General features: G+C 35.0%; 6 protein-coding genes across 11 annotated transcripts in view; 4 read left to right on the top strand and 2 right to left on the bottom strand.

Annotated features, from left to right (window-relative positions):
• LOC110630085 overlaps nt 1-765 on the top strand; it is an 888-nt gene extending 123 nt beyond the window's left edge. The window contains exon 1 of the mRNA XM_021777400.1: nt 1-765. This exon is cut by the window's left edge and continues 123 nt beyond it. Within this exon, the coding sequence (XP_021633092.1) occupies nt 1-765 (765 nt within the window).
• A 1,699-nt stretch (nt 766-2,464) lies between these two features.
• Nucleotides 2,465-6,333, top strand: LOC110629094 (carbonic anhydrase 2). 4 transcript variants are annotated; one of them, XM_021775969.2, is made up of 10 exons: nt 2,467-2,737; nt 3,152-3,274; nt 3,602-3,669; nt 3,947-4,087; nt 4,457-4,505; nt 4,788-4,904; nt 5,061-5,114; nt 5,308-5,393; nt 5,816-5,921; nt 6,033-6,333. In XM_021775969.2, the coding sequence occupies exons 3-10, from the start codon at nt 3,617-3,619 to the stop codon at nt 6,195-6,197; spliced, it is 771 nt and encodes a 256-aa protein (XP_021631661.1). In that variant the 5' UTR covers nt 2,467-2,737; nt 3,152-3,274; nt 3,602-3,616; the 3' UTR covers nt 6,198-6,333. The 4 variants fall into 4 exon arrangements, with proteins under 4 accessions (XP_043805159.1, XP_021631661.1, XP_021631658.1 ...); XM_021775968.2 differs by having other exon boundaries at nt 2,469-2,737; nt 3,605-3,669; XM_043949224.1 differs by lacking the exon at nt 3,152-3,274 and having other exon boundaries at nt 2,465-2,737.
• An 836-nt stretch (nt 6,334-7,169) lies between these two features.
• Nucleotides 7,170-7,894, bottom strand: LOC110630400 (non-specific lipid-transfer protein 8). The gene is made up of 2 exons (XM_021777884.2): nt 7,503-7,894; nt 7,170-7,375 (listed from the first exon to the last, which is right to left on the bottom strand). Exons 1-2 carry the CDS (start codon nt 7,844-7,846, stop codon nt 7,366-7,368), a joined length of 354 nt encoding a protein of 117 aa, XP_021633576.1. The 5' UTR covers nt 7,847-7,894; the 3' UTR covers nt 7,170-7,365.
• A 5,138-nt stretch (nt 7,895-13,032) lies between these two features.
• On the bottom strand, nt 13,033-15,051 carry LOC110629066 (2-methylene-furan-3-one reductase). The gene is made up of 4 exons (XM_021775915.2): nt 14,584-15,051; nt 14,073-14,396; nt 13,524-13,683; nt 13,033-13,381 (listed from the first exon to the last, which is right to left on the bottom strand). Exons 1-4 carry the CDS (start codon nt 15,004-15,006, stop codon nt 13,116-13,118), a joined length of 1,173 nt encoding a protein of 390 aa, XP_021631607.1. The 5' UTR covers nt 15,007-15,051; the 3' UTR covers nt 13,033-13,115.
• A 2,638-nt stretch (nt 15,052-17,689) lies between these two features.
• LOC110630196 (uncharacterized protein At4g28440) lies at nt 17,690-20,322 on the top strand. Of its 3 annotated transcripts, none has more exons than XM_021777558.2 (3): nt 17,690-17,994; nt 18,750-18,983; nt 19,718-20,322. In XM_021777558.2, exons 2-3 carry the CDS (start codon nt 18,761-18,763, stop codon nt 19,906-19,908), a joined length of 414 nt encoding a protein of 137 aa, XP_021633250.1. In that variant the 5' UTR covers nt 17,690-17,994; nt 18,750-18,760; the 3' UTR covers nt 19,909-20,322. The 3 variants fall into 3 exon arrangements, with proteins under 3 accessions (XP_021633250.1, XP_021633251.1, XP_021633249.1); XM_021777559.2 differs by having other exon boundaries at nt 17,690-17,969; XM_021777557.2 differs by having other exon boundaries at nt 17,694-17,926.
• Nucleotides 20,323-36,751: 16,429 nt separating this feature from the next.
• Nucleotides 36,752-39,095, top strand: LOC110629528 (polygalacturonase 1 beta-like protein 3). The gene is made up of 2 exons (XM_021776544.2): nt 36,752-36,900; nt 37,016-39,095. The coding sequence occupies exons 1-2, from the start codon at nt 36,835-36,837 to the stop codon at nt 38,891-38,893; spliced, it is 1,944 nt and encodes a 647-aa protein (XP_021632236.1). The 5' UTR covers nt 36,752-36,834; the 3' UTR covers nt 38,894-39,095.
• Nucleotides 39,096-67,729: the final 28,634 nt, after the last annotated feature.

Raw genomic sequence — 67,729 nt, forward strand, 5'->3', positions numbered from 1 at the left:
GAAGTCACAGGAAATGAATTAGAGAAATTTGAGGATGATAAACCGCTACATGATGAAGAAAAAGGAGAGATTGAGGCGGAGGAGGAAGAGGAGGAGGAGTTTAGTTTTGTTTGCATGAATCCTGATGGATCGCCTATATCTGCCGACGATATATTCCAAAACGGTCAGATCCGACCAGTTTATCCTTTGTTCAATACAGACCTCCTATTCGCCGACGGTGATTCGGAAGCTAAAAACTCCTTCACGCCAGCTCTCCTGCCTCCATTCAGAAAGCCGTTTGTGGAAGAGCATGACCACGCCTTGTCAACTTCGTCTTCGGAAGCGGACGAACCGGAGGGGCTTTTCTGCGTTTGGAAAGAGAAAGCTATGGAAGCGTCGCCGAACATCTGTAAAAAGAGCAACTCCACTGGATTTTCAAAACTAAGGAGATTTCGAGAATTGGTCCTCCGAAGCAACAGCGACGGAAAGGACGCTTTCGTATTCTTAAATCATCACAACCATAACGATGACCATAAAAATCATCCTTCAACAGTAGCAGCAGCAAAAGCGAGTACAAAACCGAGAAAGGCAGATAAAAGCGAAAAAATCATGGAGAAAAAGCGACAACCAGAGGTAAAGGGTGAAAAAGCTTCATCGGCGCACGAGAGGTTTTACGTGAGCAATCGGGCGAGGAAAGAGGAGCATAAACGGAAATCGTATCTGCCATACCGGGTCGGGTTCTTCACTAATATAAACGGGTTGACCAGAAACATTCATCCCTATTAACTTTGTGCAATCCCACCTTTTCTTTTTGAGTTCATTAATTTATTAGTTAAAACAACTGTAAAATTGTAAATGGTTGGATATTAGGAATTATGCCCTGAAGACGTTTAGCAATAACTGGCATAATTCTACGCTCTTTTTGTTTAAAAAGAGATTTAAAAAAAAAAAAAAATTGATGGAATTGTATTGAAGCTCATATTTAACTGTACTGTTTGCTTTCCATTTTTTCGGTTTCATCGTTCAGAATCTTATTGAATTTCTGATTATTGCCACTAACTTTGGGGCATATACCGAAGATTTCGAAGAATATTTATAGAAAACTGGTAATTTTTTATATTTTATTTAATTTTTTGTATTTTATTTATTTTTTTTTCTCCATGACAAATTAAAGAAAGTGTTCATTTCATGTGATTGGCTGGTTTCCTATACTTTATCTCTTCCTCTGGGGTCATATGAGTTGGAGTCTTCTCCTGTGGATCTTGATTATTGATGTGAATCAATAGAGAAGGGAAAGCCATTGTTGTTGAACTGACCATTTAAGAAAGCTAAGTGATCATAATCTCTGGAAAAGAAAATTAAATTTTTTTTATAAAATTATGCGTGATTTTATTTTTTAAAAATAAGATTTTAAAGTTAAAAATAAATAGCACTCCAAGGTTTAGTCTGGTGGAAAATGCATCTTGTAGTCTTGAAAGGTTTAAGGGTTGAATCTCCAAATTCTATTTCAAAAAAAAAAAAAATTAAAAATAAATAATTTTTTTTATTTTAAATAAAAATTAATAGAAAAAATTTAAATTAAATTAAATTCAGTTTTTATAAAATTTTGAATTTCAAATAAGAAAATAGAAATGCCACATGGTGTGTCCATATACAAAATTTATAAGTGTTCAAGGATGGTAAGGGAGACTCCAAAAGAATATATGGAGAACACAAGCTTTGGTATATATACGTCATAGTTATGGTTTTCAATCTGTTGCATTGAATTCCAATTTTGTGATTACATGAAATGGAGAACCCAACAATAATTTCAACATCTCAAATAATAATATTGAATAAACAATAATGAAGAAGGGGCAGAAAAGTGTACTTTACATGCAATATTAAAGCTTCATGCAGTTTGTAGTTACAGAGCAGAGCTTTGTCCAACTCAATCTCAAAGCTATTATGAAGCTTCCAATGGAACACACTGCTCCCGGACAAAAAGCTTTTAATCACCTGCACAATGTCATTTTTCATTCACTTCTCGTATGACATTCTCTTTGCAAACTTAACTCAATGGTAAGTATATCAAAGCAAACATGGAAATATTTTTTATATAAATTATAACTAAAATTAAAATATATGAAATTAAATGGATTGAAATTTTTTTTAGTATTAATAATGAGGTTTCAAACCAGTTATTTAAATTAATTTCTAATGAGATTTAGTACGGATTTAGATTTTAAAATAATAATCGAGTTTATAAATAATTTAAATTAATTTCTAATAGGATTTATTAAATTATTATATTACATAAAATAAAAAGAATTTATTATCTCTTAGATTTGAAAGCACATCCAAGAAAAACTGAACCTGAGCATGTGGATATATTTGACAGTTAGTTGAATGAAAGGCTTGAGATGAGTAAGCCTCAGAGTGAGACTAAACAACAAAGAAGCAAAGACCACAACATAAAAAGATTCTCATCTACAAAGATAGATGCTCTTATTATTACCTCTTCTTTCACTTTCTCTAATCCAACTGAACACCCTTAAACTTTTGTCCTTGCTTTTTTTTCACCTGTAAGCTTTTGGCTGCCATTCTTCTTTCCCAACTTTGCAGCCCAATACAGATATATAGGCTTGAAATAAAACAGCTTCTTCTGCATTTACTTATTGAACCTGTTTGGCAGGTGGGAAAGGAAGAGTACTTGGATAGAAACATGGCTGGAAAATTTGGAAAATGTATGATGTTGTGTTGTTCTGGAAAAGTCTCGGTAAGTTGCAAAACTTGAAGCTATCTAATTTTTAATTTTTTCTTTTTTAACGTTTAGTTTAGTTTTGGCCGGCCTCCAGCCCTCCAGTCGATTTCCGAAAAACTTTATTGAAGACGAATGGCTAGTTTCCAATTACAAATAAAACGTTGGAAGACCACATAATCAAAATGAGTTGAATGTAAAAATTCTCTAACGTTTTGTTTGGAAAATTTTCTAGAGGGATGGAAAATAAATAATATTTTCATTTCATTATTTTTCTTTCCCTAATCTGGATTAGCGAAAGCAAAATTATTTAAAATATTAATTGGTTTATTTTATATTAATTCTTTTATTTAAAATATAAGATATTTAATTTAGAAAAAAGAATTATTTAATTTAGCTTTGGTCAAAGAAAAAGTGCGGTATTTATGTCAGGCCTCAACAAGCGAGCTTTTCGTGTGCACGAGTGAGCTCCTTTTAAGCTAATTCTCTTCCCTTCTCAAAAGCCCAACCAGAATCCTCTCAGTCTCGGGCTCTTGCACACTCTCACAGAAAAAGGTCCGTCATAGATTCTTCTTCCACTGCTCATCTACTGCACGCACCGATCCCGATTCCGATTTTCATCCTTTTCGCCTTTCTGATCTTTTCATATCATCATATTTTTTTAATTATTGTTATTATTATTTTGGTTATATATTTACAATTCTTCTGGTTTTTTATCTTCATTTCTGCTGATACTGTTGAATATTTCTGAAACACTGCGTTTTTTATGTAGACTCTGGAATCGATTTAGTTGATTATGAGAATATCTGATCTTAATTACTCAAGTTAAATAGCAGAGAAATTAATTATTTGTTTTGCTCTGGAATTTAATTTCATTATTAGCAGAAGGAAGAAGACATGGCAAACGATTCATACGAGGAAGCCGTTGCAGGACTGTCCAAGCTTCTCAGGTACCTTTGTGTGTGTCCTTTCATCGTCCTAACAAACAAATTCTTACATATATCGAATAATGATTTCATGTCCGTCGTCGTCATTTTGTGGATATTTACTTTTCTCAATCCACCATTCTACACAGCGAGATCTATAGACGCGTTATCGGGTAGTTATGTTACCACGCTGGGCCCATTTAACGAGCGGCTTAGATCACCGCTCCATCGATGGTCCCCGCTTTTAGACAACGATTAACTGATTTTTTTTTTTTTTTTTAAATTCTGATCTCATTTGCAGTGAGAAAGCTGAACTCGGGGGCGTCGCCGCCGGAAAAATCAAGCAGTTGACGGCGGAGTTAGAGGCGGCCTGTTCACATGGCTGTAACCCGTACGACAGGATAAAAAGCGGATTTATCCATTTCAAGACAGAGAAATTTGAGTACGTATTTTCCTTTTCTTGGGTTGTTTGTTGGTGGAATACTGGAATATGCTGTCCTCCCGATCCGTCTCGTGCAATAATTAAATACTCCATTTCTTTCATAATTTTTACAAATTTTTTAAAATTATCTTTAAAATTATTATTTATTTATTTACATTATAATAATATATAAATAAATTATTATAATCTTATTTAATATTATATTACTTTTAAATTTTTTTTAAAAATATCTCTTAATATTTAATTAAATTAAGGGCATGTCCATTTTAGAAGCATGAGTGAACAAAAGTTGAAGTTTGAAAATGATGAGGAGTGAAACACAGGAGCAGCATAATTGGGCTAATAATGGCACTTTGTCTCTTTTCTCAGGAAGGATCCCACTCTGTACGGTGCCCTAGCCAAAGGCCAAAGCCCCAAGGTTAGTGTGCGCACTTCAAAATGATAGCAATTCTAGCATTTTTGTCAACTTGTTTCAATCTTCTTTTAGCATAAAGAAAATTGCAATTATTTCAGAAGCAGTTGTTGAATTACGTCAAACTGTGACTATGGATCGAACTTGAAATCGATAATATATATATATATATATATATATATATATATTGTAATCGCATTAAGCTGGTCTTGATTTTCTTTGTATTGTTTCCGCATGGATCATGGGACATGCACTGATTGAGCTAACTTTAACATGTTACGTATGCAGTTTATGGTATTTGCTTGCTCAGATTCTAGAGTTTGCCCTTCTCATATCCTCAATTTCCAACCAGGAGAGGCCTTTATGGTCCGCAACATTGCTAACATGGTCCCACCATATGATAAGGTTTTTTTAATAATAATTCTTCATTAATCCCTATGCTTCTTTAGAATTCAGAAATCAATTATTCCACAAGTATTCTATTTTAGACAATTAAGTTTGCATTACTTTTTAGGACAAAGTTAATGATATGAAATGTTGACTCCTTAATTAAATTTTCAGACAAAGTACTCAGGAGCCGGAGCAGCTATTGAATATGCGGTGCTGCATTTGAAGGTGAATAGTTAATTAACATTACTCTTCACACATTATTATGTTAATTAATTCTTTTTCTTGGATTATTCATAGTCATGCTGTAATATTCTTTAGTTACTTGAACTGCATATCAAAAAACAATTGATAAAGACAGTAAGTTTTTATTACTTCATCGTCTCCTTATCATCTTTTGTTTGGAATCTTGAGAGGTTAGGTTGAGCATATTGTGGTTATTGGCCACAGCTGCTGTGGTGGGATAAAGGGGCTCATGTCTATCCCAGATGATGGGACCACTGCTAGGTAAAAATTCTCTGTTTTCATAAAAAAAAAAAAAAAATTCAAATAAATTTTTATAAAATTATATACGAATATTTTAATTATTTTTAAATTTTTTGCGAAATTCTTTATTGACTGGTGCCATATTATTGGAGAGGAATCTAAAAAGAAATGGAAAAGCAAGAAATATTGCTTTCCAACAATTCCACTAAAACATCCATAGTTTGCTTTTCTTTCCCCGGCCACGGCGGGTGGTTCTTTACTTTAAGAAAAAGTGTATGGTGATGCCATTTACTAAATTTCCTAATTTTTTTACCACCTAGTATACCTTAAATTATCAGAAAAATTCATGTATATGGATTGGTTTATTGCATATTCAAGGAATCACTTTGTTTTCTTTCTTTCTTCCTTCCTTCTAACTCTCTCGTGCATTTACTAATGTGCAGTGAATTCATAGAAAATTGGGTTCAAATCGGTTCGACCGCAAGGACCATTGTTAAGAAAGGCTGCAGTGACTTAAGTTTTGAAGAGCAATGCCTCACCTGCGAAAAGGCAAGTTAAATTTAGTTTTTTTTTTTTTTAATATCTTTGCCTCAATTATTAATTAAAGATGAATAATCAACATTATTGTGATTAATTAAAGTTGTGAGTGAGAAAATGCAGGAGGCTGTGAATGTATCACTGGGAAATCTGTTGACATATCCATTTGTGAGAGAAGGACTACTGAAGAAAACTCTGAGTGTGAAAGGTGCACACTATGATTTTGTAAAGGGAAGTTTTGAGCTGTGGGATCTTGATTTTAAGGTTACAACTTGTGTAGTTGCATGAGCTCTTCTTGCAACCCTTCTTCTATTTCACATATAAAAGTTTCTTTCTTGTCATAAGATCAAACTGTGCATGGCTGCCTTCATTGTAATTTAATTTCAGTTCATTACCCTATAAAAAAATTTAAATATTTATTAAATCATATTAATAATGCATATATTAGTTTATTGCGGATTCTTTTTTTTTTTTTGAAATGGAAATTAGACATTGGGAGTGTAGAATCTGACACCTCTCGAATTTACACATATACACTTACTATCATATTAAATTAAGTGTATTGCGGATTCACTTTATCGTAGTGTTATAAAAAAAAAAATACTCATTCTTAGTTTACATGAAATTATTATTTTTAAATTTTAGTAATTTATACGACAATTAAATTTTGTGTTCTACAATTCTAATACCAAATTATCATAAATATATCTAATCAAAGTTAGATAAAAGATTATCATAATATAAATTTAATAAGATATATTACTTTAATCAATTTATTATTATAAATATTGTAGTAAAATACAAAACTTTTTTTACTAAAAAAATACAAAACTTTTATTTATGTTATAATGTTTATTATATAATAAAGTTATTAAGCATATAATTTTTAAAAAATTGTTATAGTACAATTATAAAATAAATTGTAGGTAAACTAAATAGTGTATTAACTATTAATTTTATCTAAATATAATAATATTTAAAATTAATAATTTTATATTTTTATTTTATATAAAAGATTTAACTCTAAATTTAGTTATTTATAATTTAAAATTTATGACTAATTTTTTATTATCAATTATTTTAGTTATTATTTTTTTAATATAATAAAACATTGTTATTTTTAAAGTTTTAAATCTTATTAAAAAATTAATACTCATTTATTTTAATATTTATTTTTTAATATATAGTATTAAAATTTTAATTATTATAAATAAAAATTATATTAAAATTATAAAATAATAATATTGGAACTAGTAGACATTAAAAAGAGAATCACACTTCAAAAAAGCTTTTATTTATTGGAGATATAATAGCTAGTAGACATTCCAGCTTATTATATGACAGGATAATAAGCTTTCCAATATAAACATATAAATCAAGTAGAGTCACTCTCTCTTAGCATTCCCAGAAACATACCAAGTAATACAGACAAGAGAATCGACAGACCACTTCGATTTTAACTAATCCTGCAAAAATGAGACAATAAAAAAAACATCATGGTTGGTTAACAAGAAAATATGAAGGAAGTTGTTGTGAGTGTCGAAACAAAAGCGGGAAAAAAAAAAATCAGCGTAATGTGGAAATATATTTTACTTGGAGCAATCCACGTTGGGTGAAACAGTGTAAGGGAAGCTGATCCCGCAGTTGGCTGGAAGAGATTGGGCTAATTGAGCATTTGGATTTATTTTCTGTGCTGCTGTTTTGATGCAGGCGCAAGCAGCCCTCTTATCAGCGGTGGTTGTTGCGGCAGATGCAAGTGCTGAGGCTCCTGCACAGCAAGCTGCAGGTGGTGCCCCACTTCCATTTGTTAGGTATTTGACACAAGGTCTCAGGTCCTTGAGCACATCACTGCATGAAATAGCAGCCTCTGAAGCTGGTGCCAGCAAAAGAGGAAGTATAGCAGAGATGATTAGAATTGAAACCCTTAGAGAGTTCATGGTGATAATCAGTAAGTAGATCTATAAGACTAGTTTGATCATGCTCTTAATCGGTTTTTGCATTTATAGTGAACTTGGGAGGAAAGTATGCTAGTGCAAGAAAGGTGAAAAGAATACAAAAACGCAGTGAATGATTTAATCATTAAAGAGTGCAAGTAATAGAGAAAGATAATAAAAGAGTAAATAAGGCAAGTTAGGTGGAAGTGGTTGATGAGAATTTCTCCTTTTTGTTTTCAAATTATTAGGGGCCAGAACTAGATTTTATTTTCACCGGATGAATCACCTTCAGGGTGTAAACGAACCAAACTGTTCATGAGTTATTCGAAACTCAACTCGATAAAAACTCGATCGAGTTCGACTCATTTTTTAAACGAGCCGAGCTCGAACTCACCTTTTAGACTCGTTTAATAAACGAATCGAGCTTAAACTTAGCAGTATTCGGCTCTGTAACGACCCGGAAATAGGACTACTACCGGCGCTAGGATCCAGATCGGCTTAAAGCCGCCGGGACCCGTAGCAAGCCTAACATATCTCCTGACAACCTGTTTAATCCCATACATGATCCACACATACATAAAAATTTTGAACTTTTACATTCATTCATTCACCAAACTCAACCTGTGCATGTACTATACATCAATATAAACATAAACATTGACCCCTCCTTGGAGTCCTCATCAATACTCCAATGGGTGACATAATATCATAAGAGTTTGGTTAAATTTAAACATTATGAAACATTTCATTAAAAGATCATGTAACCAAAAAGGGATTAACAACATACTAGGGTCAAGCACAACTCTAAACCTCAATGGATATCATTACATTACATTACTGAATTATACTTTACATTTCATCATTTTCATGTCCACTTCTAACTATTACATAGACAAGACTTTACTCTAGCTGACCTCCTGGTCTATCCCGTACCTGCAAACCTGGAGAAATTAGGGAGCGGGGTGAGCTACTAGAGCCCAGTGAGCAGAATAATAAAACATTGTATTTAAAACATGTGATATCATGGAATGCATCACCGCACAAACAATTCACATCACGGATGAACTTGTCACCATTTAGCCCTCTATACAGTCTAATCATGCCAGGGGCATAGAGCAGGCACGCCTGGACTTCCATATCATAACATACATATCCAATAGTGCCGGGAGCGTAGTGCAGGCACGCCCGGACTTTCCCTTACATAGTGCCAGGGGCGTAGAGCAGGCACGCCTGGACTTCCATATCCTATCATCATGTCATAACATATGAGGGCTAATGGATCATTCAACATTCATTCACATCAACAACATAATATGCAATGCACATATTCGTGAATTCTAATGCAAGCACCCTAATATATCTCATGGCATTCATGATGCATAAATCATGCTAAAACTTTTCTTGTTTGCTTGAAACATAAAGAGTTATTCCACTCACCTCTGGCTAGCTCTGACAAGACACTGAAGCAGCTGACTCACTGCTGGGATCCTCGGTTCCTCGGGTCCGAACCTACACAGGTGGACTCAAATGAGGGACCAAACATACATAAACATGACTCTAAAATACTCCTCAAAAACCCCCTAAAACATCTTAAAACAATCATAGAAATCATGCAAAGGAGGGCTGAACAGGGCACTTTCGGCGGCAGGTTCGGCGGCCGAAAGTCCCTCCAGAGCCGAAAGTCATGCACCTTCGACGGCACTTTCAGCGGCCGAAGGTTCCCTCCAGAGACGAAACTCATGCATGTTCGACGGCACCTTCGGCGGCCGAAACTCCCCTCCAGAGCCGAAAGTCACTTTCGGGGGCAGGGTTCAGCAGCCGAAATCTGGCCTCCACAGGCAGGTTCGGCGGCCGAAAGAGCCTTCGGCTGCCGAACCTGGGTCCTCCCAAAGTGGCAGAACCCAGCCTTTCTCATGCATAAATGCCTCCCAACTCATTAAATCATGCATTTTCCTATTCTACAACATGCATACTCAAGCATATAAGCTCCTAAGGGCTTCAAACTATCTTAAACCCCAACTACAACACATCAAACATGCATTTTCAACATACATTGTTCATAAACACACATTTAACCAAAAACTCATCATAAACCTACACATGCTTTTCTACCCCAAGAAACTTCATAAAACTTGCTTAAAACATGAAATGAACTATGGATCTACTCTTACCTTTTGAAGAACGAGAGGAGAGACGATCCTAACTCGGAGATGGGGAGAAATCAACTCTTTGGTCTCCAAGCTTCAAAACTTGCTCTTTTTGTTCAAATATCTTCAAATCAACATAAAGCTTGTTAAAACATGAAAGATCGGAGGAAAAACATCAAAGATCAACCATGGGAGAGCAGGAACTCACCGTGGCCGAAAATAGGGAGAAAACTCGCCCGTTTCGGCCATGGAGCCCTTTTATAGGGACTGCCAGACCACCTTTCGGCAGCCTAAAGTGCCTCCAAAACTCATGCAAGTTCGGCGGCCGAACCTTTGAAACTTTCGGAAGCCTAACTTGCCCCCCTAAACTATCCAATGTTCGGCGGCCGAACCTGGAAATGCCTCCTTGGTCTTTTTATTCAAAACTCAATTTCCTTTCTTTCTTAAAATCATAAAATACATTAAAACATTTTATAAAAACATGGTTTTACCCTTCTAGAGGTTTTCGACATCCGAGATTCCACCGGACGGTAGGAATTTCGATACCGGAGTCTAGCCGGGTATTACAGGCTCGTTTACTCGTGAACAAGCTCGTGAGCAGGCTCATCGTGACTTCTCTATAAAAGGATAACCCTTTTACATTCATTTTTAGTTTTGGGTTCGAGAGATTTCAATTAAATAAAAAATTTTAATTTAGAAATCTCTCGATAACCTTATAATTTAAATTTGTTTATAATTTAAATAAATTTGAATTATATTGAGCTTGTTTATAATATAATCGAGCTCAAATTCGAGTCTAAATAAGTTCAAATTCGAACCTTTTGAATGGAGTTTGAGTTGGCTCGTTAATATGATAAACAAGTTTATTCGAGCTCGAGTTTAATATTTATTTTATGAATCGAGCTCGAGTTTATAAATAAAACTCGAGTCGAGCTCGAAACTCGAGCTTTTAAATTTATTTTCTAATAAAGTTTGAACTTATCAAAACTCGGCTCGATTCGATTCGATTACAGCCTTAAATCAACTAAGAGTAAAATATTTCTAACGAATTTACTCTATTTATAAGAATCAAACACTTGATCTCATTTAAAGAAAAAAAAAATATCAACTCTCATTTTGCACGAATTAAGTAACCAATAAGAGTATTAATAAACCGATATAGGATTCAATAAAATGGTTTCTCTCGGTTGTCAAATGCTTTTTTCTTTTCTTTTTTTTATTTAGTAAGCTATTCAATTAATTACTCCATAAATTAAAGACATTATGCTATATCATTGTGATTTCATATAAATAATCTCATATGGAATGATAAATCAAGATCGGTTGGTTATACCGACAAATATTTTACAAATAAATAAGTGAATTCTAAAAGATATAATTAATTGGCACTTTTTGTAAAAAAATTTTACATAGTAATAGTTTATTATACCATGCTTTAAAAAACTTTTCAAGTAATAGCTTTGTCAAAATCTTAGGTGTAGGGAAAAGAATAATCAAATATTGGAGAGGGAAGATTATGCCTCATGAAAGGATATCTCAACCATCTTGTTGATAAACTTATCAGTAATCAGCAGAAGAAAACAAGTGGTGCATTTGGATTATTGCTTTTATATTTCTCCTATGGTTTGTTCAGCACTTGTTTAATTTCCGATTACTTGCATCACTCAACTTATTTTATATAACTTAGTAAACAACAGGTTTTAGAGACAGAGCATGAGATTTCTTCAGGGTTTGGGTAATTGTGCTGTCATGCAGATGCTTACGTTGCATGTTACAAATTTAAGATTTCCAACTTTCTGTAATTATTTGGGAGATTCGCGCTTTTTTAAAAAGATTAGGTCCAAAATTATTAGAAGAATTTTTTTTGGAATTCCCCGATCATAACAGCCATTTTTGGATTAACTTGGGAATGAATAATCAACCCATTTTTTTTTATTAATGATATAAATATTTGAATATCGAGAGATTTATTATTTAGTTTTTAAGTATTATTATTATTAACAAGTTAGTCTTTACATTTTTCAGAAATCTATTAATTAAATATTTTTATCTTTTCTTTCTATCACGAATTAAAAATAAATAAAGAATGAAAGAGATAATTTTTAAAATCTAATTTTACTCTCAAATAAAATCATTTATTTAATTACTGAATATTGTCATTATTAACAAGTCAGTTTTCATATTTTCAGAAATTTATTAATTTTTTTTTATTTTTTTTAAATCTATTAAAATATTCTTATTTTTTTCTTTATCAATAAAATAGTCATTTTTCCTTCTCTTCAAAAAAGAAGAAGAATCAAAATCAAAGAAGAAGAAAAAAACGAAGAAAGTGTTCAGATGAGTAATTTAATCTTTTATTATATTTTCAACAGTATAAATAAACAGAAAGATTATTTTATTGACGGAGAGAAAATATAAAAATATTTTAATATATTTCTAAAAATGCAGAAACTGATTTATTAATAATAACAATAATCAAAAACTAAATAGAAAATTTCTCTATATACGGTCATGATATCGAAACAAATAAAAATGGTAATGTGATTTTTTATTTTAATGGATTAAAAATAGGTTTTTTTATAAAAAAAAAAATCCAGAAATCTCCGTTGCAAGTTAGGGAATTTTTTCCTAGATAAAATTAAAATGAAGAGATTTTCTAACAACAAATGAGACGGTACGAAAATTTTTGACAATTCATCCTAATAAATTTCCATGGGAAAGTATATGTGCTTGTGAATTGATGACAACGTGTGTGGATAATTTGATACTGAAAAGAGACTTTTATCATCTTGGACTACACAACAAAACTAAAGCAAAATGATTGTAGACCATTATTCACGTAAATATATTTGTGGCTAGCAAATTTAAATTTTTTTAGACACATCTAGTGTAGATGCACCCGTTTAATAAAACGAATTTGATTAAATGCAAAATTTATTGTAGACCGTTATTCACGTAAGCCCAGCCCACCTGAGGAGATCTTCAGCCTAATGGCATGTCTAAAGGTAGAAAGTAGAAACCACCAATATCTGACAGTGGAAGTGAGCATTCAAAGTCTGCAACTCTAATTTTCATTATTCATGTTTAATTTAGTGCATTACAAAATGGCTCTATTTTCTACTATATCATGGAATTGGATGAATGACTACCTTGCCAGTAGCTCTGTTTGTTTCAATGTATGAGAAAGCTTCAGCAACCTGAGAAAATGGGAATGGCCCTTTTGGATCAATCACTGGCTTTATCTTTCCATTCTCCAAATATGGGTTTAGTTTCTTAAGAACTTCTCCTTTGGAAGTCACCACAAATCTAAAACCAGGTGGTGTCACTGCACCTGTTAAGGCCACTACACTTCCCCCTTCTTTCACAGCTTTCACTGCCCTATCACATTGCCCTGTCATTGTTAACATATAAATTAATCAATAAAACTTTGCCAAGCTCTACTGTGAATCACTTGTTATTGGCTACTCTCCCAGTGATAGAGAAACATCAATCCTCATAGCTTTCCAAAACAAGCAGTTAGAGCAAGAACTTACCAATGGCATCATAAACTACATCAAACTTTTCTGGCAAATCTTCAAAGTTCTCCTTAGTGTAGTCAATAGCTAAATCAACACCCAAGCTCTTTAAAGTCTCCAAATTTCTAGTACTTGATGTAGCTGCAACTTTAGAAGCGCCAAACACTTGTTTCGCGAGCTATGCCAAGCAGACGAAGATTTTTACAAACATATTTGCAAGTATGGGAACATGTTTCTTTCTTTTAAAATTGTCAAATAATCATTTACAACATCACATTCATGTTTCAAGAATTTGAGGTTGTTTGCACAATATCACTTCTGGGTCTATCAGAAACAACTTGAATTGAATCAACTCAAACTGCATTAAATGCTTCTAGTGGATTTAAAGCATGTATAAATCTTTCATAACTAATCATTTAAGTTGCACCAAGCTGCAATATGAAAGTCTCCCTTAAAGCAACTTGCATTTAGATAAGAAGCAAACGCAACACAAGCATTTATCTTTCACAATAACAAACAGTCGACTTATGGTATTAGAAGAGAAAAATTGAATCCAAGATTGCATACCTGAATCACTAGGCTTCCAACGCCACCAGAACCATTCAAAACAAGAATAGATTTACCAGCAGAAAAGCCAGTCCTCTCCAGACCCTCATATGCTGTCTCAATAGCAAGAGGAAGTGCAGCAGCCTGTACAAAATCGAGATTCTTGGGTTTCAATGCCAATAACTTCTCTTCCACAGCAGTATACTCAGATAATGACCCAAATTGTTTAGGGCCTTCCAGTGCTTTCTCATTTATGTCACCATATACTTCATCCCCTTCCTTTAGTTCCTTCACTTGACTCCCCACTTTTACCACCACCCCAGCAACATCATATCCTGGAACAGTCTATTTTACAGAAATTTAAAAACCCTTTTAGCTTAATTAGAAATTGAAAAACCAACAGATAATAATCGAGTAAAGAAAATTTATTATTACCCATTTATCTGCTAAGAAACCAGAGGGAAACAAAAGCAATTTGAGTCACATTTCCAAACACAAGCAATTGAAATAGAAGAAGAAGAAAGTGATGTACCGGAAGAGGAGAATCTGTGGCCTTGAACTTGCCCTGCCTTCTCTTGGCATCAACTGGGTTAAGAGCGGCAGCAACAACCTTGATCAAAACCTGATCCTCTTTCACTTCAGGCACAGAAACTTTATCATCAAACTTCAAAACATCCACACCTCCATATTCACCATAAATCCAGGCCTTCATTTCAGAGGGTATGGAAGACACTTTAGTAGCTTGGGTTGAAGCAGGGGCTGCTTGTGAATTTGCAGACACTCTTAGGGGAATGTAAGAGAGTGAAGAAGAAGAAGTAGTTTGCCTAAAAGAGGTGGATTTCTTTCTACTAGCTTCTGGGAAAGTGAGGGAAAATCTCAGAGAAAATGGAAGTGAGAGATTGGTGGAGAGTGAGTGAAAGGCTCTGAGTTTGGGATTTGGGATTGTGGTTTCCATGTTCCCAACTGCTAACGACTTATCTCTTCTCTCTGCTCTGTATATATACATATCCATATATATATATATATATTGTTATTACATTTTTTTAAAACCACATTGATAAAGCTATTAAATAAAGTATTTTTTTTTTGAAAAAAAAGCAATAATAATAAAATTATATTTTTTTAATTATTTACTTCTAATTAAAATTTTAAATTATATGAAAATATCCATGCAACAATTATATGAAAATATAAAAGAAAAAAATTATTACTTTAGCCATGGTTATTTTCTTTGAATAATACTATGCTATGCATGTTATTAATAAAATGTAATAACAATGATTTGTTGGTTATGCACTTACAGGTTTAGTACGGTATGTATATTCAAGTAAATTTGAGAGATCTCGATTCAAATTTTCACTCCTTATTTTAAAAAGAAAAATAATTTGTTGATTATTTTTTTATTTTTTTATTGACTTTTTTACTTAAAATAAAAGAATTTATTTATTTTTTAATTTTTAAAATAAATAAAATTATAGATAATTTTGTATTAACTCATTTAAATTATATTTTCCTATCAAATTAATAATATACCAAACGGAGGGATAGAGTTTGGTCAAAAGTTCAATTTCAAAAGTAATTTTTAATGAAACCAATAAAATTTAGTATCAATATAAATAGAATAGATTTATAAAAGAAGTGAAATGCCTTTAATTACTGAAATAGGGTAAGTATATTTTAAAAAATAATAATTGAAATTTTAATTTTAATTTTAATTTTAAAATATGTCACATTTCATGGTGCTAATTTCTAGATAATCAATTACGAATTAGAATTAAACTGATTAAATTTAAAATTAAATCTGAATTAAAATTTTATATTAGAGGGCTGGTTATAGTTTCTCTTTGTTTCAACTATAATTAAAATATATCGATTTGAACGGGAAGTCCAAATCGATTTCAGTTTATTTTTTATTTTTAAAATGAATTATTTTATAAAATTATATCACTTAAAATTAATATATAATAAAATTAAATAATTAAATAATTAAATTTAAATTTTGTAAAAATTATTTTTTATCTTTAAATGTATATTATTTTATTTTTTATATTATATGTAATATTAATTTATTTTTTATATCATATAAATAGATATATTTTATGAAATTTATTTATTTAATAAAATATATATTCAGTGACTTGCATTTTTTTCTGCATTTCATTTAATTTTTTTTATCTTTAAACTTTTTTAAATTAAAATCAAATTAATAATTTATAATTTAAATTTAATTGGGATCGAAACTAAAATTATAATCACTTTTAAATCAAACTAAAATCGTTAAAAAATAAAATCATCTCAAATTTTTTTAAATCCTACTGTTTTTATTCAATTTAGAAAATAAATCGAATCACAAATTTTAAATGAAAATCAGCCCGTCAAAAGCTTTTATAGTTCGATAAAAATTTTATAATCGTTCAAGATTTTATGATTATTAAATAAGATATTTATGATATTTAAATATAATATTAAATATGACTGTTATAATTTTATTTTAAAATTTTTATAACCATATATAACGATCGATTTTTTCATTATAAATAACTTTCGTTTTTACAAAAATATTAATTTTAATATAAATTGTGTAAATGTTATATAAAACTGTAATATCACTAAAAATATAAATAAATATTTGTCTGCTATTAATACAAAATCAAATAATAGTTATATTAACAAACGTTAATAAATATAATATTGTACCTGTAAAAACAATCATATCTCAATTTATTATAAAATGCCTTCATTAAACTATAACTTTAATTTATCATAATAAATAAAGAAAAAATTACTATTAATTTTTATAATACGTGTCAATGTTTTTATTTTAAAAAATATAATAAAATATTTTTTATATTTTAAAAAATCTACTAATTAATTCGTTAATATTAATTTTAATGATTAAATATTATAAAAAAATTTAAAATATTTTTTATATAAAAAAAATTAATTATTAGATTTTTTAAAAATTTAAGAAATCAACTAATAAAAATTTTAATACTATAGGGATTAAATAATAAAAATAATAAATATATAATAGTTAAAATTAATAGAGAGATTAGTTAATAAATATTTTAAAATATTATAGATATTTTAATGTATTTTTTAAAAATAAATAATTTAATAGTGAGTTTTCATGTATTATAAAAATTAAATATTAATTTTTTAATAAATAATTATTTTAATTCATCATTTAAAATTTAATTCATGAAAAATAATTTACATGACTTTTTTTTATCTAGTATTTAAATATAAATATGTTGATAATTGTTACTTATAGTTGATGATGATAACTATCAAATAATAATTCATAATTGATTTTCCTTAATATATCTTGAATGTTTGGTCGTTTTTAAAGTTTTAAAGTTTATCAAGTATGTAGACCTGTTATTATTATATTCAATAATTAAATTATAAAATAATAAATAATTTGAACGTGAAAAATATAATTCATTATATATATGAAGCGGTTGTTTTAAATGCTAAATTTTATGTTTTTGGCCATTTTCGCATGTAAATCAAAAAAAATAACACTTTTAAGATATAAGCTTATATAAGGATAAGGATAAACTTGATAACTACTAAATATTTATATATTACACTATCCTTATATGACATTTAGATCGGAGGGAGGATAAAGCCATACGAGGTGAGGAACAAAAGTAAAAGAAAAGCCAAACAAGGATCCAGCTTCGAAGCGAAGGGAAGGAGAAGTCACGTGTACGACTAGATCCGACGTTGTTCAATCAAAACATCAATGGTCCCTATTCACTCGTCACTCCTTCACTTCTACCCTTCTAGTCTTTAGAGCCGACCCTTAAACCTACCTTCCTTAGTATATCCATTTAATCTCCTCTCTCTCTCTAATTCCACTTCAACAGGTGATCGTAAACCCTAGCTCCCTCTATTTCAATCTCTTGTCTCGTAATTTGTTTCTCCTTTGCTTCAGGTTATTATTGATTATCATCTTAACCCTAATTACGTCATACGTAGGGTTTTACTTTGTTGTGTTGCTTTTGTCTGTCGTGTATGCGCTTTTTTCCTTTTCGATCCGTTTCCTTAGCCATGAAATTTGGGATTTATTGTGTTATAGATGTGAATAAACGGCGATGATTAACTTGTAATTGTGTGGATTTTTTTGTTTTTATTTTTTAGCTTTTGATTTTTTTCTAAATCCCAAAGCATTTATATTTGTTTTGAGCATTAGACGATCGTAATTCTGGGTCGAAGGCGAGATTTTAGAATTTACTATGCCTTTTGGTTTCTGTTTCCTTAAAGGGTGGGTTGCTTGTGATGTATTTTGGTGTGAATTATTTATAGCTAATGACAGCTTTATGTTTTTACTTTATTGTAGTTTTTATTCTGAGTTGGTTTGCATTGACCTTTGTTTATCGTGGAAGGTTCAATAATCTGATAGTTGTAACTTTGCTGGGGATGCTCTCATTAGATGTTTTGTGTTTTGTGCCATTATACTTGATAGCTTGACTTTCCAAATTTTGAAGTCATTTCAAGTTTCTTGACAGCAAATCAAATGGTTAGCTGTTTTTTGTTTTTTTGGAACGCTGAACTTTGTGTTGTGGGATGGATTATTAGAATTTATGTCTTTGTTGTGGAAGCAGCTGTTTTGATGGATAGAGGGGATTTTTAGCATTTCATTCTTCCATTTTGTCTGTGTTGATCACTTTATTTCTATTGCCTATGTAGGTTTCTTGAAAATGGCTGAATCAAAATCAGGATTGCGAAAGCCTACATTCACCAAGGTTGACCAGCTCCGCCCAGGCACAAGTGGGCATACTCTCACTGTGAAGGTTGTTAGTACAAAGATGGTCTTGCAGAAGGGTCGTGCTGATGGTCCCCAAATGCGCCAGATGCGAATTGCTGAATGTTTGGTAGGAGATGAAACAGGAATGATCATCTTTACAGCTAGAAATGATCAAGGTATTTTCTGTTTCTTGTCTGGGTCTGTATTGAGGTTCATGCACAGAAAGTAATCAAATTTTATGTGAATGTGAAATAAGAAATGTATTTGTTCTAGATATTTAGCATATTGTCTAGGCTTTTTCCAAGAAGTATTGATTGTTCATAGTTCTTGGATTGGTGGTGAGTCTGGTGACCATCCCATTCCCTTTTTATCTATTAACAGATGAATATAAATTTGTTTCAAAGGGCTCTTGCAGTTTTAGCTACATTATGGCAATGAAATTGGCATTGGCTCATGCTTTTTTAGCGAGCTCATATTTCCCCCCAGAATCAGATTGATTCACCTTCATGGACATAATAAAACTAAAGCAGCTGACTTCCTAGCATTTTTACTCGTACATGGTTTTTACACCTGACATTGTAATCATTTCTTGTACTGAGAAATTTTCTTTCCTGATTTCAAATGGGCAAAAAATGCTGGCTGTTGAGTTTTGGTAAAAAAAAAAATGTAATAGGAAGAAATTCTTATATGCTCTGTATTCTCAGAACTTGTGGCGATAGATTGATTGGAGTAAGGCATTAAAAGTACTAATTTTTGAAACTTGACTTTTGAAAGAGAAATTTTAAAATTTTAAAACATATGCAGCTGTGTAAGCATGAATAGTTTATTATTTGCATCTTGAAAAGTGGATTATCCTGCATAGCTACAGCTGTTTTTAGATTGTATAATATTTTATTGCTCTCTTTTTTAGTGGACTTGATGAAAGAGGGAGCTACTGTAACCCTTCGCAATGCAAAAATTGACATGTTCAAAGGATCGATGAGACTTGCTGTGGACAAGTGGGGACGCGTTGAAGTATCTGAACCTGCCAGCTTCAGTGTGAATGAGGATAACAATCTATCACTGATTGAATATGAACTTGTTAACGTTGTTGAAGAGTGACTTATCTGTGCAGTGTTGCCAGCTTCACTAGATGGTGATCTGAGAATAAAAACAACTCCAGCAAAGCAAATTACTGTTACTGGACATGTCTTGTCCAAAATGCATGTGAAGTTCACTTCTAGGAAGAGGAAATCTGGAAGCTATTTCTGCACTAGTTGCTTTTACCTTGACGGCCAATCCAGCACAACCCTTTGATTGGACTTCCAAACAGATGGTGATAGCTGTAAGAATCGATGAGTCAAAGCAGCTGCCTTTAGAAACTTGGTTTGGTTTGTTTGCTACCTATTTTTTTTTTTTGGACAGTAATCGAACTTACGTGCGCTATGTGATCACAGATGTCAATCTATCAAGTGTATGTTGCTGTACTCGGTTGTTATGGTTCTTGAAGCGTTAATCTTTCTGCATTAACTACCATTCTTATGTCTTATTTCTGCGCTTTGAAATTTTACTGGTTGATATTATAATGTCTTTGGTGGTTATTCGATAGTTCGCAAAAAAGGGGTAAATTACTTTTTTTTTTTATTTTTTAGCTGGAATTACAATTTGATTCTCTATGTTTGGTAAAAATCATAATGTCTCTTAATTTAATTGAACTAAATTTTCTGCTTTTCTTTATGAAATGACAAATATTCGGTGTGAGAAACTGCCTTTTGTCCAGCCATGTGTGGGCTTGGCTTCGTCTGCCAACGCAGTGAAGGATGAGATATCTATTTGAAAGCTGTAGCTCTAGGGATGGTGTTCGGACGTTGAGCCTCTTGGCTTGGGCCCGTTGGAGGATAGGGGCTTTTCTTGTTTACTCTGCATCTCTTGGATTTTTTTTTTCCTAAGATAAGCATCCAATGGCAGCTCAAAAGAAAAAAAAAGAAAAAAAGATAAGCATCCAAGACTGATTGGAGGTCCAAGATCAAAACAAATGAGTATAAAGGCCCATGTCCTAAATACATGAAAGAGGCCTCTAGGCCCAATGAAGCTCGACTCAAAAAGAGAAATCGATGGGGGAGATTCTAGCGGTGCGGCTCCTTCTCTGAACAACCAGTAAGAAAAACTCTAATATGGGTGTCATTTGGAGAAAAAAAGAGAGGGGAAGGGGGAGGGAGAGGGCAATAGTATTGTAAAACTATAAACATTTAAGAGCTCACCCTTTGCTACAGACGAGATGGGAGTCTTGGTCAAAATACTTGCACAAGAACACACAGGACCATAGATCCCATAGAAGCTTTTCATTTAACCACATCGGATTTGCAAAACTACCAAAAACTATGAACATTCGATGTGAGGATTTGTACGATAAAATGGGTCTCCCCTAGCATAGAGGGAAAGAAACCTCATACCCCTCCTATTTTAGCTTCTTCGAACAAAACCAACATATGGAAGGCGATTAAGAGGAACTTCTCTCCCTAAATAAACTTTTAGATAATTTTTTTTTTTTTTTAATCTCTTATCATCGATTTGTTTCTACATCTCTTGCCTAATTCTTAAATTTGTCTAAATATAATTAATTATTTGCTTCTGCATCTTTTTATTCTAACTAGCATTATTTCAATAGTGCATATTTTTTAACTCATTATATTTAATATATATATATATATATATAATAATTTTATATTATCACTTTTTAGTTTTTAATATATTTAATATTTAAATAAATTATTTTAATAATTTTATATTATAAATTTATGTTTTTAATATTTATATATAAATTAAATTTTAAATTTTTATTAATGGTAAATTAATTTAAATAATAAAATCATTCTAGCTTTAAATTTTAAATTCAATTATAAAATTATTATCCAATTATAAATTTAAATATATAAAACTAAAATTTTATTAACTTTAAATTAATTTAAATAACAAGATCATTATCAATTTTAAAATTTATTTTTAGTTATATACTTATAAATAATTAGATAGATATAAATTACATATTCAAATTCAATAATTTATTGTTATTATATAATAAGTAATTTAATTCTTCTAAATTTAAAACTAATTACTATAAATTATTAATATTATTTTATTAAAATTTAATATTTTATTATAATAAATTACTATTAATTATTTTCATATAACTATCTCATAGTACTAATAAAAATAATAAATTAAAATTTAATGGTTAATATAATAAACAAGAAAATTAATTCTAAATATTACTAAAATAATAAAATAAACTCCTAATAATATTAGAATCTCAACCACTAAACTATTAATATTAGTTTTATGGAGGATAGGTGAAGGTGAAAATCTTGAATTTCTTTTATAAAACACTCACAACCATGCTGATCTATAAACTTAAAAAAAAATAAAATACAATCGTGTATACAAAGAAAATAAGTAAATTAATTTTTTTATTGATTTTTTTTGTTAGATTTGTCAGAAAAAATTAAAAATTAGAAGAGTAAAACCTAAAATTTATTAGATTTACTCAAATAAATAATTTGTTATATGCATATTTTTTATGTGGAATTTTTTTTAAATTGAAAATATTATCTAATAATTTAATATATTATTAAATTGAAATTTATTAGTAATTTTATTTTAAAATTTTTATTTTTATTATTTATGTACAAATAAAAATATAAACATTCGTCTAATAACTTTAAAATTTAAATAAATATTACATTATAAATTTAATTATTTTTTTAAATATTAAAATTTATGTAAATTCAATACATTATTATTATTACAATAAAATTTAAAATTAATAATATTAAAATTTTATTTTACTTATTAAAGCACTTTAACATCGATTACTCATTGAAAATATTATTTTGATTTTTTTATATAATATATTATATTATATTAATTTGATAAATATTAAAATTTAATATTTTATTATTATAATAAATTGTTATTAATAATTTTAAAAAATCCATAGAAAGAATAAAATATCAATAAATTTAATTTAATTTATTAAATAATATTTAAATTTACTTAATAAAATTATTTACTTGTTATTATCATAAATTTGAAAATAAAGCGGCCAATAAAATATTAAAAAAATAAAATTTTAATGATAATAGATAAAATATGAAACATTACAATGCTATTAAATATAAAATATAAAATAATATTTTTTTATGAATGCAATAATTTTATAAACTAAGAATACAAACGAAATAAAATCTTAAAATTTATTTTTATCAATCTATTTCAACCATGAAAGCTTAAATTTTGTAGCTTTTTTATAAAGAGTAGAGAATGAATTTCAACTCATTTAAACTATAGATTTATTAATTAACTTAAATTAAATTTATTATTTAAAAAAATTTAATTTTAATTTATAAAATCTCATTTTTATAAAAAATAATTATTTACAAATTTTTAATAGATATAAACATCATTATTTAAATAATGATTATCATTTATAACGATTAACATCATTATCATCTAAAAGAAATTTATTATTTATCATTTAAATTTTTTTTAAAAATACCACTTAAAAACATAATTATACTTCATCATATATAATTATTTTAAAATAAATAATTATTTTTTATTTTCTTTATTAATTAAATTTATTATTTTTACTTAACATTATATTTTCATATATTATATGATCTTTATGATTTATAAAATAATAATAATAATAATAATATAAAAATAAAAAAGCTATTATTCAATACGTTTTATGATAATTATCAATTAGATTAGTTATAGCATTATTTCAACTTGTATTAGTAAAATTATGAAAAATTCTAATAAAATTATTAACAACTATTTCAATTATAAAATGCGGTTATTGAAATAGATAATAATTAATTTATTATTCTCTATTTTTTTAAAAAAATATATAATATTAAATGGATAAAGATATTTTTATTAGTTATTAAACAAAATATTATAAAGATAAATTTAAAATATATAATTATTTTAGATAATTCTAAAAGATTATATAATTAATTCATTATTTTATAGTTAATTAATTGGATAAGACATTTTTATGAGATAATATATTAGTTTTTTTATTTTTTTAATTATTAATAAATAAATTGTTTCCATATATATTTACAAAAACATTTAATTTTATATTTTATAAATATTCAAAAGATTATTTTTATATTAATTTTATTATAGCATAATATTAAATAATTTGTATTAATATATATAAAATAAAATTATTATCTAATTTATATCTTCAGTTTAAAAATTTTAATGTTATTATATTTTATATATTTTTTTAAAAAATTTTCTTAACTAATTAAAATTAATATAAAGAATAAAATTATTATTTATTTTAAAAATTAAAATTTAAAAAAATAATATTATCAAGGATTTAAATCACAATAATGTAAGATAAAAGGCTTCATTTGGGGAAAAAAGCATTTATAATAAAAAAAAAAACCAAAATAAACTCTTAACACAATTATACATTTATTTTTACATAATCTTTTAAAATTGAAAAAATAATTAATTTCATTTTAAATATGATATTTGATAAAAATAAATTCTTACAAAATTTTAAATCACGAACACAATAAAAGGCGGACAGTGTCAATCCATGTAGAAATATTATTAAGTTTCTCTTTATAAGTGAAATTATTATTTTAATTAATGTTTTTGAATGTTTTAAATGTGAAGAAAAAATAATAATATTGATTATTATTTATAACAAAAAAAGAGATAAAAAATTTAGAAAAAAAAATAAAGGAATCAATAATTTAATATTTGATATCGATTATTTTTACCAACTAGTTATTTGCCTGCACAGTCTTTAAATTTTTAAAATTATATTTCTAAATTACGAAGTATCACATTATTTTTTCAGTATTTATATTGATTTATTAATATTAAACACTAAATAAAAAAATTAATTTAAAATAATTGGATCTCTAACATTCAAACTGAGTTGAGTTTCAAAAAAGAAAACAGACTCAAAACCACTAGCGTTCATTATGCAAGCCAATCCGTCATTCAATTCGCGCCCACGGCAGGCTGGACTGTCTGAAGGCCCGCACCTATTAGAAAGGAGTTTATCGGGCATGATGTGACAGAAAATAGGAGAGGAGGCCAAACTATATTGCGATCCAACCATCATACGCACCGAAGGAAAATTAAATGGCCGCGTGACGATAATAGACAAACAGGTGACAGAGACAGTGACACTATAACAAAGTGGTGGTTATGTGTTACTAGAGAATAAAAAAATAAATAAAAAGAAAAACACAATCATTCAGATTAAACTTACATATATACTCTAAAACTCTATTTTCTCGAAATATCAGAATATTGTATAGTATTACCATATTTATAAAAACTATTCAAATAATTAATAATATTTAGTTTAATATTTAAAATGTTCGAAATAATTATTTTATTGTTGAATTATTTCTTAAAAAGATTTATAAACAAAATGCATTATGACTATGAAAAGTATTAAACTATTTCTTTATTGTTCCTCATGAAATGTATATATAAGAATGAATGGCATGCATACAAATGGGAAAATTCTTTATTATAATTATTTTTTTTGAGAAATTATGTTTATTTAGTAAAATTGATCAAATAATAATCTGAACTAGTAAAATGCCTTACCTGCTCTATTTCTGCCATTCGGTTCCCAAAGTTAGGGTTTACGAAGCGGATATCTTGGATACAAATAGCAAGGCGAAGATCAACCACGGGGTTGCCATTTGTCACTTAGATACTTCGTCTTGGAGCCCTGCCCACGAAGCTTTCTTAACATTGGGTTCAGGTCCGGGCCGGATAGAGGTGTGCCACTGGATATTCGAGAATGATATGGCTTGGACCACTGCAGAGAATAGTATTACTCTGACCACCGCAGAAAACGATATGACTTGGACCATCGTGGACGAATAAGCTAGGAAAACATGGGTTCGATTAACTTTTGGCTTAAAGAGGTTAGCCGGTAGCTCGATCTTTAGAGCCTGAGTTAAATATAAGAGTCGTTATGTAAGTTGTGGGTTTTTCCTTATTAGGGAAAAGCGTTATGTTGTATTGGGAAAACTTATTATGTTCTATTGTAATATATAGTCAATAACCAATCTCTCCATGATGATTGAGATCTTGTTAAATCCTTTTATGAATATTATATCAATGAGAATTAGGTGTGTCAATTATATCTTAGCAAATAAACCCTTTTATTCCAACAAAAAAACAAAATCAACCCTTTTAAACCAGTCGACTTGTGCTTAGCCCTGTGATCATGCAAAACATTGAAGCAGTACAGAATTGCAGATTAAGACAATAGAGAGAAACTGAGATTTTGCTTTGTTGGATTTTACAAACTGGATATCCAAAAACATACAACTATACAAGCTTTAAAATTATTAATCCACTTATTTTATCACTTCTAATTAATTTTTTTAATCAATTACTTTATTATAATTTCAATCAATAAAATAAAGAGTATTAGATAATTGGACATGAAATTGGAGTAGAAGGAAAAATATCGCATATGACATTTTGAAGAACTCATTTTACCTTATAGCAAGCACAACCAATAGCCCTAATCATTTTGTTAAATAACGTCCATTTCTCATAAACTTAGCTTTTCATCTATCTCAATCTCAATATTTCACATTATATTGCCAGCTATAAATGAAGTTAATAAATCCCCAATAATTAAAAAATAACTTGTAACACAGTTAAAAGAGTTGAAAATATTTATATTAATTAAAGAATTACTAAAAAATGGAATAGAAAGATTGAAATGATAGGAAAATGCTCTCATCATTTTATTAGTTAACCTCCATTACTCATAAGATTAGTTTTTCATCTATTATATAGAACTCGAATGACTATTAAATGCACAAAAGAGTTGAGATAGGATAATTAAAACTAACCATGATCTGTTGAATTGGTGGCAAAATCTAGCCATAATATGTCTACCACAACAGTTAAATAACATGAATTTTCATAGCCATACTTGCATAGATTATCTAATTGTAACTGATGGTATTTAACAGACCTAGGTCAATCGGACGACCATTCTTTTTTAGATATTTAAGTTGGACGATCACTCCAGTAGACCAGGTGATGACCTTCCCAGTAGACCAAGTCGGACGACCTCTCCAGTAGATAAGATCGGACGATTTCTCCAGTAGACCTGATTGGATCCAGCAGACCGGGTGATGACCTCCCCAGTAGATCAGGTCGTACGACCTCTCTAGTAGACAAGGTCGGACGATCTCTCCAATAGACTAGATCAGACGATCACTCAAGGTTGGACGACCATTCCAGATGTGCAAATCCAGGCGGACGACTTCTCCTGCAAATCAGGTTGGATGACTATTTCAGAAGACATGCCAGCTAACAAAAAAGGTTGAATAATCATTCTAGAAAATGCACTAGCTGCATGAAATAATAGAAAAAATATTTTTCTCTCTCTTAGTTTATATGTTTTCTATTGTAACGATAGATGTACATAATGAGTTGCACATAATGACCTGTACCCTTCCAGAATAGTCGATAGAGCTGTATATAAACCCATTCTTATCAAATAAAAAAATGTGAGTGACAATTGCCTCAGCATCTTTATTTCTATCAAGTTTCTTTTTGTTACATGGTATCAGAACATATTTGTGCTTTATTTCTTCTCTAATCTTTTTTCTTCTTTCTTCGTCACTTAAAATGACAGAAGAATTATCCAGAGAAACAACATTAGAAACCGTGAATCAAACTAAAAATGGAAAAGAGAGTGAGAGTGACTTCCTCATACTTCAAAACTCAGATAATCTTGGAATGCAACTAGTCAGTTCTCCTCTTATTGGGAAGAACTATTTGTTATAGAGCAGATATATGATGATTACTCTAAGGACCAAGGACAAACTTGGTTTTATTGATAGCACCTTCGAAATGCCACTCGCTGGGTCTCAAAATTTAGAGAAATGAAAGAAGGTGGACAATATGGTTACTACATGAATATTAAACTCAATATCAAAAGAGTTGATTATTGCATTCACATATGCACTGTCTTCTCAAATACTCTTGGAAGAAGTTTTCGGAAAAATTTGGACAGAGCCATTGTAAGAATCGGCTGCCTGCTTGAGCTGCCAGTTTGTACCGCGTCCCACATCGGGAAATTACGGTAATTCCGAATTGTATATAATAGCTAGCACGAAACTACTAAATAACTTGGGTTAACTATTTTGGGCCAAGTGGAAAGTGGGCCCAAAAGTTATTTGGGCCAGTTTGGGCCGGACTGTTTTAATTGGTATTAGAACCACCCTGGGTAAGAAAAATTATGTGGAGCTAGTGGGCCTGCGAGGAAAGGGCTACCCGTGTGAGACGAGGTAGAGTCGCACGAGGTACTAGCAAACCACAATACCCAAGGATCCAGTCCTGGTTAGCAATTGTGTAATACCCGGCTAGATTCCGGCATCGGAATCCCTATCTTCCGGTGGAATCTCCATTAGAATCTGGAATTCTGAAGATGCCAGAGGCTTCTAGAGGGGTAAAATGTATTTTCTAAAATGTTTTTACTGATTTCATGGTTTTAAACGAAAAAGAATTTAGTTTTGAAAAGAAAAGACCAAGGAGGTATTTGCCAGGTTCGGCCGCCGAAAGTGAAGTTCGGCCGCCGAACATGGGAAAGTTTCGGGAGTGCTTTTGGCCTCCGAAAGCTTTGTTTGAACTAACCAAGGTTCGGCCGCCGAACATGCATGAGTTTAGGGGGCACGTTAGGCTGCGGAAGGTCTTTGACCAGACCACCTATAAAGAGCCCTCAGATCGAAAATGGGCGAGTTTTCTCCCATTCTCGAGCTCAGGTGAGTTTATGCCTTCCTTTGGTCGTTTTCGTGCTTTCTCTACCCATCCCTCAAGTTTTCATGAGTTTTACCCTTGTGTTTGAAGATTTGAAGCTTAAGTAGGAGTTTTGGGAGCTTGGAGATTGTTGGAGCTTGAATCCTCCACACCTCCGAGTTAGGGATCGCACCACCCTTCGATCTTCAAGAGGTAAGTGTAGATCCTTACTTTCCTTGTGTTTTAATAAAGTTTTAAGTAAGTTTAATGGAGTTTTAATGGTTGAGTATGGGTAGATATGCATGTTTAGGTTTATGTGGGTTTTATGCCCAATGTATGTTATGTGATGTTTGGATTGAGGAATTTATGCTCCTTTTTGCATGTGGGAGAGTGTATGCATGATTGGGAGAGAGCTAGTGAGGTTTTGAGTAGTTTTGATGGTTTTGGCTTATGAGGGTAATAAGCTCTTTATGTATGCTTTATGTGATGTTCTTTGTTGGAGTTTAAGCTTGTTTAAGCTCCTTTGTGCATGATTAAGGGTTTATGCATGATGTTAGAGGTTGGGTGCTTGTTTTGGGGTGTTTGGAAGGCTTGGGAGGCTTGTATGCATAAGAGGCTGAGTTCTGGATGAACTCAGGTTCGGCCGCCGAAGGTGGTTTCGGCAGCCGAACTTGCCTATGGATGCATGGATTGGCCGCCAAACCTTGCCCCTGAAAGTTGTGTTTCGGATCTGGAGCAGACTTTCGGCCGCCGAAGGTGATGTTCGGCCACCGAAGGTGCCTGACCTTCGGATCTGGAGTGAGGCTTCGGCCGCCGAACCTACCGCCGAACCTGCATGGCTTTCGGCTCTGGAAGGGACCTTCGGCCGCCGAAAGTGCTGCCGAAAGTGCCCTGTCCAGCCCTTTCATGGTTATTTTCTATGCATGTTTTGAGGTTGTTTTAGGGGGTTTTGGGGAGTTATTTAGAGTGTGTTTGGCACCTCATTCGAGTCTACTTGTGTAGGATCGGACCCGAGGGACCGAGGAGGCCATCAGTGTTAGCAGTTGCAGAATCAGTCCAGCGTCTGCCAGAGGTGAGTAGAACTAAACTTAATCTTTTATTTTACGAAATTCAAATGCCTAAAGTATGTTCATGTATCATGTTTATATGTAATAAGTTGATTGCACTAGTTACACGAATATGACGCATTGCATTATTTACTGTTGATGTGGATGGACCAAGGCGACCCCAATAGCCCTAGATATGTTATGTTAATGAAGTCCTGAGGAGCCCGAAGGGCCGGGCACCATGTTATGTTACAGTCAGAGGGAGTTTTGGTGGTCATGTCCAATCCGTTATGTGAAATGTTTGTGCTGTGACGCATTTCATAAGAGCATGTAATTAATGAATTGTTTTCCCTGTTTCTACTCACTGGGCTTTTTAGCTCACCCCTCTCCCCTAACCCCAGTGTTGCAGGTATGAGGTCGTTCGGAAAGTCTCAAGAGTTAAGGTTGTGCTTATGTAATAGATTAGTGTTAGTGTGGACATGTAATGTAAACTGAGATAATGAATTGTAATGTAAGTAAAGTAGAGTTATGTTTATGGATTAGTACTGTGCTTGGCCCTAAGACTTGGTTAGTCCCTGTTTAGTACATGATGCATGTTATGGTTTATTGTTGAGTTGAGTTGAACCAAACTAGTGTATTGTTTACCACGCTAGAGTTTTGATGAGGACTCTAGTGGAGGTTTTATGTTTGTGGTTTGATGCATGCGTAGGTTAGGTTCTAGTTCTTTGGATGTGATCCCAGCTTGATGTATGATATGTTGACCCAGCTAGAGTTTTTGAGGGCTCTAGTAGGGGGTTCTTTATATTTTCAGTTATGTTGCATACAGGTCAAGCTCGGTATTTACATCAGATGTTTAAGTTTTTATGTTAAAGTTTTGATCATGTATGGGATTTGACCAGGTGATAGGATGTATGTTTGGCTTGCTACGGGTCCCGGCGGCCTTAAGCCGATCTGGATCCTAGCGTCGGTAGCGGTTCGGGCCGTTACAGAGGGGTATCGATTTTCGGGTCGTTACAAATTGTATTCGATTAAGTTGCGACAAGGACGTCACAAATTTAGCAGGAGAGAGTATAAGAATCAGCTGCCAGCTTGTACCGCGTCCCACATTGGGAAATTACGATAATTCTGAATTGCATATAATAGCTAGCACGAAACTACTAAATAACTTGAGTTAACTATTTTGGGCCAAGTGAAAAGTGGGCCTAAAAGTTATTTGGGCCAGTTTAGACTGGGCTGTTTTAAGACCCCTTCTCTATTAGATCAAGCAGGAGGTGGCAAAATACATACAGAACCAAAATCCAATCACAAATGAGGCAAGCTATGTTAATTTCTCTAGATTTGCAGGTAAGAATACTAGCGACTACCCTACTAGTAGACATAGTAAAAGTTTTATATGAATAATAGACTCAGGTGCATCAACTCATATGTGTAGTGACTTATCTCTATTTCATACCATTTTTGCAATATGAAATAAAAGTACCATAACCCTACCCAATGGAACATCCAAACATGTTTATTATTCTGGAACCATCAAACTCTTATCTAAAATAATTCAACAAAATGCCTTATATGTTCCCATTTTAAACACAACTTACTTTCAGTCAGTAACCTTTCTAAATTCTCTAAACAAACAATAAAATTTTCTTCTAAAACCTGCTTTGTACATGACCCAATGACTAAAGAGGTGATGGCTGAAAGAAAACAGGAAGGGAAACTCTATATTCTAGTAAATAAAACTCTTACTAGTTGAGATATAGTTGCCAACTCTAGCACTGATTGTACAAAGTTAAACCCCATGCATGAAAAGAATGAAGTTTTTCATTCATACTCTTGTCAAAATTCCTATGAATTATGACATTCAAGATTTCGTCATACATCACATGCAAAATTAATTCGTATTTCAACCATTCAACTAGAAAATAAGGAGAATTAAGCGTGTGAAATATGTCCACTTGAAAAGCAACAAAGGCTAAATTTTCATAAAAGCAAAATAACGACTGAAACTATTTTTGAACTAGTTCATATTGATTTATGGGGCTCGTATTTAACTCATTTAATTTCAAGGACAAAATACATTTTGACTATAGTAGATGATTTTTCAAGAGTCACTTAGACATACTTTTTGCATGATAAATTTAATATGCATAACATATTTTATGATTTCATTAACATGATACAAAATCAGTTTCACAAGAATATTAAGATAATAAGGTCGGATAATGGAATAGAGTTCATAAATAAACAGTGAAACTCTTTTTATATCAAAAGGAATGTTACATCAAACCACATATTCATACACTCCACAATAAAATGATATCGTGGAGAGAAAACATAAACATTTATTGCAAGTGGCAAGGGCTATAATGTTTGAATCTAAGCTTCCAAAAATTTTTTCGTAGAAAGTATATTAATAGCCACTTATATTATAAACAGGCTGTCAAGTTTAGTTTTGGATTTGAAAACCACTTATGAAATTCTCTTTATGCGGATGCTGACCTACAAACATTTAAAAGTTTTTGGTTGTCTATGTTTTGCCACAAATACAAGGTCTAAAAAAGATAAGTTTGAATAGAGGACTTTTAAATATATTTTCATTGAGTATGCCTCAGGTTTCAAAGCATACAAATTATATGATTTACATCATAAGAAAATAATAATAGTATTAAGAGATGTGGTTTTTCATGAAAAATGTTTTCCTTTTGCAAGTGGGGACACTTCAATACTTAATACTAAAGTACCATTACCTATTCTTGACATTCCTGACCAGCACCGACCTCATCCTGATTTAAATTCACTACCTACACTTGACATTTTTGACCTGCATCGACCTCATCCCAACAATTCTGACCTGCACCGACTAGAATAACAATTCATTACCTACTCTTGACAATTTCGACATGTATTGACCTTATTCCGACTTGAATAACAATCCATCATCCATCCTTAATATTTCTAACCTACATCGACCTTCTCATTTCGGTCTGAATGATGACTTCCTTATTCCTGAGCCACTCTCCGAATACACGAATAGCCTAGAAATTGAACCTGTTCTTCAAACAAATTCAGAAAAACTAAGGAGAAGTACTAGAGTTACTTCTAAACCGATGGTTAAATGATTATGTAGTGAATAATTCTTCACTTGTTGAATCCTCAGTCAACACTTCAACAGAAGCTGGTCGGAGTCAAGGTAACATCAGAGACTTATAGAACTTATCTCTCACTTACAGCCCTTTACACATATTATTTATGGCAAATGTGTTTACTATCTATACACCTATTTTTTACCATCAAGCTAAGGGGGACAGTAACTGGGTTCATGCCATGCAACAAGAGATAGAGGCACTAGAATGAAATCAAATATAGATACTCACCACACTACCCAAAGGCTAAAAAGTAATTTCATCAAAATGGATTTATAAAGTAAAGCACAAACAAGATGGGAGTATAAACAAGTATAAAGCTAGAGTGGTTGCCAACGACTATAATCAACTAGCTGGAATTGATTATTATGAAAGTTTTTCCTCAGTGGCAAAAATGGTAACCATCAGACTCTTCCTAGCCATGGCCATAAAATTTGAGTGACTTGTCTATCAGTTAGATGTAAACAATGCATATTTACATGGGTACTTAGATGAAAAAGTCTATATGTATCCGCCAGAGGAATATAGAAAAGCCAAAGTGGAACAAATGTGTAAGTTAATTAAAAGTCTCTATGGGTTAAAGCAAGCGGGTAGGCAGTTGAACAAGGAACTTACAGTAAAGTTATAAGGCTATGGATTCAAGCAGTCCTCATCTTATCATTGTTTATTCATAAAACAAGTAGAAAATGAATTTACAGCTCTAATTGTCTATGTTGATGATCTCTTGATTACAGGTTCAAATGAACAACAGATTTTACATGCCAAACATTTCCTTCACCAACAATTAAAAATTAGAGACCTAAGATATGAAATTTTTTTTCTAGGAATGGAGATCAACCGATCTCAAGAAGGAATGTTTTTAATTCAACAGAAGTATATTTTGGACATTCTCTAAGACACTGATCTGATCAGCTTAAAAGCAGCATCCTATCCACTACCAAGAAGCTTCAAACTGGATAGTAAGACCAGGGAGCTCATTGAACACCCAGAATAATATAGAAAACTCATAGGAAAGTTATTATACCTCGGTCTTATCAAATCTGATGTTACTTTTACTACGCATCAACTCAGTCAGTTCATCCAATCTCCCAGAAAGTCTCATTGGGATGCGGCAATTCAGGTCCTTCATTATTTAAAGGGATGTCCGTCAAAAAGTCTATTATTTTCTGCTTCTAAAGGCACACAACTCAGAGCTTTCTATGATTCTGATTAGGCTTTCTGCCCCATATCACGAAAATCCATCACAGGCTATTGTATCTTTCTCGAATCATCCTTGATTTTCTGAAAAGCAAAGAAACTATGCACAGTTAGCGGATCTTCTGCTGAAGCATAATACATAAGCATGGCGGCTATAGTATGTGAATTAAAATGGATAAGTTACCTTCTTTAAGATTTAAATCTATAAATATCTCTTATGTGATAATCAAGCGGCCGAGCACATCGCTGCGAATCCTGTTTTTCATGAACGAATAAAATATCTTGAAATTGACTACCATGTGGTTCGGAGCACATTGCCGCGAATCCTATTTTTTATGAACGAATAAAATATCTTGAAATTGATTGCCATGTGGTTTGAAAATAATTCACAAAATGTTTCATTTCTACCTTGCACGTCCCTTCCCAACATAACTTGTTGACCTCCTTATTGAGCCTTCGACCTTCATTTCCTTTCATGAGCATCTATTTAAGATGGGCCTTTAAGATCTACCTCCATCTTGAGGAGGCCTGATAGTATTTAATAGAGCAGGTCAATCAGACATCCATTTTCTTCCAGATGTCCAGGTTGGACAATCGCTCCAGCAGACCAGGTGACAACCTCCCCAATAGATCAGGTCGGACGACCTCTCCAATAGACAAGGTCAAACGACTTTCTCAGTAGACCAAGTCAGATCCAACAGACCGAGTGGCGACATCTCCAGTAGACCAGGTCAGACGACCACTCCAATAGACAAGATCGAATGACTTCTCCAGTAGACCAGGTCGGACGACCATTCCAGATGTTCAAATCCAAATTAGACGACTTCTCCTGCAAATCAGGTCGAACGACTATTTCAGAAGACGTGCCAGCTAATAGAAGAGGTTGGACAATCATTCCAGAAGACGTGCCAGCTGCACGAAATAATGGAAGAATCTTTTTCTCTCTCTTAGCTGACATATTTTCTATTATACCAATAGTTGTATATCATGAGTTGTACATAATGACGTATACCACTCTAGAATAGTCGATAGAGTCGAATATAAACCCATTCTCATCAAATAAAAAAGTGCAAGCGAGTATTGTTTCAGTCTCTTTATTTCTATAATATCAAGTTTCTTTTTGTTACAGTAACAATAAATTGAACACTTTAATTCTCTGCTTGAAATTGAAGCCACCATAAACAATTTTCATGCCATTATATTAAAATTTACCCTAAAAATTACTAAGAAATGGAATAGAAAGGTTGGAACTATAGGAAAATGCCGTCATCATTTTATTAACTAACCTCCATTGCTCATAAGCTTAGTTTTCATTTATCTCAATATCTATAAATGAAATTAATAAATCCCAAATAATTAAAATATAACTTGTAATTATATTGGTTAAAGGACTATTAGGAAATGAAAGAGAAAGGTTAAAACTGTAAGAAAATGAAAAATAAAGGAAAACTATAATTAGAAAATGTTTCAAAGGGATGAGCATAGAGAGATGTAGAATCTATCAATGGTGAGATTATATCAACATTTTTCAAAGTTCAATGTTATTGTATTTATATAGATTACATAAATAGATTTGGGTAGATATCACTTGTTTTTGGTTTGAAAAACGTATATTTTATTTCTTTCAAAAGATTTTTTTAAATGTATAATTTATAAATTCGAGAAAAAAGCATAAATTTAAAAGTATATATTCCGTCTATAAGGCTCTTGAATTCTTTGGATGTATCGGCATTTTTGTTAGTAAAATTCTTCGTTATAATTATTCTCTTTTTTTTTAGAAATTATGTTTATTCAGTAAAATTGATCAAATAATAATTTGAGTGGAAATTATAGAAAAAATATAAAAAAAAAGAGAAGAAAGAGAAAAAAATGATGCAAAAGAAGAAAAATAGATAAAATAATAAAAAGAAAAATTAGAGAAAAATGAAGAAAATAAGAGAAAGAGAAAAGGGATTGAAAGAAAAAGATAAAAGAAAAAAGAAAAATAATAAAATAAATATGAGTGAATAAAAATTATGAGGTAAGAAAGTAGAATGAAAGAAAACAATAGAAAAAAAACAAGAGAAAGAGAAAGAAAATAATAAAATAAATATAAAAAAATAATAAAAAAATATAAAATAAGAAAAGAAATTACTTCATATTTATAAATACAAATTACTAATGGATTTAATAATAAATTCATAATTCATTATTAATAGATTTTTTTATTTTAAAAATTATTAATAAATTTAAAATTTATTAGTAATTTGTTGATAAATGAAAAATGTGAGTTTTTAATAAAAAAAACTGAAATTTTACATTGAAATTCATTTTAAAACCTTTTTTAACCTTATTAATTTAATAATAAAATTTAATAATAGATTTCTATATTTACTGGTAATTTATTGATAAATTATCAATGAATTAATTAGAATCTATTTTTTAATTTTTATATTTTTTTAAAATTTATTAACGGTTGTTGGTTAATCAACAATTTTACAAATAGATTTTAAGTTTATTAATAAATTTTAATATCAATTATTTTATAATCTTATAAATTACGAGTTGATTTTAAAATTCGTTAATATACCAACGATTATTAACAGTGAAATATGTTATGATAAGGATTACTAATGAATTTTAAAATATGTTTTGTAAATTTATTGATATTGAACGGGATAATATTTACCTGAATTTATTGAGATGCGCATGAAATTTCATTACAACGTTTTTTCTTTCAAAAAGAACATAAATACCATACAAATTGATGGGTCTTGTACACTTAATGCTTCAGCTCTTTCTAAACCTTTATATATAATTCACTTCACAGCCAACATTCTCACTCGTCTTTGCTAGAAAACAAAATGCAGACTCACCCCATTATCCCTCTCGTCTTCTTCGTTTTCCTTTGCTTTCCATGTTTGCTCAATGTGAGCCCCTCTTTTATAATATTCTGAATCGTTTCAAATGGCTTTTTTTGGGGTTATTTTTCTTGTTCTATTTTCTAATTTGGTTGGGTTGGTTTGTGTTTCTTGAATACTGCAGGTGAGTTTAGCCGGTGCAAGAGTGCTACTGGCTGGTGACAGCCCACTTACGCCAAAAGCATATCTTATTCGGTATTGGGACAAGGAGATCCACAACAATTTACCAAAATCTCAATTCATTCTATCCAAGGCATCCCCTTTGAACGCCGTGGAAGCTGCCATTTTTGCGAAACTCGCAGCGGAAAACGCCCTCTCCATTAAGCTCTCTGCTTTCTGCTCCTCCGCCAAGCTCTTTTGCTTCCCCCACTTAGCCCCCAGCATTGAGAAGCACGATGGAAACTCAGAATTTGCTACTTACGAAAATAAGAACTTTACCGATTATGGTACAGGTGCGGTGGACGGAGTTAACTCCTTCAAGAACTATTCAGATACTGTCAATACTTTTCGCCGATATGGCCGAGCAGCTATCGATCACGACGAGAAATTTTCCATTTATGGCCCCGAAGGAAACGTCGTTGACCAAAGCTTCAACACCTACGGTGCCAGGAGCAGCGGCGGTGAAGGCGAGTTCAAGAATTACAACGAGGGAGTTAATGTTCCAAATCTCCGGTTCACGTCTTACTCCGATCATGGAACCCTCAAGGCCCAAAAGTTCTCAAGTTATACAGAGGATACAAACGCCGGTAGCGAATCATTCACCAGTTATGGGAAGAACGGGAATGCAGCCCCTAATGAGTTTACGAGCTATGGAGAGAACACTAATGTGATTATCTCAGATTTTAAAAATTACGGCGAGAACAGTAATGGAGCTAACGATACCTTCAAGTCTTATGGGGTTAATGGGAATGTTCCACAGAACAATTTCAAAAACTACGGTGCTGAAGGGAATGGTGGTTTTGATACATTCACCAGTTACAGAGAACAGTCCAATGTGGGTGACGATTCCTTCCAATCGTATGCTAAAAAATCAACTGAAGGAACTGTCGGTTTCAGAAATTATGGAAATTCCTACAATGAAGGAACCGATACGTTCTCAGGATATGGTGAAGAAGCTGACGGGCAGAAGATTGGATTCAAGATCTATGGAGTGAACAACACTTTCAAAGAGTATGCCGATAACAAAAGCGTCTCTTTTTCTGAGTACAACTCTACAGCTGATACAGCATCTGAAGAAACTACTACAAAGAACCTCAGTGGTAGTTTGGTAAATAAGTGGATCGTGCCTGGCAGATTCTTCCGAGAGTCGGAGCTGAAGGAGGGTAATGTGATGCCAATGCCCGATATTACAGATAAAATGCCCCCAAGGTCATTTTTGCCCCGGTCCATCACCTCAAACTTACCATTCTCCACCTCCATGATTGCTCCACTCAAGGAAACTTTCCACGCCGTTGATAATTCCACCATGGAAAAGATAATCATTGACGCTCTTAACGAGTGCGAGAGAGACCCTAGCCCTGGCGAGACAAAGCGATGCGTGGGCTCGGCCGAGGACTTGATCGACTTCGCCACCTCCGTCTTAGGACGCAATGTGGTGGTACGTACGACGGAGAATGTGAAAGGATCTAAGAAGGACATCATGATCGGTTCGGTCAAAGGGATCAACGGGGGGAAAGTGACAAAGTCAGTGTCTTGTCACCAGAGCTTGTACCCTTACCTGCTCTATTACTGCCATTCGGTTCCCAAAGTTAGGGTTTACGAAGCGGATATCTTGGATACAAATAGCAAGGCGAAGATCAACCACGGGGTTGCCATTTGTCACTTAGATACTTCGTCTTGGAGTCCTACCCACGAAGCTTTCTTAACATTGGGTTCAAGTCCGGGCCGGATCGAGGTGTGCCACTGGATATTTGAGAATGATATGGCTTGGACCACTGCAGAGAATAGTATTACTCTGACCACCGCAGAAAACGATATGACTTGGACCATCGTGGACGAATAAGCTAGGAAAACATGGGTTCGATTAACTTTTGGCTAAAAGAGGTTAGCCGGTAGCTCGATCTTCAGAGCCTGGGTTAAATATAAGAGTCGTTATGTAATATATAGTGAATAATCAATCTCTTAATGATGATTGAGATCTTGCTAAATCCTTTTATGAATATTATATCAATAAGTTAGGTGTGTGTGAATTATATCTTAGCAAATCAACCCTTTTATTTCGACAAAAATACAAAATCAACCCTTTTAAACCAGTGGACTTGTGCTTAGCCCTGTGATCATGCAAAACATGAAGGCAGTACAGAATTGCAGATTAAGACAATAGAGAAACTGAGACTTTGCTTTGTTGGATTTTGGGACATATTGTAGCACAAATTTCCATGAAATAAGCTTGTAGATTTTGTGTTACAAAGGTGATAGGCGGTTGTCGAAGCCGTCAAAAATAAACCTATTAAACAATCAACAATAAACTTGTAGATAGTGGCAACAGGGTCGAACCACAGGGAATTGACACTAAAGATCTTCCTAATAATAACCAAGATAAGTAAATAACAAATAATTAAAAGAGGGGGGTTTTGAGTTGATGGATTAACACTAAATAACAAAAGAAAGCAATAATTTAAAGATGAGTAAATCAATAAGAGAGAAGCTTCTAGTTGAAGTATGGATCTTATTTCAGATTGTTTAGAATTTATCATTGATTCTTTAACTCTCCTATTTATTCCAATAAATTAGTTTTGGATGTGGAAGACGCTTCTCACAATCCAAATTCCTCCTTAGTTCTAGTTTGATTAGGAAACGTTCGCTAATCAAACACTAATCAACAAGTTGCCAAGGAACGTCCTTGGGGCATTGTAGCATCGAACAACTGTTGACTGCATTAAGATTTAGAGAAACCCAATTCTATCCTTGCCAACCGCGTGGTCAAGTTTAGATTATGCAATTTGATTAAATGTGTATTTGAACAACCTAAGCAATTACGGACCTAAATCATTCAAACAATATTACTTAAGCAATCTAAAAGCAATGGGCCTTTATTGATTCTAAAAGCAAAGTAATATTTATGGAAAGCTCAAATTGCATAAATATTGAAAATAAATAGAAGTTTAACAATGGAGATTTAAATCTCCCAATTCATCACAAAATCTGAAATTCACCAACTTCAACTAGAAAAGAAAGTGTTTAGCCACTCATGGTGGACCAAATACACAAAAAGATGAAAAGAAAAGAAAAAGGAAGATGCTGGAGAGTTTCTGGCGAGTTGAGTTGCTGATCAGAGCATCCCTTTGCTGGTTTGGAGGCTGCCCTTTTTATAGCTGAAGAGTTCCATCCTTCTAGGGTTTTGAAATCCCTTTTTAATTTGGCTTGTGATTCCTCTTTTGATGTTGAATTTAATTGCAACTGGAATTCCTTAGGTGAGAAACTCTTTCGTGGCTCTTGGAATTGTTTTGGTAGTGATTGAGTTGGATTTGGACTTCTGAAAACTTGAAATTCGGTTTCCTGAACAATTTCCCGCTCTGCTGTATTTTCTGCTGTCAAAGTGATTTGCCCGGTGATTTGACCAGTTTCTTCAAGTGATTGGGCAAATCACAGACCTGATCACGTTTCTGCCAGTCAGTTCTCTCTGTCTTCTGCGAGTGATTTGGGCAGTGATCTTCAAGTTTCTTGGGCAAATCGCTGGGCAAATCACTGCTGTCTGTTGCCTCCGGGTTTCTGCTTTAACTTGATCTGGGCAGTGATTGGAGCAGATTTTCTGGTGATCTTGGGCAAATCACTGGGCAAATCATCCTTTTGTAATTTTTCTGCACTTTTTCTCCCATTTTCCAATTTCTTCCTTTTCTGTAAAAACAAGATAAAAACCATAAATTAAACTAAAAAATGTGTAAATAAGCAATAATAATTATGATAAAAATGTGGCTAAATTATGCTTGATCAAATACCCCCACACCTAGCTTTTTGCTTGTCCTCAAGCAACAAATAACTTAGCCAATCAAGCTCCCTTTTTCTTTAGAGCCTAAGTACCACTTAATCAGCCCCCCCTAGACTCCTAATCTGAATTATCACAGTATAGAGTACATGCTCTAAGGTCATCCTCTCCTTTCCTTGTTTCCTTTCACCTACCATGGTCAAGAGAAAGGTTTTTGGCTCAATCATGCTTATTCCTTTATGTTAGTTTTAATGCAACCCCTAGGAGTGACTTGCCCCTTTTCTTCTCTATTTCTTTTTGTTTTTATTTTCAGCAGCACTTATTCTTATCCTTGCCTGAAAAAGTCACTAACCTTTTAACGCGATTGTGCACATGGGTGATACACACCCGGTTACTCAGTTAGTCACTTGTTCAAGTGGCTACTAGCTCTGTTCATAGTCTAGACCATCGAAACTTATTTGCTTGAAAAAGTTACTGACCTTTTTACGCGATTGTGTACATGGGTGATACACCCTCGGTTACTCAGTCAGTTACTTCTCCAAGTGGCTATTAGGCTCAGTTCATAGTCTTAGTACCAATTGTGCCAATTAGAAGAATTGGTACTCACTCTCACCAGACTATTCCCTTAAAGTGGGAGGTCAAGGGTTCGAGCAGTGGGGGAGGCGACCTAATTCCCAGAGGAAGGAATTGGGCCAAATCCACTCGGGCTAGGGCGGGCCGTAATGGCTCCCCCGAGGGACAAATCCTGCCTGGAACCCGTGAGGGTGAAGGGATGTTAAGAGCTGCTCACGACGCCAGTGGAAAGCCCGAGGTGGCAAGAGGCCAGGCGAGGGATAGCCCTGGGCCGTGAGCGGTAACAGTGCCGGACCCAGAGGAAGGCCGGGCTGTTACATAAAATAACAGCCCGGCCTTCCTCTGGGTCCGGCACTGTTACCCTGGCTGCTGGGTGGTGTCCCGCGCTTGGTCATCACTGTCGGAGGGGATGGGTCTCGGCAGCCCTAGTTTCTTCCACATGAACGGTCCGCCGGTGGCCTTCATTTTGATTCTTACCATTGTGGTCTTGAGTTTGCCGGTGGGTGAGTGGTGGGTCGGAGAAGAGAAATCTTGAAGAAGAAGAGATAAAAAAACAGTAGATAGCGTAAAAAGTAAAAAAAAAAATAAAATAAAATAAAATAAAATAAAAGACTACTTAAAGTGATTTGGGTATGTGAACTGCCCTGATCATTTAATGCTGGCCCTCTGGATTCTTGACAGGGTGATTTGACCAGTGATTTGGGTAAGCAGTGGGCAAATCACTTGGCCATATCACTCCTCCTTTGCAGTTGCTGTGCTGGTACTGTTCACGCCCTTTGCTGATGATGTGCTTGATTTTGCGATTGGACCGGTGATCTTGGTCAAATTATCTGGGCAATTGGGCAAATCACTGCCCCGATCACTTGTGACTATGGTATATTTAGTCGATTTGCCCGGCGATTTGGACAAGCAGTGGGCAAATCACTGGGCAAATCACTACATCTGGGCTGCCTCCCAGTAGCGCCCTGTTTTCTGTCTTGGGCTGGACTTCAGTGTCTTGCTCAGCAGTCTTGGGAAGGGGGATCCAAGGGAACCTCCTCCACAACATGGACAGTAAAACCTTCATAGAATCTCTTCAAACGATGCCCATTAGCCTTGAAAACCTTGCTTGTTTGTGGACTCCGTATGTCAATAGCTTCATGTGCTGCATCCTGTCTCTGATTCTGGTGAGATGAGCCTCCACCGAATGGTCTTGAGGTGCCTTTTATGTCCTCCAAGGTCCACCCAATTGCTTTTTTGTGCTTCTTTAACACATCAAGGAGCTTTTCCTCTTCTTCTTGGCTGAGCTGGTTAGAAATAATGACTGGAAGTGAATTTCCAGCTCCCAAGTAGGCATATTTGAGGTGGCTTGGCAATGGTTTCAGTTCTAGTGCTGCTGTCTGCTGGTTTTCTGTCTGCTTGCTGTCTGATTTGGGCTGTGATTTGAGCAGATTATCTGGTGTTCTGGGCAAATCACTGGGCAAATCACTCACTTCCAGCAAGTTACAGTAGTCTGCTGTTTTGTCTGCTTCAGAGATGTTGCTGTCCACTTCTTCTCTCCTGCAAAGACCTTCATAAAGTAAGTTTTCTTGATCAAAATCAAAAACTTCTTGACTTAAATTAATAACATCAAGGCCATAAACAGGAGAAACATCATTGGGGAATTTCATGGCATCATAAACATCAAATTTGATAACTTCCCCTTCAAACTCCATAGTCAATGTGCCATCATGCACATCAATTTTTGTTCTTGCTGTGCTCAAGAATGGTCTCCCAAGTAGGATATCAGAGGTGATTTTGCCCTTGTCTTCCTCCATGTCAATAACATAAAAATCTGCTGGAAAGACTAATTGGTCCACTTGCACCAACACATCTTCAAGCACTCCTTTAGGGTAGACAACAGATCGATCAGCCAATTGGATCATAATGCTGGTGCCCTTGAGTGTACCTGCATTCAACAAGTTAAAAATAGAAAGAGGCATGACATTTATTGAAGCTCCAAGGTCACACATGGCCTTCTTTATTCCCACATTGCCTATTTTGCATGAAACCGCAAACATTCCTCTATCTTTGCATTTGACTGGTAGTTTTCTTTGGATGACAGCTGAAACACACTCCCCCACACTTACCTTTTTATGTTCAGCAAGTTTCCTCCTATTGGTGCATAGCTCTTTGAGAAATTTAGCATACCTTGGTATTTGTTTGATAGCATCAAGTAGGGGTATGTTGATTTCCACTTTGCGAAGTGTCTCCAATATCTCTTTTTCCTCTTTCTCCTTTTGGGATCTTGCAAATCTCTTTGGGAAGGGAGGAGGTATCTTGAATTTTTCTGCTGGTTGCTGTTTCTGCCTTTGACTGGATTCTGCCTTCTCTGGTGATTTGGGCAAATCACTTTCTGCCTTCTCTGGTGGTTTGGGCAGATCACTACTGGACAGCTCAGTTTGACCAGCGATCGGGTCAGTTTCTACTAGTGAACTGGGCAAATCACTGCCCTGATCACTTTCTGGCAGAATTTCTTCCATGGCCTGTTTTTGCAATTTTTCAGCCCTATTGTCTTGCAACTCCTTTCCACTCCTCAATGTGATGGCACTAGCATTTTGCCTTGGATTTATCTCAATTTGGGAGGGCAAACAACAACTTACCTGTGCTAGCAATCTAGTTGTGCTGGATTCTCCAGGGGGCTGGTTTGTTTCAGAAATTTCAGCAGATTTTGGTTCAGTTGGGGCACTTCCGGCAGTTGCTGGTTTATGGACAGCAGCAGGGGATGTAACAGGTACTTCGGCTGGTGCTGATTTATGGGCAGCAGTGGTTGTGGCAGTTTGACAGCAGTTGCTGTCTCTATTTTCAGCAACTTGGACAGCAGCAAATTCTGTAATTTCTGGTGTAATTTTGGCAGTTTCAGCAAGTGCAGCAACTTCTGGTTCAGTTGGGGCAATTTCTGAGGTTGCTGATTTTTGGACAGCAGGTGCTGTTTTTGCAGCAGGAGCTTCGGTTGGTGCTGATTTTTGGACAGCAGCAGGTTCTACAGTGGTGATTTGTGCCGCAGATTCAGCAGCTTGGTCTGTTTCTTCGTCATCGTCCCATAGATCTTGAAGCTCTTCCTCCCTTCTTAATATGTGCGCGTTCATTGAGTTGACCGCTTGATCCACTTGCTGTTGGAGAATTTTCCCAGAAATTTCCAATTTTCTCACCATCTCTTCAAGTTCCATATGGGAGTTTTGAGGTGTTGCTTGGGCTTGATAGTTTTGGTAGTAGTCAGCCCTTGCATAGTCATAGTTCGGATTGTCCCCCCAACATGGATTGTATTGCAGATCTCTTTGGTAGTCATGGTAGTGGTCTGTCCTAGCATAGCCATAGCTCAGATTGTCTCCCCAACCTGTATTGTATGTGTCAAGGTAGGGATTATGTCTTGGCTGTCCATAGAATCCTTCAAATGCATGTGCTTGTTGAAGTTGTTGAACTTGTCGAGCTTGACCATAATTTCTCACCATAGAGGTTAGTTCAGAAATTTGAGAAGAGAGAAAAGACATACTTACCGTAGCCATGCTTGTAAATCAGCCCTGGTCATAAAAGAAAAATACGTTAGTTAGATCAATTCCCCGGCAACGGCGCCAATTTTTGATAGGCGGTTGTCGAAGCCGTCAAAAATAAACCTATTAAACAATCAACAATAAACTTGTAGATAGTGGCAATAGGGTCGAACCACAGGGAATTGACACTAAAGATCTTCCTAATAATAACCAAGATAAGTAAATAACAAATAATTAAAAGAGGGGGGTTTTGAGTTGATGGATTAACACTAAATAACAAAAGAAAGCAATAATTTAAAGATGAGTAAATCAATAAGAGAGAAGCTTCTAGTTGAAGTATGGATCTTATTTCAGATTGTTTAGAATTTATCATTGATTCTTTAACTCTCCTATTTATTCCAATAAATTAGTTTTGGATGTGGAAGACGCTTCTCACAATCCAAATTCCTCCTTAGTTCTAGTTTGATTAGGAAACGTTCGCTAATCAAACACTAATCAACAAATTGCCAAGGAACGTCCTTGGGGCATTGTAGCATCGAACAACTGTTGACTGCATTAAGATTTAGAGAAACCCAATTCTATCCTTGCCAACCGCGTGGTCAAGTTTAGATTATGCAATTTGATTAAATGTGTATTTGAACAACCTAAGCAATTACGGACCTAAATCATTCAAACAATATTACTTAAGCAATCTAAAAGCAATGGGCCTTTATTGATTCTAAAAGCAAAGTAATATTTATGGAAAGCTCAAATTGCATAAATATTGAAAATAAATAGAAGTTTAACAATGGAGATTTAAATCTCCCAATTCATCACAAAATCTGAAATTCACCAACTTCAACTAGAAAAGAAAGTGTTTAGCCACTCATGGTGGACTAAATACACAAAAAGATGAAAAGAAAAGAAAAAGGAAGATGCTGGAGAGTTTCTGGCGAGTTGAGTTGCTGATCAGAGCATCCCTTTGCTGGTTTGGAGGCTGCCCTTTTTATAGCTGAAGAGTTCCATCCTTCTAGGGTTTTGAAATCCCTTTTTAATTTGGCTTGTGATTCCTCTTTTGATGTTGAATTTAATTGCAACTGGAATTCCTTAGGTGAGAAACTCTTTCGTGGCTCTTGGAATTGTTTTGGTAGTGATTGAGTTGGATTTGGACTTCTGAAAACTTGAAATTCGGTTTCCTGAACAATTTCCCGCTCTGCTGTATTTTCTGCTGTCAAAGTGATTTGCCCGGTGATTTGACCAGTTTCTTCAAGTGATTGGGCAAATCACAGACCTGATCACGTTTCTGCCAGTCAGTTCTCTCTGTCTTCTGCGAGTGATTTGGGCAGTGATCTTCAAGTTTCTTGGGCAAATCGCTGGGCAAATCACTGCTGTCTGTTGCCTCCGGGTTTCTGCTTTAACTTGATCTGGGCAGTGATTGGAGCAGATTTTCTGGTGATCTTGGGCAAATCACTGGGCAAATCATCCTTTTGTAATTTTTCTGCACTTTTTCTCCCATTTTCCAATTTCTTCCTTTTCTGTAAAAACAAGATAAAAACCATAAATTAAACTAAAAAATGTGTAAATAAGCAATAATAATTATGATAAAAATGTGGCTAAATTATGCTTGATCAAAAGGTATTACCATTTTGTAATAGATTGATTTTGCCATCTACAACTACAAAATAAATGATGAGTTAGTGTTGGACTTTAGGCATAAACTTTTCCTCTAATGTTCAATCATTTTTCTTGCCATTAAATACAATAACATGCAATGTTTGAATTGTTTGATGTTAAAGAGAGAAGACTTACTGGATGTTCCATCATCTCTCTCGCCCCTCTGATTTTACAAACCAGGAATCCTAGTGGTTGTTGAGCGTCCTCATCCGGTGCTAGCCTACGCTTTTAATTAAAATATTAAAAACAGATTAATAGATTTTTTGATAAAAAAAATTAAAGAATTTAATTTTATAAAATATAAAATGATGTTTTAATTGCATTCGGAATGAGCTAAGAAATTTTCTAAAAGTTTATAGATTTAATAATATTTTTTTTAAATACAGTAAAATTACTTAAATAATTCTAGAAAATATTAAAAAAGTTCAAAGAGGCCCATGGCCTTTTGAGCCTAACGTAGCTCCACGACTGTTTGCAGGTGTAATACCCGGCTAGACTCCGGTATCGGAATTCCTACCGTCCGGTGGAATTTGGGTGTCGGAAACCTCTAGAAGGGTAAAAGCATGTTTTTATAAAATGTTTCATGTTTTTTTTTATGTTTTAAGTATGATTTTAAATGAATTTTTGCATGAAAATTTCTTTAAGGGAAAACCCAGGTTCGGCCGCCGAAACTCACTTTCGGCCGCCGAACATGCATGGACTTTGGGAGGCACGTTAGGCCCCCGAAAGTCTAAGTGAGGAAAGTGCAGGTTCGGCCGCCGAACCTTATGTTCGGCCGCCGAACATTGCATGGATGCGGAGGCACATTCGGCCCCCGAACGTGGCCTGGCCAGCCACTATAAAAGGGTCCCCTTGGTCCGCACGGGCGAGCTTTTTCTCTCCCATTGTCGGCCAAGGTGAGTCTCCGCCGCTCCTCCCTCGATCTTGAGTGTTTCCTTTAGATCTTTCATGGTTTTAACAAGTCTTCATCTTGCTTTGAAGTTTTTAAGCTTTTGAAACGAGTTTTGAGCAAGTTTTGAACTTGGAGACCCAAGGAGCTCAATCTCTCCCAACTCCAAGTTAGATCGCCTCCACTCTCGATCTTCAAGAGGTAAGAGTCGATCTCTAGCTTACATTATGTTTTAAACAAGTTTTATGCAAGATCTATGGGGTAGAGATGCATGTTTAGGTTTGTTGATGAGTTTATGGTTTTGATGCTTTGATGAACAATGTAGCTTGATTGTGTATGAATGAAGTGTTGTAGATGGGGTATATGCATGTTTGAGGCCCCTAGGAACTTGTATGCATGCTTTGGTTGAAAAATATGCATGATCTATAGATTTGGAGGCGAAATGTGCAAAGGGAGCCAAGTTTCTGCCCTTTGGCAGAAACCAGGTTCGGCAGCCGAAGGTACTTTCGGCCGCCGAACATGGCTGGGAAGGCAAGCCTTTCGGCTGCCGAAGTTGCCCCCGAAAAGAGACTTTCGTCTCTGTCTGGCACTTTCGGCCGCCGAAGGTGCCGCCGAACCTAGCTGAGTTTCGTCTCTGTCCAGGACTTTCGGCCGCCGAAGGTGCCGCCGAAGGTGCCCTGTTCAGCCATTTCATGCATATTTTCTGTGATGTTTTCATGATGTTTTAGGGGGTTTTTGGGGTATATATTAGAGATATGTTTATATATGTTGGTCCCTCATTGGAGTCCACCTGTGTAGGTTCGGACCCGAGGAACAAGGGACCCCAGCAGTGAGCCAGCTGCTGAGAGTTTGACAGAGTCAGCCAGAGGTGAGTGGAACTATACTTAACCTTTTTCTAAATTAAGAAAGTGAATGTTTTATCATGTTTCATGCATCATGACTATAATATAGGATGTTTGCATTAGAATCACGAATATGCTACATTGCATTATTATATTGTGGTTGATGAGGATGGACATTGCACGACTCACTAGCCCTGTGTACGAAGTCCTGTGGTGTCCATAATAGGGCCGGGCAATAGCTCCGAGTTACGAAGTCCTGTGGTGCCCATAATAGGGCCGGGCAATACGAAGTCCTGTGGTGCCCATAATAGGGCCGGGCATGGAGCTGGGGAATTTTTGAGTCAGTCCGTCCATGATGTGAGATGTTTGTGCAATGATGCATTCCATTATAGCATGTTTTAAATATTCTTTTTATAGTTCTACTCACTGGGCATCTAGCTCACCCCTCTCCCCTAACCCCCAGGTTTGCAGGTACGGGTTTGATAGAGAAGCAAAGAAGAGAAAAGTCATATGTATGTAATAGCTAGAGTATGTGGACATGACAAATGATAAGAATGTAATGTAAAGTTTTGAACAGTTATGTTTATGTAATTATGTTATTGAGGATAGAGTTGTGCTTGACCATAGTTTATGTTAATCCCTTGGTATGTACATGATCTTTTTTTTTTTTTTTGATGTATATATGAACCAACTCAACACAGGATATCTATTGCCCATCGAGGCTTTGATGAAATCCCACAGAGGGATTAATGTATATGTATATGATGAGCATAGTGCATGCACAGGTTGAGTTTGGTGAATGAAGCAAAAGAAAAGTTTTAATTCTTATGTATGTTTGTTGATCATGTATGGGATTAAACAGGTAAACAGGATGTATGTAGGCTTGCTACGGGTTCCGGCGGCCTTAAGCCGACCTGAATCCTAGCGCCGGTAGCGGTCCGGATTTCCGGGGCGTTACAGAGTGGTATTAGAGCCCTAGGTTCATAAGATCGGACCTAGAGTGTCGGGCTCATAGATGTTATAGAAGGTCAAGCACAATAGGAAGGTCATGTCCACTAGGATAGGATGTTGAGTCCTGTCTTACATGATGATGTGAAATGCCATGATTTTATGCATGTGCATTAATGATATGCTATGCTATGTGATGTTTATGATGAGGGTTCATGTGTCTCCACATGAACCATATGATGCTAATGCTTGTGAGTTATGTGCTGTTTTTCAGAAACAGAATGAGAGGAACTCGTCGATCTGCACGATTGACAGGAGTCCCACCAGAGGATGAGGGCACAAGCGCCCGTCCTCCCACATTGCCTAGGGCAATGTCATGCAGAACAAACAGAGAAAGAGTATCAAGGGACCCTAGAAGGTCTTTTGATACTAGCAGAAGGGGGACAGAAAGAGGAGGAAGTTCTTCAGATGTGAGGGTGGTTATGGAAGAAGATCAGAGAAGGGATGGGAATCTGGATGTTGGCATGTCAGAAGAAGGGACAGGGGAGTCACAAGGAGGCACTCAGGCCTCGGGGTATGGTTTTCCACCCTATTACCCACCCTATGCACAGAGTCCCGGGTATCCGATGGGAAGTACGTCGGATTACTCCAGCTTTAATCCCTACCCTACTCACATGCCTTATCCACCTTTCTATCCACCGTACCCACAGTATCCAGTCTATCCACCCTCATCCTTCCATCCTCACCCAGCAAACCCCACCTCGGGGAATGCTGCATCCCCACCTCCACCTCCTACAGAACCAGTAGCCCCAGTTACTCAACCTCCTAGACCTAGCTCAGCCAGTGGGAGTAAGGTGAAAATGACAGCTTACCTTAAGCTGGATGCTCCTAAATATAAGTCAGGGGATGATCCCTTTGAATACCTGAGAGCAGTGAAGACGATCACTGATGAGCTAGGGGCAGATGATAGAAGAGCCATTGAGATGGCAGGGTTCACCCTGAAGTGCAAAAAGGCAAAGGAATGGTTCAAGTGCTATGTGGACCCGAGACTAGACAGTATGACATGGGAGGAATTTGCTAATGAGTTTGCTGGATGGGCATTTCCAGATAGCTCCAGAGAGCTAAAGATGATTGAGTTTGAGCAACTGAGACAGACAGAAGACATGAGCATAGAGGAGTACACAGATAAATTTCTGGAGCTATTACCCTTCTCAGGGCAAGCTCTAGATACAGATGTGAAGAAGGCCAGGAGATATGTTATGAAATTACAGTCCAGGTACTCCTCATTGATTCAATCAGCTGAGAGGGAGAGTTTTCACACGGTGGTAGATATGGCTCGAAGAATGGAGGCCAGTGCCATAGTTGAGGGGTCAGTGAAGCAGTCAGTGACCCAGTCTTCAGGGGTTAAGACCCCGGGCAGAGGAGGGCCAGGACCCTCTACTCAGAGTTCAGGTAGTAAGAGATGGAATAGCACTAAGAAGCCCAAGAAGAACAAGTTCTGGAACAAGCTGAAATCCGGTCTGGGATTAGGCGGTGGCTCGAGTTCAGGCTCAGATGGTGCAGAATGCCAAAGGTGTGGGAGGCCACACAAGGGAGCGTGTCGATGGGGGACCAATGCATGTTTCAGATGTGGCCAGGAGGGACACATAGCTCGGGATTGTCCTAGAGCACCTTTCATGGGCCAGCCCCAACAGACAGCTTCGGGTAGTGTGGCACAACCAGCAGCTCCAGCCACAACACAGGGCAGTGGCAGAGGTAGAGGGAGAGGGGCAGCCTCTTCTTCTGGTTCCCGAGGTGAAGGTCCATCAGCTCCAGCCAGGATCTTCACAATGACTCAGCAGGAGGCGAACACATCCAACACCGTGGTGTCAGGTAATCTCATCATTGGGTGTTCTGATGTGTATGCATTAATGGATCCGGGTGCATCCCATTCTTTCATCGCTCCGAGGGCAGTTGAGAGGTTAGGGTTGATGGTCTCTGGACTAGAGTGTCCCCTATGGGTCAGTGGACCCAAGTGTGACCCGACAGTGGCAGAGTCAGTCTGCCGGTTTTGTCCAGTGTTTGTTGAGGGAAGATGCCTTTCCGCCGACCTTGTGGTTCTAGACTTGACAGATTTTGACGTCATTCTAGGGATGGATTGGCTATCTACCCATGGAGCTACCTTGGACTGCAGGGACAAGGTAGTCAGGCTCAGAGATCAGAACGGGTCAGAGGTTGTCTTCAGAGGAGACAAGAGGGGTACGCCTAGAGGTCTGATATCGGCCCTACAGGCTCGTAGACTGCTTAGGAAAGGATGTCAGGGGTATGTAGCTCACGTGAGAGAGCTAGATAGTCAGGTCAGGGAGCCAGCCTCAGTGCCAGTTGTCAGAGAATTTCTGGATGTCTTTCCAGAAGAGCTTCCAGGACTACCACCTGCTAGGGAGATAGAGTTCGAGATTGAACTGATGCCTGGAACTAGACCGATCTCTATCCCTCCCTACAGGATGGCACCAGCAGAATTGAAGGAACTGAAAGAACAGTTGCAAGATCTGGTAGATAAGGGCTTCATCCGACCGAGTACCTCACCTTGGGGTGCTCCAGTGCTTTTTGTGAGAAAGAAGGATGGATCCCTCAGACTTTGTATCGACTACAGGCAGTTGAACAAGGTCACTACCAAGAACAAGTACCCATTGCCAAGGATCGATGATCTATTCGACCAGCTAGCAGGAGCGGGTTGTTTCTCCAAGATAGATCTGAGATCAGGGTACCATCAGCTGAGGATAAGGGAAGAGGACATACCGAAGACAGCTTTCAGGACCAGATATGGGCACTATGAGTTCCTTGTAATGCCGTTCGGGTTGACCAACGCCCCTGCAGCATTCATGGACCTCATGAATAGAGTATTCAGACCATACCTGGATCACTTCGTTATTGTCTTTATAGATGATATCCTAGTGTATTCCAGGAATGCAGAGGAGCATGCCCAGCATCTGAGGATTGTATTACAGACCTTGAGGGAACATGGCTTATATGCCAAGTTCTCCAAGTGTGAGTTCTGGTTAAGGAGCATATCATTCTTGGGGCATATAGTGTCAAAGAATGGGATAGAAGTGGACCCCAAGAAGGTTGAAGCTGTGACTAACTGGCCAAGACCCACCTCAGTGACAGAGATCAGAAGCTTCTTGGGTTTGGCTGGCTACTACAGGAGGTTCGTTCAGGACTTCTCTAATATTGCAGCTCCTTTAACCAGATTAACCAGAAAGAATCAGAGATTCGAGTGGACCGATCAGTGTGAAGAAAGCTTTGAGGAGCTCAAGAAGAGGTTGACTTCAGCACCAGTGTTAGCTCTGCCAAACAGCAATGAGGATTTCACAGTGTTCTGTGATGCATCCGGAGTAGGCCTGGGTTGTGTGTTGATGCAGAATGGTAAGGTGATCGCTTATGCTTCTAGACAGCTGAAGAGGCATGAGTTGAATTACCCCACACACGACCTGGAAATGGCAGCAGTTATCTTTGCCCTCAAGATGTGGAGGCATTACCTCTATGGGGTAAAATGTGAGATCTTCACAGATCATAAGAGCCTGCAGCACATCTTGAACCAGAGAGAGCTGAACTTGAGGCAGAGGAGATGGGTAGAACTGTTGAGTGACTATGATTGCAAGATCCAGTACCATCCGGGTAAGGCTAATGTAGTAGCTGATGCCTTAAGCCGGAAATCACTTGGCAGTCTATCCCACATCACGGCAGAGAGGAGACCGGTGGTGAAGGAATTTTATAAACTCATCAATGAGGGTCTACTGATGGAGTTGTCTGGTACAGGTGCTTTGATTGCACAGATGAAAGTAATACCCGTGTTTCTGGAGCAGGTGGCTCAGAAACAGCATGAGGACCCAGAGTTAGTAAAGGTTGCCAGGACTGTTCAGTCAGGCAAAAACAGTGAGTTCAGGTTCGACAGTAAGGGGATCCTCCGCTATGGGAACAGACTATGTGTACCAGATGACATCGGGCTAAAAGGAGACATTATGAGAGAGGCTCATAATGCAAGATACAGTGTTCACCCTGGAGCCACCAAGATGTACCAGGATCTGAAGAGAGTGTATTGGTGGCCAGCTATGAAGAGGGAAGTGGCACAGTTCGTGTCAGCCTGCGAAATATGTCAGAGGGTGAAGTTGGAACATCAGAAGCCGGCTGGAATGCTTAACCCACTGCCGATTCCAGAGTGGAAATGGGAGAACATAGCTATGGATTTTGTAGTGGGGTTACCGGCAACATCCAACAGACTAGACTCCATATGGGTGATTGTGGACAGACTCACCAAATCTGCTCACTTCATCCCTGTTAGGAGCAACTACTCTGTGGATAAGTTAGCGCAGGTTTATGTGGATGAAGTTGTCAGGCTGCATGGGGTCCCAGTTTCTATAGTGTCAGATAGAGGGCCCCAGTTCACCTCCAGGTTTTGGCGGAGTCTGCAGAATGCTATGGGTACCAGGTTGGATTTCAGTACTGCCTTCCACCCCCAGACTGATGGACAGTCAGAGAGGACCATCCAGACAATAGAGGATATGCTCAGGATGTGTGTGCTAGATTTTGGCGGTTCTTGGAGGCAACATCTACCCTTGGTGGAGTTCGCCTACAATAACAGCTATCATGCTAGCATCGGGATGGCTCCATATGAAGCTTTGTATGGAAGGAAGTGCAGGTCACCTGTTTGCTGGGAAGAGGTTGGAGAGAGGTCCTTAGCAGGGCCTGAGCTTGTAGAGATCACCAGCAGAGTGGTGCCCATGATCAGAGAAAGGATAAAGACTGCCACAAGCAGGCAGAAGAGTTATACAGACATCCGCAGGAGACAGGTAGAGTTTCAGGAGGGGGATCTAGTATTGCTCAAGGTGTCTCCAATGAAAGGGGTGGTTCGGTTCGGAAAGAAAGGTAAGTTAGCTCCACGGTACATCGGGCCCTTTGAGGTCTTGCAAAAAGTTGGGAATGTATCGTACAAGCTGGACTTGCCTGCTTCTATGGAGAGAATCCATCCGGTTTTCCATGTTTCCATGTTGAGGAAGTTCGTGTCAGATCCGGGCAAGGTTCTTAGTGAGCCTGATGTGGAGATCCAAGAGGATCTCACTTATGTTGAACAACCAGTGCGGATTCTTGACACTCAGATCAAAAAGCTAAGGAACAAGGAAATTCCGATGGTGAAAGTCCTTTGGAACCACCACAATATGGAAGAATGTACTTGGGAGACACGGGAGTCCATGCTCCAGCAATATCCCTATCTCTTTTAAGGTTAGTCTCTATGTGTTTTATATGTATGTTATGTTGTTTTGCTATGCATGTACTAGTTGAGGAACATTCGGGGACGAATGTTCTTAAGAGGGGGAGAATGTAATACCCGGCTAGACTCCGGTATCGGAATTCCTACCGTCCGGTGGAATTTGGGTGTCGGAAACCTCTAGAAGGGTAAAAGCATGTTTTTATAAAATGTTTCATGTTTTTTTTTTATGTTTTAAGTATGATTTTAAATGAGTTTTTGCATGAAAATTTCTTTAAGGGAAAACCCAGGTTCGGCCGCCGAAACTCACTTTCGGCCGCCGAACATGCATGGACTTTGGGAGGCACGTTAGGCCCCCGAAAGTCTAAGTGAGGGAAGTGCAGGTTCGGCCGCCGAACCTTATGTTCGGCCGCCGAACATTGCATGGATGCGGAGGCACATTCGGCCCCCGAACGTGGCCTGGCCAGCCACTATAAAAGGGTCCCCTTGGTCCGCACGGGCGAGCTTTTTCTCTCCCATTGTCGGCCAAGGTGAGTCTCCGCCGCTCCTCCCTCGATCTTGAGTGTTTCCTTTAGATCTTTCATGGTTTTAACAAGTCTTCATCTTGCTTTGAAGTTTTTAAGCTTTTGAAACGAGTTTTGAGCAAGTTTTGAACTTGGAGACCCAAGGAGCTCAATCTCTCCCAACTCCAAGTTAGATCGCCTCCACTCTCGATCTTCAAGAGGTAAGAGTCGATCTCTAGCTTACATTATGTTTTAAACAAGTTTTATGCAAGATCTATGGGGTAGAGATGCATGTTTAGGTTTGTTGATGAGTTTATGGTTTTGATGCTTTGATGAACAATGTAGCTTGATTGTGTATGAATGAAGTGTTGTAGATGGGGTATATGCATGTTTGAGGCCCCTAGGAACTTGTATGCATGCTTTGGTTGAAAAATATGCATGATCTATAGATTTGGAGGCGAAATGTGCAAAGGGAGCCAAGTTTCTGCCCTTTGGCAGAAACCAGGTTCGGCAGCCGAAGGTACTTTCGGCCGCCGAACATGGCTGGGAAGGCAAGCCTTTCGGCTGCCGAAGTTGCCCCCGAAAAGAGACTTTCGTCTCTGTCTGGCACTTTCGGCCGCCGAAGGTGCCGCCGAACCTAGCTGAGTTTCGTCTCTGTCCAGGACTTTCGGCCGCCGAAGGTGCCGCCGAAGGTGCCCTGTTCAGCCATTTCATGCATATTTTCTGTGATGTTTTCATGATGTTTTAGGGGGTTTTTGGGGTATATATTAGAGATATGTTTATATATGTTGGTCCCTCATTGGAGTCCACCTGTGTAGGTTCGGACCCGAGGAACAAGGGACCCCAGCAGTGAGCCAGCTGCTGAGAGTTTGACAGAGTCAGCCAGAGGTGAGTGGAACTATACTTAACCTTTTTCTAAATTAAGAAAGTGAATGTTTTATCATGTTTCATGCATCATGACTATAATATAGGATGTTTGCATTAGAATCACGAATATGCTACATTGCATTATTATATTGTGGTTGATGAGGATGGACATTGCACGACTCACTAGCCCTGTGTACGAAGTCCTGTGGTGTCCATAATAGGGCCGGGCAATAGCTCCGAGTTACGAAGTCCTGTGGTGCCCATAATAGGGCCGGGCAATACGAAGTCCTGTGGTGCCCATAATAGGGCCGGGCATGGAGCTGGGGAATTTTTGAGTCAGTCCGTCCATGATGTGAGATGTTTGTGCAATGATGCATTCCATTATAGCATGTTTTAAATATTCTTTTTATAGTTCTACTCACTGGGCATCTAGCTCACCCCTCTCCCCTAACCCCCAGGTTTGCAGGTACGGGTTTGATAGAGAAGCAAAGAAGAGAAAAGTCATATGTATGTAATAGCTAGAGTATGTGGACATGACAAATGATAAGAATGTAATGTAAAGTTTTGAACAGTTATGTTTATGTAATTATGTTATTGAGGATAGAGTTGTGCTTGACCATAGTTTATGTTAATCCCTTGGTATGTACATGATCTTTTTTTTTTTTTTTGATGTATATATGAACCAACTCAACACAGGATATCTATTGCCCATCGAGGCTTTGATGAAATCCCACAGAGGGATTAATGTATATGTATATGATGAGCATAGTGCATGCACAGGTTGAGTTTGGTGAATGAAGCAAAAGAAAAGTTTTAATTCTTATGTATGTTTGTTGATCATGTATGGGATTAAACAGGTAAACAGGATGTATGTAGGCTTGCTACGGGTTCCGGCGGCCTTAAGCCGACCTGAATCCTAGCGCCGGTAGCGGTCCGGATTTCCGGGGCGTTACAGCAGGTCACTGTCACTATTGCAAGATCCGGGCCTCAACCTGTGATGCAAAATTCATGAGAGAAGAAAATTTTGCCCAGGAAAAATGAATGTAAAGAAAATAGATTAAAGCTATTGTTTTCTCATTTGCCATGTAGAAGGATAATGGATACGAGTATAATCAAGTGCTTAAAACTCGAGAGCAATTGTGTGGTGGTATCGAATCCGCAAAAAATAAATCATGTTCTATTTAATAATTATAAACTGGAAATATAATGAGTAGAATCGAATCCACAGAGAACGGAGTAACCACTGTATTTTTATTTTATGAAGGTAGATGTGAAATAAGGTGAATGACGCTCTCGAGATTTGCCTAATGACCCACTTGTCTGACTTAATCGACTTGTTCGACTTGATTTAACGACCTGTCGACTTATTGACTGAACTATTAACAACCTAACAATAGTCTTGTAACTAAACGATTTGCCAATCTACTTGACCGACTTGTCATCCTTATGGCCTACCGGCCAATCTCTTGGTCACTTTCCAGATGTGATAATCTGTTGAACACACGACTTGGTGACTTAAAGACCTAATGTTCGACCTATTGACTATATATTTTAAAGATCCAACTGTCCAACTATTTGACCTTATGTCTCGCTTCAAAACAAAATAAATTAAACTGTAAATATAAAAATGGGGGTTTTGATTGAGAATATTTAATTGGAAGTAAAAGTAAATTAATAAAAAATAAATAATTAAAGACATTAATCAGAGTAAGAAAACATCTAGTTTTGAGAATATTTCAGTGTGAATTTTTTGGATTTATTACAAACTCAAGGATGTTCGATCTCAAATTATGGTCAACTAGTTATGGTTGAACAAGGTCTAACAATCTAATATTTCCTTAAATAAAAGACTGAAAATAATCAGTTCACTAATTAACCCATTTTCAACAAAAAAACCACTTGATCAACTCAAAAAGATTTAATTTGATAACAACATTGAAAACTAGCAAGACTTGACTCCGACCAAGAAGTTCACTCAATGCACTATGAAATCATAATACGTAATTTCAAAATAAAACATTGTTTGTTACAAATATCAAACTCACAAGTGACTATAGACTTAATGAATTTGAATGATTATATATTATTTATTCAATTGAACAATTGGGCAGACTGTATCAATTAAACAAATAATAATCTCAAGAATAGAAGAAATAACAAAGAAACCAGAAATGAGAATGAAAGATTAAGCTCGATTTGATCTTGCAATCTCTGTGAATTACACCTTGAAAATTTTCTAACTAGATAAAAGAGTTTAGATACTAAAACTCATGATAAAACCCTGAATAAACTCCAAATTTCCTTGTTGTCCAATACAAAGAAGCTTCCCCTTTTCAAAGAGTAATCTTAAACTAAAGAGTAAAAAAATAAAATATCTCTTTAAAAAGAAAAGAGACAATTTCTAAAATCTTGGTCTTTCTAAAATCATTCATTTTCAAATTGATCTTCTTTAATCATACCTGAAAATCCGGTGATATTCCATGAATTGTATCTACGGTCTTACATACGAGGTCTGTCTTGTTCGAGGTCGGCTTTGTGAGTTCGAGGTGAGCTTTGTGAGAGGTCGGCCAGACAACTCCACTTGTGGTTTCTGTCTAAATCTTCCGATTACAAGCTTTTATTTTCAAAGAGTTCAAAATCTGTCAATATTGCAAAAAGGAAAGAAATATTTATAATTCACTATAATAAACTGCAATTTTATAGGGAAAATTTGCATTAAATAGATAAAATATACACCCTATCATTATATAAGAATGTATACCTTAATTTTTATATTCACAATTGTTATACTGTAAAAAATGGAATTACTTGTTAAATTTTCTAAAAATTTGATTAGTACCTGCTAATAGATAAGAATCCTGCAATTATAAATATAATGGGGATCTGTTGGATTGTGTTCTCAACTTTCCGTGAAACCTCAGTCCTATTGTTCAAAAGGTGAGTTTTGGCTAAAAATAAAAAAATATGGTATCTGAATATTCATTCTCAAGAGTACAATAGCCTATTTTGCCACATGATCCTATGACCCTATTGTAAGGTGATAGCTCGTAACTTATTTGAAGTGATTATTATGTTTATATTAATAAATGATTTTTTAATTATTAATAAATAAATCTAAATTTTAAATTAAATGAATTAATTTGAAAAAATAATAAAAAATAATTTACAATACTATTTAATTTTAAAAAAATTGATAACTTTATCATTTAAATTTTAATTTTTAAAATGATGATAATTTTATTATTTAAATTATTTTTAGAGTTATTTAAAAAATTTTCAAAGGATATATAAAAATATAATAAGATTATAATTTTTAAAATTAGAATATTTTTAACTAGATATTAAATTTATTATTTAAATTAATTTGAGTTCATTATGAAAATTTAAAATAATATTAAAAAATATAAGAAAATCAAATTTCAAATAAGGATTACTAAAATAGATTATATCTTTTGTAGCTATTATTTTCTTTTGTAATTATATTTTAAAGATATAATATTATTTATATAGCAACAATATTAATAAATTAAAATTAAATTATAACTTAATGGATTAAAAAGAAAACGATATGAAATATTAATTTGATTGATTTTGAAATTCTAATGAAATTTTAAAAACAGTTTAAAAAACTTTTTATAAAAATTAATTTAATTAGTTAAATAATAACTTCACTCGATTAAAATATAAATAAATGAAAAAATTCATGTGATTAGTTAAAAAATAATAATTTTAATTGAATTAAATACAGAATCAATTTAATTGGGAATAAACTATATTCATATATTTATTAAAATAATGAGATTAAATTTAATTGATTAAAAATTAACAATAATATAATAATAATTTATATAAAAATTAATAAAAAATAAGAAATCATAATATATATAAAAAATTAAATAAACGTGCAAGTCACATCGTTAAAAAAAAAAAACTACTAGATATAAATCAACACAAATGTTAGATTTCTTCATCCATCACTTATGCTATCGATTTAATTTAAAATTAAATTTTTAATATTTATAAAAATAAAATTAAATTGATTTTGGTCGAATCAAATTAAATCAATTTAATTCAGTTTCATTCGATTCAGTTTGATGAATTTAAATTTTTAATAATTTTTTTTAAATTTTATTTTTAATATTTTAAAATTTAATTATAATATTTTAATCTTAATATAATCTAATCTTTTTATATTATTAAAAATAATATACTATTATCATTAATCGATTCGATTCGATTTTTTTAATTTTTTTTATTAAAATTGAAATAATTGAAAAAATTTTAAATTAAAAATTTGAACGGAATTAAAATGAATAAAAAATTAAAGTGAATTTTTAAATTAATTCGATTCGATTGATTTTTTTGATTTGAACCGAATACTCTCAATCCAACTTAACGTGATGATGAACAATATATGAAATTGAATGGGGCAAGAAATAGGATGAATGAAATTGAATGGGGCAAGAAATAGGATGAAATGCATGGCAGCCTGCCTGCCAATGGATTTAAATTAAGCAGCTGCAAGAAATCACATATTTTAAAGGGCTTTTTATAAATTTAGAGGTGAAAACTTTTTAGTTTCGGATTTAGGGTTAAGATAAAAATATTTACGGATTTGGGATTAGAGTGACAGGTGGCAGCCGAAAAACTTACTTGGCGCCTGTTTGATAGGCGCCAGAGCCTGATGCCACTTTAAGTGACGTCAGACCATTATTTTTTTTATTTTTTTAGAATGGTCTGGCGCCACTTACAATGGCATCAAACTATTATTTTTTTTTTCTTAAGAATGGCCTGGCGCCACTCATAGTCCTTTATTTTTAAATTTTTTTTTTAATTATTAAAATATTATAATTATATAAATTAATATATTATTTTTATATTATATTTTTTATTATAATAATATTTTATAATATATTTTATTAATTTTAATATATTTTTATAATAATATTATAATTAAATAATATTAATTATAAATTTATTTATTTAGTATTAAATATATATAAAAATATTGAATTAAATAATTAATAAAAAATAAAAAAATAAAAAAGTTAGTTAATATAAATATTTAAAATTATAAAAACTAAATTTATTTCTATTAGATTCCTATTATGCCGCCGTACATAATCACAGAATAATATTAATTTTATGATTATGCATAATAATATTAATTTTATAATACTAAAATTATTTATAACTGATTTTAGTAATTTGTAAAATTATAAAATAATATTATTATGTGATTAAAAAATTACTGATACTATTTAATCGCAATATTACTGTATTAATTTATTAAAATAATAAAATAATATTATTGTATTAATTTATTAAAATAATAAAAATATTAAATAAATATATACAATATTATTAAATTATTTGTATATATCTAATCACAACAAAATTATTTTTATATCTCTAATCACAACATAATATTAATTTTATTAATTTATCAAATATTAATATATAATCATTATTTATTTTTTATTTTTATTTGTAAGAAGTGAGGCCATGATTTAATTTTTTATTATTAAAATATTATAATTATATTAATTAATTAATATATTATTTTTATATAATGTTAATTTAATAATTTTATTTATATTATATTTTTATATAATAATTAAATTTTTATATTATATTTTTTATTATAATAAATTTTTATATTATATTTCATAACTCTCTAAAATATTAGGACTATTAATATTATTTTATGATTACATACAAATCACAGTCCAATAAAAATAAATTTAATTTTTATAATTTTAAATATTTATATTAATTAATTAATTATTCTATTTTTTATTAATTATTTGATTCAATTTTTCTTGTATATATATTTAATAATAGTTAAATAAATTTATAATTAATATTATTTAATTAGAATATTATTATAAAAATATATTAAAATTAATAAAATATATTATAAAAAATTTTTATAATAAAAAATATAATATAAAAATAATATATTAATTAATATAATTATAATATTTTAATAATTGGTACTCACTCTCACCAGACTATTCCCTTAAAGTGGGAGGTCAAGGGTTCGAGCAGTGGGGGAGGCGACCTAATTCCCAGAGGAAGGAATTGGGCCAAATCCACTCGGGCTAGGGCGGGCCGTAATGGCTCCCCCGAGGGACAAATCCTGCCTGGAACCCGTGAGGGTGAAGGGATGTTAAGAGCTGCTCACGACGCCAGTGGAAAGCCCGAGGTGGCAAGAGGCCAGGCGAGGGATAGCCCTGGGCCGTGAGCGGTAACAGTGCCGGACCCAGAGGAAGGCCGGGCTGTTACATAAAATAACAGCCCGGCCTTCCTCTGGGTCCGGCACTGTTACCCTGGCTGCTGGGTGGTGTCCCGCGCTTGGTCATCACTGTCAAAGGGGATGGGTCTCGGCAGCCCTAGTTTCTTCCACATGAACGGTCCGCCGGTGGCCTTCATTTTGATTCTTACCATTGTGGTCTTGAGTTTGCCGGTGGGTGAGTGGTGGGTCGGAGAAGAGAAATCTTGAAGAAGAAGAGATAAAAAAACAGTAGATAGCGTAAAAAGTAAAAAAAAATAAAATAAAATAAAATAAAATAAAAGACTACTTAAAGTGATTTGGGTATGTGAACTGCCCTGATCATTTAATGCTGGCCCTCTGGATTCTTGACAGGGTGATTTGACCAGTGATTTGGGTAAGCAGTGGGCAAATCACTTGGCCATATCACTCCTCCTTTGCAGTTGCTGTGCTGGTACTGTTCACGCCCTTTGCTGATAATGTGCTTGATTTTGCGATTGGACCGGTGATCTTGGTCAAATTATCTGGGCAATTGGGCAAATCACTGCCCCGATCACTTGTGACTATGGTATATTCAGTCGATTTGCCCGGCGATTTGGACAAGCAGTGGGCAAATCACTGGGCAAATCACTACATCTGGGCTGCCTCCCAGTAGCGCCCTGTTTTCTGTCTTGGGCTGGACTTCAGTGTCTTGCTCAGCAGTCTTGGGAAGGGGGATCCAAGGGAACCTCCTCCACAACATGGACAGTAAAACCTTCATAGAATCTCTTCAAACGATGCCCATTAGCCTTGAAAACCTTGCTTGTTTGTGGACTCCGTATGTCAATAGCTTCATGTGCTGCATCCTGTCTCTGATTCTGGTGAGATGAGCCTCCACCGAATGGTCTTGAGGTGCCTTTTATGTCCTCCAAGGTCCACCCAATTGCTTTTTTGTGCTTCTTTAACACATCAAGGAGCTTTTCCTCTTCTTCTTGGCTGAGCTGGTTAGAAATAATGACTGGAAGTGAATTTCCAGCTCCCAAGTAGGCATATTTGAGGTGGCTTGGCAATGGTTTCAGTTCTAGTGCTGCTGTCTGCTGGTTTTCTGTCTGCTTGCTGTCTGATTTGGGCTGTGATTTGAGCAGATTATCTGGTGTTCTGGGCAAATCACTGGGCAAATCACTCACTTCCAGCAAGTTACAGTAGTCTGCTGTTTTGTCTGCTTCAGAGATGTTGCTGTCCACTTCTTCTCTCCTGCAAAGACCTTCATAAAGTAAGTTTTCTTGATCAAAATCAAAAACTTCTTGACTTAAATTAATAACATCAAGGCCATAAACAGGAGAAACATCATTGGGGAATTTCATGGCATCATAAACATCAAATTTGATAACTTCCCCTTCAAACTCCATAGTCAATGTGCCATCATGCACATCAATTTTTGTTCTTGCTGTGCTCAAGAATGGTCTCCCAAGTAGGATATCAGAGGTGATTTTGCCCTTGTCTTCCTCCATGTCAATAACATAAAAATCTGCTGGAAAGACTAATTGGTCCACTTGCACCAACACATCTTCAAGCACTCCTTTAGGGTAGACAACGGATCGATCAGCCAATTGGATCATAATGCTGGTGCCCTTGAGTGTACCTGCATTCAACAAGTTAAAAATAGAAAGAGGCATGACATTTATTGAAGCTCCAAGGTCACACATGGCCTTCTTTATTCCCACATTGCCTATTTTGCATGAAACCGCAAACATTCCTCTATCTTTGCATTTGACTGGTAGTTTTCTTTGGATGACAGCTGAAACACACTCCCCCACACTTACCTTTTTATGTTCAGCAAGTTTCCTCCTATTGGTGCATAGCTCTTTGAGAAATTTAGCATACCTTGGTATTTGTTTGATAGCATCAAGTAGGGGTATGTTGATTTCCACTTTGCGAAGTGTCTCCAATATCTCTTTTTCCTCTTTCTCCTTTTGGGATCTTGCAAATCTCTTTGGGAAGGGAGGAGGTATCTTGAATTTTTCTGCTGGTTGCTGTTTCTGCCTTTGACTGGATTCTGCCTTCTCTGGTGATTTGGGCAAATCACTTTCTACCTTCTCTGGTGGTTTGGGCAGATCACTACTGGACAGCTCAGTTTGACCAGCGATCGGGTCAGTTTCTACTAGTGAACTGGGCAAATCACTGCCCTGATCACTTTCTGGCAGAATTTCTTCCATGGCCTGTTTTTGCAATTTTTCAGCCCTATTGTCTTGCAACTCCTTTCCACTCCTCAATGTGATGGCACTAGCATTTTGCCTTGGATTTATCTCAATTTGGGAGGGCAAACAACAACTTACCTGTGCTAGCAATCTAGTTGTGCTGGATTCTCCAGGGGGCTGGTTTGTTTCAGAAATTTCAGCAGATTTTGGTTCAGTTGGGGCACTTCCGGCAGTTGCTGGTTTATGGACAGCAGCAGGGGATGTAACAGGTACTTCGGCTGGTGCTGATTTATGGGCAGCAGTGGTTGTGGCAGTTTGACAGCAGTTGCTGTCTCTATTTTCAGCAACTTGGACAGCAGCAAATTCTGTAATTTCTGGTGTAATTTTGGCAGTTTCAGCAAGTGCAGCAACTTCTGGTTCAGTTGGGGCAATTTCTGAGGTTGCTGATTTTTGGACAGCAGGTGCTGTTTTTGCAGCAGGAGCTTCGGTTGGTGCTGATTTTTGGACAGCAGCAGGTTCTACAGTGGTGATTTGTGCCGCAGATTCAGCAGCTTGGTCTGTTTCTTCGTCATCGTCCCATAGATCTTGAAGCTCTTCCTCCCTTCTTAATATGTGCGCGTTCATTGAGTTGACCGCTTGATCCACTTGCTGTTGGAGAATTTTCCCAGAAATTTCCAATTTTCTCACCATCTCTTCAAGTTCCATATGGGAGTTTTGAGGTGTTGCTTGGGCTTGATAGTTTTGGTAGTAGTCAGCCCTTGCATAGTCATAGTTCGGATTGTCCCCCCAACATGGATTGTATTGCAGATCTCTTTGGTAGTCATGGTAGTGGTCTGTCCTAGCATAGCCATAGCTCAGATTGTCTCCCCAACCTGTATTGTATGTGTCAAGGTAGGGATTATGTCTTGGCTGTCCATAGAATCCTTCAAATGCATGTGCTTGTTGAAGTTGTTGAACTTGTCGAGCTTGACCATAATTTCTCACCATAGAGGTTAGTTCAGAAATTTGAGAAGAGAGAAAAGACATACTTACCGTAGCCATGCTTGTAAATCAGCCCTGGTCATAAAAGAAAAATACGTTAGTTAGATCAATTCCCCGGCAACGGCGCCAATTTTTGATAGGCGGTTGTCGAAGCCGTCAAAAATAAACCTATTAAACAATCAACAATAAACTTGTAGATAGTGGCAATAGGGTCGAACCACAGGGAATTGACACTAAAGATCTTCCTAATAATAACCAAGATAAGTAAATAACAAATAATTAAAAGAGGGGGGTTTTGAGTTGATGGATTAACACTAAATAACAAAAGAAAGCAATAATTTAAAGATGAGTAAATCAATAAGAGAGAAGCTTCTAGTTGAAGTATGGATCTTATTTCAGATTGTTTAGAATTTATCATTGATTCTTTAACTCTCCTATTTATTCCAATAAATTAGTTTTGGATGTGGAAGACGCTTCTCACAATCCAAATTCCTCCTTAGTTCTAGTTTGATTAGGAAACGTTCGCTAATCAAACACTAATCAACAAATTGCCAAGGAACGTCCTTGGGGCATTGTAGCATCGAACAACTGTTGACTGCATTAAGATTTAGAGAAACCCAATTCTATCCTTGCCAACCGCGTGGTCAAGTTTAGATTATGCAATTTGATTAAATGTGTATTTGAACAACCTAAGCAATTACGGACCTAAATCATTCAAACAATATTACTTAAGCAATCTAAAAGCAATGGGCCTTTATTGATTCTAAAAGCAAAGTAATATTTATGGAAAGCTCAAATTGCATAAATATTGAAAATAAATAGAAGTTTAACAATGGAGATTTAAATCTCCCAATTCATCACAAAATCTGAAATTCACCAACTTCAACTAGAAAAGAAAGTGTTTAGCCACTCATGGTGGACTAAATACACAAAAAGATGAAAAGAAAAGAAAAAGGAAGATGCTGGAGAGTTTCTGGCGAGTTGAGTTGCTGATCAGAGCATCCCTTTGCTGGTTTGGAGGCTGCCCTTTTTATAGCTGAAGAGTTCCATCCTTCTAGGGTTTTGAAATCCCTTTTTAATTTGGCTTGTGATTCCTCTTTTGATGTTGAATTTAATTGCAACTGGAATTCCTTAGGTGAGAAACTCTTTCGTGGCTCTTGGAATTGTTTTGGTAGTGATTGAGTTGGATTTGGACTTCTGAAAACTTGAAATTCGGTTTCCTGAACAATTTCCCGCTCTGCTGTATTTTCTGCTGTCAAAGTGATTTGCCCTGTGATTTGACCAGTTTCTTCAAGTGATTGGGCAAATCACAGACCTGATCACGTTTCTGCCAGTCAGTTCTCTCTGTCTTCTGCGAGTGATTTGGGCAGTGATCTTCAAGTTTCTTGGGCAAATCGCTGGGCAAATCACTGCTGTCTGTTGCCTCCGGGTTTCTGCTTTAACTTGATCTGGGCAGTGATTGGAGCAGATTTTCTGGTGATCTTGGGCAAATCACTGGGCAAATCATCCTTTTGTAATTTTTCTGCACTTTTTCTCCCATTTTCCAATTTCTTCCTTTTCTGTAAAAACAAGATAAAAACCATAAATTAAACTAAAAAATGTGTAAATAAGCAATAATAATTATGATAAAAATGTGGCTAAATTATGCTTGATCAAAAGGTATTACCATTTTGTAATAGATTGATTTTGCCATCTACAACTACAAAATAAATGATGAGTTAGTGTTGGACTTTAGGCATAAACTTTTCCTCTAATGTTCAATCATTTTTCTTGCCATTAAATACAATAACATGCAATGTTTGAATTGTTTGATGTTAAAGAGAGAAGACTTACTGGATGTTCCATCATCTCTCTCGCCCCTCTGATTTTACAAACCAGGAATCCTAGTGGTTGTTGAGCGTCCTCATCCGGTGCTAGCCTACGCTTTTAATTAAAATATTAAAAACAGATTAATAGATTTTTTGATAAAAAAAATTAAAGAATTTAATTTTATAAAATATAAAATGATGTTTTAATTGCATTCGGAATGAGCTAAGAAATTTTCTAAAAGTTTATAGATTTAATAATATTTTTTTTAAATACAGTAAAATTACTTAAATAATTCTAGAAAATATTAAAAAAGTTCAAAGAGGCCCATGGCCTTTTGAGCCTAACGTAGCTCCACGACTGTTTGCAGGTCACTGTCACTATTGCAAGATCCGGGCCTCAACCTGTGATGCAAAATTCATGAGAGAAGAAAATTTTGCCCAGGAAAAATGAATGTAAAGAAAATAGATTAAAGCTATTGTTTTCTCATTTGCCATGTAGAAGGATAATGGATACGAGTATAATCAAGTGCTTAAAACTCGAGAGCAATTGTGTGGTGGTATCGAATCCGCAAAAAATAAATCATGTTCTATTTAATAATTATAAACTGGAAATATAATGAGTAGAATCGAATCCACAGAGAACG

Source organism: Manihot esculenta, chromosome 13, assembly GCF_001659605.2.
Source record: "Manihot esculenta cultivar AM560-2 chromosome 13, M.esculenta_v8, whole genome shotgun sequence".
In the NCBI taxonomy this organism is placed as follows: domain Eukaryota; kingdom Viridiplantae; phylum Streptophyta; class Magnoliopsida; order Malpighiales; family Euphorbiaceae; genus Manihot; species Manihot esculenta.

What these genes read in the sequence shown, in the direction of transcription:
- LOC110629094 (XM_043949224.1), top strand. Translation starts at nt 2,684, where the DNA reads ATGGCTGGAAAATTTGGAAAATGTATGATGTTGTGTTGTTCTGGAAAA. An exon ending in GGACTGTCCAAGCTTCTCAG is followed by an intron (nt 3,670 to 3,946) that starts GTACCTTTGTGT and finishes TCTCATTTGCAG; the next exon opens with TGAGAAAGCTGAACTCGGGG. An exon ending in TGGTCCCACCATATGATAAG is followed by an intron (nt 4,905 to 5,060) that starts GTTTTTTTAATA and finishes TTAAATTTTCAG; the next exon opens with ACAAAGTACTCAGGAGCCGG.
- LOC110630400 (XM_021777884.2), bottom strand. Translation starts at nt 7,846, where the DNA reads ATGAACTCTCTAAGGGTTTCAATTCTAATCATCTCTGCTATACTTCCT.
- LOC110629066 (XM_021775915.2), bottom strand. Translation starts at nt 15,006, where the DNA reads ATGGAAACCACAATCCCAAATCCCAAACTCAGAGCCTTTCACTCACTC. An exon ending in CCACAGATTCTCCTCTTCCG is followed by an intron (nt 14,397 to 14,583) that starts GTACATCACTTT and finishes TCTGTAAAATAG; the next exon opens with ACTGTTCCAGGATATGATGT. An exon ending in TGTAGTTTATGATGCCATTG is followed by an intron (nt 13,382 to 13,523) that starts GTAAGTTCTTGC and finishes TAACAATGACAG; the next exon opens with GGCAATGTGATAGGGCAGTG.
- LOC110630196 (XM_021777558.2), top strand. Translation starts at nt 18,761, where the DNA reads ATGGCTGAATCAAAATCAGGATTGCGAAAGCCTACATTCACCAAGGTT. An exon ending in TACAGCTAGAAATGATCAAG is followed by an intron (nt 18,984 to 19,717) that starts GTATTTTCTGTT and finishes TCTCTTTTTTAG; the next exon opens with TGGACTTGATGAAAGAGGGA.
- LOC110629528 (XM_021776544.2), top strand. Translation starts at nt 36,835, where the DNA reads ATGCAGACTCACCCCATTATCCCTCTCGTCTTCTTCGTTTTCCTTTGC. An exon ending in GCTTTCCATGTTTGCTCAAT is followed by an intron (nt 36,901 to 37,015) that starts GTGAGCCCCTCT and finishes TGAATACTGCAG; the next exon opens with GTGAGTTTAGCCGGTGCAAG.